At 35.5% G+C, this 72,089-nt stretch overlaps 2 pseudogenes; both read right to left on the reverse strand.

Moving 5' to 3' along the window:
* Positions 1 to 14,680: 14,680 nt before the first annotated feature.
* On the reverse strand, positions 14,681 to 26,555 carry LOC143541717 (putative aspartic proteinase GIP2; annotated as a pseudogene).
* An 8,227-nt stretch (positions 26,556 to 34,782) lies between these two features.
* LOC143541718 (putative aspartic proteinase GIP2 pseudogene) lies at positions 34,783 to 35,790 on the reverse strand (annotated as a pseudogene).
* Between the last annotated feature and the right edge of the window lie 36,299 nt (positions 35,791 to 72,089).

Consider the following 72,089-nt stretch of genomic DNA (forward strand, 5'->3'; position numbering starts at 1 on the left):
CCATATGAGATTTTGTTCAAAAGAAAACCCTACATCAAGTTCCTCAAGCCTTTTGGATGCAAGTGTTCATTGTTGAATACCAAAGACTACCTGAACAAGTTTCAATCAAAATCTTTAGATTGTTTCTTTGTTGGATACTCCACACAATCAAAAGCATATAGAGTCTATGTGAAAGATCATTTGAGTGTGATTGAATCTTCAGATGTGATATTAAATGAAAATCAATTCAATACTGTTGATGGAGCATCCGGGGTTCTTTGATCTTATGAAGTTAATCAAGTCTTTCAGGATTTATCCTGAAGACTTTGATGAAAATTTGTACAGAACAAATGTTCATGAAGAAAAATCAGAAAAGAAGGTTGATTTGGACAAATTATGGTCCAAGGTTGCTGATAAAAATGTTGAATTCTCTTTTGATAAAAATGCTTCTGACATTGAATCAGAAGAAGAGCAAAATGATGATCTTGAGCAACCACAATGTTCAAGAAATTTTTATCATGAATGATGTGCAACCTGATAACCAACATGATCAAGAAAAATCTAAAAGACAATCACATTTGAAACTTTGTTTCAAAATTTGAACATGGGAAGTGACATTGCTTCAACATCACAAGATAATGTTGAAGAAGAGGCTGATATGAACAATACAACATCAGAATTGGTCATTGGGGAACCTGATCTCAATGATACAAATCTTGACTTAGATATTACTTCAAATCAATCATCCAAACTTCCTTTGTGGAAAGAAATCATCCAACTAAGAACATAATTGGTGACCTTCATGAAAGAGTAACAAGAAGTGCATCTGAATCTGCAAACATTTGTTGGTACTCCTGCTTCATATCCCAAATTGAACCCAAGAATATTGTTCAAGAATTGAAAGACAACAATTGGGTAGAAGCAATGCAAGAGGAGTTGGCTCAATTATGAAACTTGCAAGTATGGGAACTTGTCGATAAGCCAAGAGGAAAGTTTGCAATAGGTACTGCGCTTTTAGAAATAAAAAGGATGAGAGAGGGATTGTCATGAAAAGCAAAGAAAGACTAGTTGCACTAGGATTCTTACAAGAGGAAATGATTGATTTTGAGGAAGTATTTGCTCCAGTGGCAAGGATTGAAGCTATCAGAATCTTTCTAGCCTATGCTGCTTCTAAGAATATTAGAGTATTTCAACTGGATGTCAAATCTGCTTTCTTAAATGGAAAGATTGAAAAAGAGGTGTATGTGACTCAACCTCCAGGTTTCGAGGATCCTAAGTTTCCAAATAGAGTCTATAAACTGGATAAAGCTTTATATGGACTACATCAAGCTCCAAGAGCTTGGTATGATGAGTTATCAAACCACCTGCTTGTGAATTGTTTTCATAGGGGAGCCATTGATAAGACCCTCTTCTACAAGAAAAGAGGAAGATATTTGCTTCTTGTTCAAGTTTATGTTGATGATATCATCTTTGGGTCTACAAATGAAAATATGTGTTTAGAATTTGAGGAAGTTATGAAGTCCAAGTATTGCATGAGCTTAATGCGAGAAATGAATTTCTTTCTTGGTTTGCAAGTTCAACAATAGGAAGATGGTATATTCATTTGTCAATCAAAGTATGTGCAAGACAGTTTAAACGAGTTCAAGTGTCAAGACTTGAAGACTACTTCTACTCCAATGGACACATATGAGAATATGATAGCTAATTAAAAGAGGGAGCCTTTTGATGAATATGAATGTAGAGCAAAGATTAGATCACTAATGTACCTGACTGCTTCAAGCCCATACATTATGTTTGTTGTGTGTGTGTGTGTGTGTGCAAGATTCCAATCATGTCCAAAAGTGTCTCATATGACTGCTATCAAGAGAATCTTTAAATATTTGAAAGGAAAACCTGATTTAGGGATATGGTATCTTAAGAACCATGCCTTTGATCTACTTGCTTACACTGATAGTGACTATGATGGCTGCAACATGAGTAGGAAGTCTACATCAGGTGGATGTAAATTATTGGGAGACAGGCTGGTGTCATGGCAATGCAAGAAGCAAACAACTGTGTCAATCTTTACTGCTGAAGCTGAGTATATTGCTGCATCTACCTGCTGTGCACAAGTCCTTTGGATTCAGAATCAGCTGCTGGACTATGGTTTGAATTACTTGAACACTCCTATTTTTATTGATAATACTGTTGCTATGTTCATAGTTAAAAAACCCATTCCAACACTCAAAGACCAAACATATTGAAATCAGACACCATTTCATTAGAGGTTGCAGTGAGAACGGTCGTATTGAAATGAAAAGAGTTGATACTAGTGACAACTTGGCAGATTTATTCACCAAGCCACTAGATAAAACTAGATTTCACTTTGTACTAAAAGCTTTAAGAATGATCAACTCTGATGAAGTCTGATTAATGACATGTGCTCATTGTGCTAACTGATTATTTTTAATGAGGACTTGAGAGTGAAAGTTGTGTTTATGTGGTTGATTATGTGATTAATAACTGCTATGTGCTTAAATTGATCATATGTGACTTAGGTGTCACTGATGCTTAGGTCTGCTTTGAGCTTTGAGAATGATATATTGATAATTGAAAAATATGCTTTGAATTGATGAATCTGCATGCTTATCTGATATCTTGAGTATGTTGAATGATCGGAAATAATGAAGTGCTTAGGACATGATAGATTATGCATAATTAATCTTTGTTGAACATTATGTTAGTCTGATTGTGTTAATGTATGACATTTATTCTCTGATAATTCTTGAATATGGTACTTACTGCTTGTGTCAAAACTGTGATTCTGTGTTAAACTTGTATGCTCAAATGAATATTTTTTCGAAAGGAGTTTTCCAAGAAAATTATGTTTTGACAAGCTGAGAAAGTTGATGGTGTACAGATATGATAAGATTATTCAGTTGAATCTTTGAAGAAGCATAAAAGATTTTCAATAAAAACTGATCCAACCTTTGGGAAATGATAGTAGATTTATTATTTATTCCAATCATATGTATTTAATAGGCTAAAAGGATTATTAGTGCAGTAATTAATAAGTATGGTTGCTTTCCATGATGTGTAAAAGCGGAGGTGATATAAACATAATGAAAATGCTAAGCATAACCAGGCTTCAACACGATCGCCTCATTCTTCGTGAAATGAACAGTGTACTCCTTATCACAAATCTGCGACACACTCAGCAGATTGTGCTTCAACTCTTCTACAAAGTTCACATTCTCAAGAGTCATTTTCCCATTGGACACCGTTCCTCTTCCAGTAATTCTTCCTCCACTTTCACCGGCAAAGCTAACTCTCGCTCCTTGAACAGGTTTTAAGTCGTGCAACAAGTATTTGTTACACGTCATGTGCCTGGGAACAGCCGCTATCTACAATCCAAAGACTGTGGGCAGCCCTGTTCAACTGTTCCTGCACAATAAAGCAAAGGATTAGAATCTAGGGACCCAAGACCAATTGGTCTTGGATCTATACATCCCGTACTTCTGCTTTCCAAAGTTAGCATCTGGATAATTCCTGTCAGTCCTATTAGGAAATCTCCTTGGAAATTGAGTGTGAGGCCTTCCAAACCTATGTGTATTGGAAGTATTATATCTTGAGGTTTGGTTATTAGCATAGTTAAACTGAGGTTTGTTTCTGTGGAAAACCTGAATTAGTTACATTTCGGAACTTTGAAGGGTTTTCATTTTTAGCAGTATTAAAATTACCATTAGCCTTACGCTCAGTTTTAATAGGCCTCACACCTCTGAATTTTTCGGCGTCTAGAGGGCAATCTGCAACAAGATGTCCTAACTTATTACACCTAAAACAACACCTATGCTCCTTTTTCTTTTCAAAGGTTGTTTTGGATGTCGAGGCTGTGTTACCGGACGTTCGTCTCACATAAGGTGGGACGTACGGGTTGAGTGGAGTACTCTTTTTATCTTTTTCTCCACCAGTGGGTAACACTACCTTCTCTTTTGTCTTACCCGATTCGGACAACTTATCCGAATCTGATGAGATTGGACTCGTAACAGAAATTTTCACACTTGAAACAGGCGAACTCGTTTCGCCACTACTAACACTTGGTTCTTTACTCGTAACCTTGATTGGAACTGTCTGAGGAACTTCAAAATCAACAGATTTCTGAACACTAGGGTTAAAAGTGTAATTGTGGTTATAAGGTGGTGGGACCTCGTGATAACCAATTCCTCCCCTCTTCGTAGAGGTACCTTGATCACTAACAAGGTGATCAAGAATAGCTGAGGAATTTCTGAACTGCTCAAGTTTTCGGTTCAGTTCCACCACTTTCACCTGGTGGTCAGCAATCCGCTTTTCTCGTTCAGCAATCAGTTTAGTCTTTTCTTCTAAAACCTCATAACTTAGATCAATTACTTCAATTTTTTCAGCAAGTTTTGTTTTTAAGCTTTTAACATCTTTTTCACACGCTTTTATTTTAACTTTGTAACTGTTTTCTCTTGCTTTCATAAAGTGATGATCTTCTTTAAGAGTTTTAAATTCAGCATCTAAACGAACATACTGATCAGTTATGGTAGCAAGTTGCTCAGACAAATTTTCACATTTAGTACAAATAGATTTAGAACTTACCTCGGAGAGTTGATCCTTGTTATCTGTCATGAAAGCTTTTTCCTTACCAGTAGCTTTCTCTTCTCCGTTAATCTTCTCACATTCTTCATTCTCAACCTTAGCCATATTTGCCTGTTCACTAGTTTCATTCGAATGCAGGTTCCAGTTGTATTCACCTGCTTCTCTGGACATCATGGCATTGATTTCCTTACTATTCCCAGTGTGCTGTGTAGACCGGCCATGACCACGTTCAACTCGCTCGTTTCTGCACTCTTTGGCAAAGTGCCCGTTTTGTTGACAGTTATAGCACCTCACCTTAGACTTGTCGAACCCTGGCCTGCCACCAACAAACTTTGTCCCCGTCTTTCTTATAAACTTCTTCACTCTCCTCACTATCATGGCCATCTGCCATTGTAAATCCATTTCCTCCAGATCATCAGCATCGATCTGGTCATAGTCTTCTTCCAGCATCGCTGGATCAACAACCTTTCCTTGAATATAGTTTTCATATGAAGCAATAAACGAAGCATAGAGGCCAAACTGCTCTTCAGCAGATTTGACGCTCATTGGCATCTTAGAGTAATTATTGCTTGAGGAACTTGAAGATCCACTAATCTTGCTTGCTGTCTGTTGAGTACTACTTGATCCACTGGCTACAAAGCAAACATCCCCATTTGAGTTTACTGACACATGCCCCTCCTGTGAAGACTTGTCACAAGACTCTCCCTTCGAGTAGTAGGCGACATAATCAGTCTTTGAACTTGTATTGGAGTTTACTTTAGCACCGTACATGCCTGGATCTTGAACCTGATCCATAGATGTTTCTTTTCTTACCATATTAAGCTCAAAAGTTCTGAGCTTGTTGACAGTGGTTTCAAGATCATAAGTAGGGAAGTCCTTGTCTTCCCTCATCAGTACAGTATACATCTCCCATTTTGGTGGGATGGCATCGAGAAGCTTTTCCACAATCTCTTCTTCTCGGTAGGAAATGGAGTAGTTACTCAATTCAGTCATTAGATGATAATATCGAGTAATAATATCATCAAGAGATTCGTTCTTTAAGTACTTAAAGACTGAAAATTGAGTTTTGAGCAACTTTATCTTTGAAGCCCGAATACCTACATTCCCCTCAAATCTGTTCTCAAGAGCTTCCCAAAGCTCTCTAGCTGATGTATACTTTCTGAACGTATGGAGGATCTCCTGTGGAAGAGCCATTGTGATTGCAGAATGAGCCTTGCTTTCGGCTTCATACATCTTTTTCTCCTCCTCTTCCATTTTACTGTATTTCTTGATTTGGTCTCGACCCTCATACTCCATGACTGGTGGAATATATCCATCTTGGATGCATACCCACATTTTCGCATCCTGGTACTTAACGTATTGTATGAACCGATCCTTCCACGCGACAAAATCGGTTCCCTTCAGCAACCTTGGGGCCTTTGTAGCTGACCCCGCTTCAACTTCCATCTTTACAAGCTCCGAAATGTTGATCGACGACATCCTTCTTGAAGACTAAGAAATCCGAAAAATTCTGAAAAGGCGAAGTTAAAAAATTTCCTCTGAACAGTACTGTAGGCGAAGTTAAGGATAACTTCGCTTAAGTAATAACTTCGCTGGATCTTTCTTATATTCGCGTGACTGGGCGAAGTTGAGAATAACTTCACTTAGGGTAAGCGAACTTAGAAAGTAGGCGAACTTGATGAGAACTTCGCTGAGTTAGGCGAAGTTGAGGAGGTAGGAGAAGTTGTCAATAACTTCGCTTCTCCTTATATCTTCGCCGAAACCCTACGTATCCTGACGGCAACTTCGCCTGATGAACAGCAACTTCGCCTGACGAACTCAAACTTTCTGCAGATCTGAAAATCGGATTTTAACGACGTTTTTGACGGTTTAAAGGCTTGAACACACTGGTAGGAGGCTAGAATGAGCAAAAACACCAAAAACTCGTCCCGTGAATAGTCGAAATGGGACGAATTCTACACCCGCGTGAATATCTCGAACCACACAATCGAGCAAAAGCTCTGATACCAATTGTAGGTTCCCTGGACGGATCACACGAGATATCCCGATATACACAGGTGCGGAATCCCTGTGTAGATCGTTACGGACGTAGAACACAAGCACACAAACACACGAATACGATACGAACAAACACACGTTATATTAATAACTCAACACGTGATACTTACAGACTCTCGACCTCACGTCACTTGACTCACTGAATTACACGTAACTTAACCTCCTTAAACTCTTCTTAAACAGTAACCGTAACCTATATAAATACACGACAACTACGCCTCAGGCGAAGTTGTCCATAACTTCGCTTGTTCAACAAGTTCGCCTAGGCGAACTTGTCAACAACTTCGCTTTAAACAAACAAATACATAAACAATATTACAGACTCGATTACAGACATTAGACATATGAACTACTGACATTTATGCACCAACAACTGCTTTTCAACATTTGGTGTGGGCGTTGACAGCCCGCCAAAAGTACGACCTTTAGCAATAGACGGATCTGCATAACAAAATCGAAGTCAGATCTCATCTTCATGTATACCAAACCCATACAAACTCACCAGTCACAGTCCCCAATCGATCCGCAAGGCTGGGCGGTAGTGGTTTCCGCGAACGATGTGTCTGGCTTTTCTTCATCTTCGGCTCCTTCCCGGCGTCCGAAGCACTAGGACCCGCGTCACCCGCCTGCGATACGTGGAAGGACCTCTTCCGATAGAGTTCTGCTAACAGATGAGAGACAGATGAGACTTCAGTAGCATCATCTGAGCTTTCCTCCTCAAGAAAATCAGAGTCGTCACTCGGAACGACGATCACCCCATCAGAGGTCAACATATAAAGGGGCGGAGGGTTTAGAATGTACGCACCTGTTTCAAAGATAGCCTCTGAAACAACTGGTTCGGCGCGCAACTTGGTTGGGAAAAGGAAGTATTCAACAGTCCTTTCAAGGATAGGCTCATTCTTAGCATCACGAACAGTTTTTCCCACACAGCCCTTGCCATCGTCTAAGGCGTCCAACATCGACCCAAAACCTGCAAGTAACAGACAAGCATCAGACAATAAATACTCAGAAAAAAGATAGTAAGAATAAGGTAGTAAAAACCCACAGCTATCCTGCTGGATAAAAACAGGCTCCATAAAAGGAGAAGGCCACAAACGACTCATACCCGCCCACACAAGGGCTTCTTCCGGAAGAGCTCGCATTGGTGTAGGTGGGGTAGTAAGTTTTCAAAACCAGTCGCGCTTCTCATGAGCAGCTGGTGTGACGTTGATAAGAGCGTCATTCGGAGAACGACGAACCATGGATTCCGGTACAACATCTTCAGAGATCCAGAAGAACTTTTTCTTCCAATCTTTGGAAGTCTCTTTGGTGACATTGCCAATAGCTCGATCCGGCAAACTATGGCAAGTATACCACCCATTCTGATTCATCATCTCGTAAAACACAGGGAACCAATCCAACCGAGGCACTAAGTCGTGTGCCATACACACGAACTCGAAATGTCGAATTCGCATGACGGCACATGGGTGAAGTTGGGATAAGTGAATCCCAAACGCCTTAACCACTCGTTGGAAGAACTTTGTGACGAGAAGGCGGAAATTCCCATGATAAAAATAATCGGCATCTAAAGCCATCTTTCCTGGAGGTGGAAGGCTGGCTATAGAACCAGCAGAAGGGAACTCCGGTCCCCACTCCGGTGGAATACCATAAGTCGTAATAAGCTTCTGATATTCCCCTTGGTCCCAACAGACTTCTATCTCATCAACCTCAAATTGAGCAGACACCATCGCAAACACTTGATAGAATATAAAATTGTTTCAAAAAATATATCAATGGGCAGATTGAAGGAAGAAAGCAAGTTCGCGTATAGAATTCAAAGAAGATAAAACTCCTAAAAGAAGTTAACTCTCTCTATTTATACCCACCGCAATTAATACGATGTGATATGAGCACTAGAGAGAGAAAAAACCGTACAGTAATAGATTACCACGTCACGCGGGAAATTCGAAAAAGCGAAAAAGTTGAACAGTCGGGTATAGTTACAGCCGTCATAAACGTCCTGTCACCTGCACACGCGCCTGCGAGTGGTCAACTTGTCCTTTTTCATGATTATCCACAACAACAGAAGATATTTTCTACCAACTTGCAGATATAAAAACCCCCAAATACGCATAAAATCCAAAATTTCACCCGCATAAAATACTTCACGCGGAAGAAACACTGGACTGGGGGGACTTATAGAGGTAGGGTACTAAAAAGACCCAAATACCCTTAAGGACTACCCGCGGGTCACTCAAGAGTCCCTCATAAGACACCCGCGGGGCATACAAGTCATCCGCATAATCATTTGAAGAAGAAACACTTCCATAGCACATGCGGAAGCATCATAGCACCCTCAAAAGTCATCCGCAAGAAGGAATACCCTTCCGCGTTAATGACCACGAGGTAATGCTCCGGGACAGTTGTCAATAACTAATTACCTTCTAGAAGATTTACCGAGATGCTTTCTTGGGCAATACATGATCCTTCGGCCAATCAGCCAATAACACCTGGCAAGGTCGCTATAACTGCGCACATGGCCAATATTCTCCCATTAACCAATGATAAAGAGACACGTGTCCAGGTTGTTATACATGCACATGCAACGTATAAACTGAACCAATCACATAAGGACACGCGTCCAGACGGTTATGCCGGTATCTTCTTAAGGGACAGCTGGCCCAACCACCTTCCCACACCCTTCGGCTATAAATACCCTCGCAATCTTCATGAGGTATTCATTCACTCCCACAGTACTCTCTCAATTTACTTAGATGCTTATCTCCTATAGAATAGTACTTATTCTCACGCCGAAGGGTGGTTACGGGAAGACCCCCCCTCTTGTTCTTCCCGTAACGAGCTCACGGTGTCTGTTTTGCAGGTGTTCGCCACTGGACTTTAGGCAATTGGGTTCATATCGTTTGGCAGTTAACCATATCCTATCCTGTTGATTCATTGGATCTAGGACCCGTCAGTGGGGAGTAGATCCGTGTTTCTTCAAATACTGAGTGACCCGACGAGACTACAACAAAGACTGCTAGCACGTGGCGCTCCCGTTGGTAGCACTCAATTTAGGGAAAGTTTCGACGGGGTATTACGCGGTTTTTAAGCTGTTATAGAAGCATGGTGTAAAATATCTACGGGTATATTGCTCCTCAGAGAAAGAGATCATAATTAACAAGAGCAATTAACATAAGTGTTTCAAAAATCTCGATTAAACGCCGGTTAATCTCTGATTAATCTCTAGTCCCAAACCCACTTATTAATTTTAGGCTAGTCGGCCAACTAATGGGTCAATGGTCAATTCCGACCAAAGTTGCGATTAATCGGACCAAGTCGGCACAAACTGGTGAGGTTTCGGCCAAAATCTTCTGTTTCGGAAAAGATTCCGGTCAATTTCCGGCCATAATGTAATTTGTATATACAAAAATGAAAAATACATATAAAAATATGCGTGTATATAAAATCGACAATTATACGTTAAAGTTGAATCTGATTAGTCTTGATTAATTGGTAGTCCCCACCCCACTGCTCGACAAGTGATTTCTACAACACTGATTATATTTTTCTTTAATATGAAATCGTGAAATCATTCATTATCACCATTCAATGATCAACCTAATAAAAAACACAATAAGATACATGATTTACTCAATTCAAACATAATGCAATATGGAACTTACCGCAAATACACACATATTTTGTAAAGTCATTTTGGTTTGACAACTTTGAATCATTATGTATGTCTTTGTAAGCCATCAAACTTCTTACAACCTTTTTATTAACCATTTACAAGATAGTTTATAACACAATTGGTTAAAAGCCCTCATTTCAATTGCGAACCGGAGCTTCTTAAACCATTTTAATTGACCTCAATTCAGTTCGGGTCACAATGGGCCATTTTAAAAAAGGTCAATTTGGTTACAGCTCGGAACGTGTTCGGTCAAGACGGCTTCTGGTCAAAACGTAAACGGTCCACTTTTTACCAAAGGTCAATTTTGTTCCTGTTAGGACAGTGTCATTTTTATGGATTTAATTATAGTAAAAATAAAAATAAAATAAAAGTAAAAATGACACATTAGTCCCTATTGCACCTATTGAGAAGACTTCAGTTAAAAATATATAATTTTATGGTGAAATCTTAAATTATTTTGTAAAAAATATGAACTTTATTGAAATAACAAATGGCGTTGCGAGTGAAACGAACATGAAATATGCAGTTTGACTTACAAGAGGTCAAATGGTCAAACAGTCAACAAACTTCAAATTAAGTTTCTATTTACAAAAAAAAAAAAAAAAAAAAAAAGATAACTAACCTGATAATGATTCGAAATTCATTATTAACAGCCCCCGTAAACTGGCACATCCAAATTCCTGAATTTCCTTCTACCCGCATCAGCAATAATTGGCAAATGCTAATATGCTAATCCGCCAAAAGCACAAGAAAGAAATCAAATGGCTAAACTGCCCCTTGAACACATTTGATCTGGTAGCAACAAACAAAAACAAGTAAGGCTTAGTGCTAAAAGGCCTTGAAGAACATCATGAAAAATCAAAACTACTCTAGTTGTCCAGCAAACATATGGAGTGAAAAAATATGCAACAGGCTCAGTAGTCATTTCTTTTTTACTTATAAGGCAATGTTCATAAAAGTAGTTACTTAAAGGATGATCAACAATTAATTTTGATCGACATGTGAAGTCTATTTATGTTGACTAATTCGTTAGATTTAAAGAAGAGATGTGTAAGTGGTATATTATTTATATATAAATGTAAGAAAACTAATTTTATGTTGATAACTGTGTCAAGTGTCACCCGCATAAATCACTTATAACAACAAAAATAATTTAAAAGCGACACATGTTTCAGGCGGCTTTAGTTTGATTTCGCTAAAGAATTCCGAATTGAGTTGTTCGCGTCTATTTCGCTAAAGAAGTTCAAATCGGGTTGTTTCGAGTTTGTTTTGATAATCGTTTACGTTCAAATAAGAAACCCAATTAACCCATAAACAATGAATGTTTACCAACTATCATGATTTGACCCATCTTAGATAAAAATAACCCGAATGAACATGTTCTAAACATGAACACCATTAAATTAAATTAAATTACTCACACCCACAAGCAAAGTATAAACTAACACCCACACGTTCTTTTTCTTAACGAATGAACACAAGCAAAAAAACCATTTTCATTCAGTTGCTTGTGTTTCATCATTTGTTAGATTAAACTTAGATGAACTAACAAACAGTTTGATACCTTGGTTCATCCAGACGGATTAGCTGCAAATAAACAGAATTTTCCATGCACGGTTCATCCTTTGGCCAACTGACCTTTGAGATTAAAGCCATGCACGGTTCATCCTTTACCCCTAAAAATAATAAAAGAGTAAAAAAAAGGTGTGAGAAACTCACCTTTGAGATTAAAGCCAAACTTGAAATGACAACCGGAAGCATGTTAAAGAAAATGAACGATCGAATCTCACGAACTATAAATAAACAAAATATAACAATTAAAGACTAACTAATGGGATTGTAAAGCTTAAAGAATACTAAATCAAATGTATAAATAATAAGATAAAAATAAAGGAAAGATTAAAAAGGAAGATGAAATACAAAATCAGTTTTTGGACATGTTCTGTTTTGTTTAAGGTATTTAAAATATCAAACAACTTTATTATAAATAAAGACTTTCCAGTCTACTAAATTAGAATGTTTTGAACAACTACATTTAGAAAAGTTTTGCAAATTCGTAACCTAAATAGGCCAAAACAGCCATGTAATTCACAGTATATGAATCTGCGCACTGTTTATAAAATATTGATTGCGAATTCATACGAATGAATTAAAATGCGTAAAAATAGTTTTTAGAACCGTATTTCAATGAAGTATATCATAGAATATGGCATTGCGCTTTTTCAGTTTGTTATGAACAATATATGCCTCTTTCTTTGACAACTATATCTAATGTCAAAACTGAAATATTGCTAGAAGCAATATTTTAACGATTTCGAAAAGGATTTTGATGAAATAAAATTATGGACTTTTTTGGATATGATTATATAACATTTATGAGAATATATAATCAAAAATCCTCGGGTCATTCGAATAAAAAACAAAGATTCAAAATAGATAAATAAAGATGTAAGAACGTTTTAAGTGTGATCTTCGTATAATCAATCATCTCCTTGTGTTCTTTGTCTCATTTACCATGGATTAAGTGGATTACTTGACATGATTGTGCAATGGTCATGTAACCATTTGATTAACTAGTATAAACAAGAATTAAAATAAATAGAAATAAGATGATGAAGACTTAAATAATTAAAATCTTACATTTGAAATTGAAAAATAAAGAAATAATTCTCTTGAACTTTTCAAAGAGTGGTGTAGAGAATGAAAAGGGTGGGAGTGAGTTCCTATTTATACTAAAATAAGAATGTTACTCTTAAGAAATTTTTAATGAAAAAATTGATTAGGAGAGTGCTTTGAGGAAGAAGGTTTGACCAAAATTTAAATAGGGCGGGAAGATATTTTTTATCTTTTAAAAATAAATAACTTTAAGCAAAAATAAACGTGACAAAAATAAATATGACATAACTAAATTAAAAGGATCTACTTTGGTTTTGCATCAATAATGTTATTTATGTGATATTTGAATAAAGAAAATAATCAATAGTGTAATAATTTTTATTTATATAAATATATATATTAGTAATGATTAATATTATTAAATAACTTTAGGAAAGAAAAACTATTACGTATGAAATATGTAACATATGAGTATGTGTACAATTAACTGAATCACATCAAAAATTTAAATGGGTCGGGTTTTACGAATACAATACAAATAATAGAAATTTATGAATGTCACATGAAATACATAAAATATGTAAAACGAAACTGGATGTATATATATATATATTTATAAACAAAATCGAAAATTTAAAATGCGTCGGGTTTTCGGGTTTGAAAATTAACGAATGTTAATAAACAGGAGGGGGGGGGGGGTATTTGAATTTTAACCTAGATCTAGATAATATGAATTGGAGTAGATTATGGGATTTGAGAGTAAGAAAGAGACGAAAATATGTGAAGTTCAAATTAATCCCATCTCCAATTTTAAGTTTTAACATTTCATAGGTTGTAACATAAGCAAAACCAATTGTACAACTCTTAAATTTCAACATCACCATTTTCTCTCTCTTATCTCTATTATATATTGTAATATATATATATAATCTGTTATACCAAATGCGAGGCCCATGTTTTAATATGTGAAGAGGCATTTAGAGTAGTAAACATAGCTTGTAAATAAACCGGACATTCAATGAATTATTTGGCAGGAAGTTAGTTTATGTTCGTGTATTTAATAGACGAACGAGCATGAAAAAGTATTTTGTGTTCGTTTAATTAAACGAACGAACATGAAGACATGTTTCGTTCGTTCATTTATATTCGTGAACTTTCATTTATGTCCGTTTATTTATATTCATTTATGTCCGTTTTTTTATGTTCGTTTATGTTTGTTTACACATTAATAGAAAATAATTAAATATTATCATGAAGAATTATCTACTTAATGGTTTTGTGTTTATTCATTTGTTTTCACTTAAGTGTGTTAATAAATGTCCGTTTATGTTTATTTGTGTTCATTTACATTTGTTCACATATGTTGATTTATGTTGTTTATCTTTGGTCAAATATGTTCATTTATGTCCGTGTATGTTCTTGAACTGTTCATTTAGAGCTTATACAAGCGAACACGAACACACAATATGTGTTCGATTAAGTGTTTGTGTTTATTTTCGTTTAAGTTAAATGAAAGAACACAAACATGCAATTGTTCGTGTCTGTTCGGTTTGTTTACATGCCTAAACATACGCCATGTGAAATAGTCAGATTAACGAACACAATGAGTAAATTAGGGAAAAAAGAAACTGACTAACAAATTTAGCCAAAGTGGAGGACCTACTAAACATTCAATTTAAAACACTTCAGACCATTGTTTGAACTCCTTCCAGAGTTTGAATTATTCATTAACAGAGTTGAAGTCCTCGAGTTTAATTAAGCGGTTGATGTAAAGTTAAAGTTGGCACACGAAGTCGTCGATTGTCCAAGAAGTGACGAGCTGAATCCGAGCCTTGATGCTGAAACATCAAACTTTAGTAAATTATCCTCAATTTGATGACCTCCAATAACCACTGAAATGTAAGGTCCACTATATTTCCCAGCGTCAACGAATCCAAGGCACAAAACATTTTTGTTCACCTTAACCATGGAGTTTGCACCGTGAATCCTCCACACATTCTTGCTTTGCAGTTCAAGGTCGATGGAAGGGACAGCCGGACCTAGATGTGTGCTACCAATGTTCTTGGAGCTAAAACATGCTCCAAAGGGTGCAACTTTAGGAGCCTTCTCCACGTTCTTGGGCATTGCTTTCACAAATGCTGCCAGTACAGCATCGTAGATTGTTGATTCCAGGACGGTGTAAGGGTTAACGGTGCTGATCGTTGTCCCTCCATAACCACGATCATTGATGGACAATAACGTCTGGTTGAACCCCTTGACACGCTTGTCGTTGATTTTGATTGACTTGACTCCAATGTAGTACTTTGGTGAGGCATCCCCAAAATATCCATTTTCGTTGGTAGGGTTTATGATGAGGGGAGTGTAGGCAAGAGAAGATGGCGCAATCGCATCAACATTTCCAAAGAACACTGCACCACTAGTTCTTGTTGAGGAACTCAAACACAGAGCAAACGTATTGTCGAACTTAAAATACGAAGACAACTGAGCAGGGAGTGAAGCTCTAGTCCTCCCAAGACCCGCTATGCCGGTAACCCCGCTAGCAAGACCAATACTAGCAACACCAGTGGCACATGCAAAGTAAAGGCTAGGGATTGTAAGCAGAGACAGATCGGTCGAATGTATCTTGAATACGTCTCCACCGAGTTGGGAAAAATCGGAGTTTCAATTGATGGAGCCATATAGATAATGCTTGCAAGTATTGTTGTAGCATCCAGTGACAGGAGGATTACATGTAGCCTCGGTGTCACATTCAGTGGTGTTAAGAAGTCGGCATGGAGCCGAACCACAGCGGGCGGGACGGTAGGTGGAAGAGGTATAACCTTGCTGGCAGTCAACCCACATGTAGGGGCTAGCAAGATCGACGGTTAGGTTGATTGGGATCAGAGGTGTTCTCTGATAAACTCGGATGATGTATTGAAGTGTTTTGGCATCTTTGGTAACTTAACCTTGACCCAAATTTTCAAAGGTCAGACGTGTAAAGTTAACCTTGACCCAAATTTTCAAAGTGACAATAAGCTTTTTCAGATCCTAACATTTAAAAAATGACAAGTTTGCCCATGATATTACTCCCCACCAATAGTACTCATCCAACAATCATTTACGCTGTTAATATTACAGATAGTTGATAGTGATTTTTTTAAGTAGTTCACAATATTTCTTTTAAATTAATAAATTAGTTACTAAGAAAATAAAGCAATACAGTAATCCTGAATCGGTCTCAAAGAAGAACTTTACTAATGGTAATAACCTGATATCTAATGAGAGCTTTATATCCCACTCCCATAAGTTAGTTAAATCATAACATCTACACATTTATATGTTTACTAAATGTTAACATATTAAGAGATATAGTTCAGTAAATATTAATGTATAAAATATTTTCCTTTTACCAAAATTCAAATTTGTGTTAATCTTTATCCAGTTAATGGCAGATCTATCATAACCTGAACAAATATTAGCAATATATGAACATGTGAAATATAAGCACCTTCTGATTCTACATATAAATATGCATCTAAGTACCTCCATAGTAATAAGCAATACAGAGATAGTTGACTATGACCACTCCCATCCGTAGTATCATAGAAGGCTACATGCTAAACACATATAATTAGCATCATATTAGAATTCAACATACTAATACCAAACTATAGTATAGCATATTGTTATCCAAAGCCTATTGCCTCACGTTGTTGGTGGGCTCATGGATTTCCAACGTCTTTGACTGAGACTCAGATGATGCCTTGACTAAATTGGCTGTTTATGGCAAACAAAAGTTAAGAAATCAATCAAAAAACAAAGAAAAAACTCAAAATCAAAATCCAAATCAGTCTTATATTATATATATATATATATATATATCATTCCAAGTTCGGCTTGAAGATTAATTTCCATAAGTCAAGCTTATATGGGTGGGGTTTCAAAAACTAATCGGGGTGGATCATTTGGTTACTAAAATGGGATGCAAGGGAGAGTATTCCTTTCAACTTCTTCGTGTTTCTTGGCCTTTTGATGGGAAGGAATATGGCACTGATTAGTGGCTGGCATACTATCGATTCCAAAAAAGACCCTGAAGATGGAAATCTAAAATGTTGTCAATAGGTATTTGTTTTTGGTCTTTATATTTAATGCCAGTGAAAAAAAACCCGTTGGAATCCTTGAGGTCTATTTTTTTGTGGGGAAGGGACCGGCTGGTGCAATAGTAGATACATTTGTGGGTGAAATGTGTCACACCCAGACTAGATAAATGCGGAAGCGTAATACGAGAATGCAACAGATAACTCTGACACATTGTTTATAGAGAAAATTAACCAACTAATTTACATCATATAACATGGTTTTAACTTCGTTTGCAAACTCTAGGCCGCTTTATTCTTTAACTATATATTTGCGTCTATCTACATCAGCACGATTTATCACTTTGAGTACATAGCACTTGGCACCTCATTCCAACTTTGGAATACCTGAAAAGCATGTTAAAAACGGGACAACTACAAATAGTTGGTGAGTTTCACAAGTTTAAATAAGACCAATATATGCAATCATAATATACATGTTTGCATGTATTCAATGTAATTATACTAAGCCACAAGTGAACCCTTAACGCACTACTAAAAAAAAGGCCTTCCTTGACATGCGCACAATGACATGCGTCGATTTATGACGCGCAGTTGTGCGAGTCATTAAAACGAAGTCATAATTTTTAAAATTAGAAGATTTATGACTCATTTTTGTATGTCATTGAGAAAGTGTCATAAATTATAAAAATAAGTCTGAGTGTCATATTTGCGTGTCTGGTGTAGCCCCTGCCATATATACGTGTCATATATCACAAAATAAGTTTCACTCAAATTAAAAAAGTCCCATTTGACGTAATCCCGAACCCACAGTGTTCATCTCTCAAAACATCACAACCTGTTTTACACCATCGGCCGGCCACGAACTTGGAGTTCCGTCACCACCACCAGCCACAACATTCTATCACCACCATCAGCCACGAACGACATCACCACCACGATATTTAGTCACCACCACCGGCCACCAGTGACGGATCCGTGAATTTTTTTCAAGTAGGTTCACTGTTTTTAGATGCTCTAGTTTTATACAACCGAACATAATTTTTTTGGGTCGGTTTGATGGTTCGGGTCGGGTTGGGTAAGGTTCATCACATAATAAAAATACAATACACTAACAAAAAACAAACAACATCATTAGAATTAAATAAACACATCATATAATCATATAAATACGACTGTCTTTTCAAACTTAACAACAAAAAAAACTATCTATAGTTGTTCTCTACGGTTCAACGGCTCATGTCGGGAAATGTTCAGATTTCAATGAATTAGCAATTTAGCATCTACTTCAATTTTAAACAGTTATTTTAAACAATTTAACAATCAAACATAACAAACTAACAACATAACATTAGTTTTTATTGGAAGGCAAATCAAACACTTTATTAAACACCAAAACCACCATCCCATTAGCTGGAAAAAAAAAACCAAAGTACAGGACCTTTACAAGGACAACAAAACCAAAAACCAAACATTAAAAACTACAACAAGAAATTATTCCACACCGACCACTGCATAGGCTATCCTTGACCCGGTTTTTAACCACAAGCAACTGAGAGTCTTAACCTCAGTCTTCTAGAACAATCTAACATAAAAGTGTAAAAAAATATGTATATTTACGCATGAGGAGTCTTAACCTCAGTCTTCTAGAACAATCTAACATAAAAGTGTGAAAAAATATGTATATTTGCGCATGAGAAGGCGATTCGATCTCAGGTTGACACAGTAGAAAGAAGGGATGTTTACCACTAAACCATGGTTCCTTAACACATATGGATTTACTCTCAAAATATATATGGGTTCACTCTCATATTTTATATATGTATTCTATATAAATTTCGAAACTCAATGGGCACCTGTGAACCCGCACCGAAGCATGTAGATCCGCCCCTGTCGGCCACGATATTCAGTCACCATGTACCCACAAAATTTTTGAAGGATTGAAGCAAAACTTTTGAATCTATTGAAGGAATTTTTGAAGAATTTCATCTTCTTTGAGGTATATGTCTTAAATTTTACCCTACTATACTATTAATTGTTATACTATTAATTGGCTAGGGTTTAATGGAGTGTTAAGTTATTTCTTAAAAAAATGGATTTTTTTGTTTTCTAAATGCTTAAATCTGAAACATAATTGAATTGTTTCTAAATGCTCATGTAATTACAGTTATACTGAAGAAATATAGTATGAGATTAGAGCTTAGGGGTACAATCGACGAGCCACTCGTAAGTTACTTGAGCTCGAATCGATAAAAAAACTCGAGACGAGCTGACACCGAGCTTCAAATAAAGCTTATATACTTATAAAGGACGAGCTAAATAAGAAGCTCGTTTAAGCTCGTAGAACCTTAACGAGCCATTTGTATTAACGACTGAGCTCGAGTACTATAATAGCTCGAGCCGATCTTAGGCTCGTTTAAGTTTTTCTCAAAATATATAAAAGTAATTACAAATGTATATAAATTAATTACTAAATGATAAATAACCCGAGCCCGAGCTTGAAAAAACAACTCACGAGCCGTTCAAATGGCAGTTTAAAACCGAACCATTCAAAAGGCTGTTTAAAACCGAACTGTTCAAAACGGCTGTTTAAAACCGAACTGGTTAAAAAGTTTGTTTAAAAAGATTGTTTAAAAGACTGTTTAAAAGGCTATTTAAAAGAATGTTTAATAAAAAGGCTATTCAAATACATAAAAAAACCCGCTCAGTTTAACAAGGTTGTTTAAAATGCCCATTTCACTGATCAGTTTTTCTTTTTAACACACTTCAATTCAAAAGTGCTGTTTAAAAAAAGCCGACTAACCCGATTAGTTTAAAAGGTTGATAAAAAAACCCGACTAACCCGAAACCCGATTGGGTTGACCCAAGTAACACCCTATACAACTAAGGTGCTATATATTTGATTCCATAAAAGTTTAGTGTGATGATGATTGTTTTGGGACGAGAGTTTCACGTACCTAAGTATGGAAGATTTCGAAGCGGTCTTCGCACTAGCTTGGCTATCTGGTTCAGTTATTAAAATAGGAACAAAATAATGAGAAGGGTGTCAAGAACCTCATCATTTAGTTCGAACAAGGAAAAACATCTTCATAGGATACCTCGGAGGATATTCTTTAATGGGTCTAGTGAAGTTGCTTCATTGTATACTCAGCAAGGGAAAAAAGGGTACCAATCAGGATGCAATGATTGTTTGGAAGGTTTGATCTTCCAATTCCTTTATTTGTTCATATCTTTCATGTAATGCATCCTTAAAGGAAGCAGTTTGTAACGAATTTGTCCTTTGCATTGATTGACTTAGAATTTTTTAGTTAAATCTATGGTAAAATGACCAGCATGCCCTTGTGTAATATAATCTTATAAACTATAATATATATAAATTATGGTTCATATTATATCTTGGTTTTAAAAATCATATGAGATATATATAACAAACATGCCTAGCGTACGAAAATCGATGTGCTTTTATGCTTCGCGCTTGGGTTTTAGATCCTGTCTTTTTGTGTGCTTCTCGCTTTTTAATACCAAGATTATAATTTAACATAATGCATTCGGTTTGGGCATATTGGTCATTTAACATTGATTTAACTAAAATTCGAATGCTAGTAAGTGTAAAGGACTAATGTGTTACAAACGGCTACTTAAGGATGTTCAAAGTAGACAACCTATATGCCTCCTTTCATGCTTCTGATTCAATCAAGTAAGGACCTTCCCACTTTGGTGCAAGCTTTCCATCCGTAGGATTTGTAGTATTTTGAAAAGCCTTTCGGAGACCAAATCCCCTTCTTGAAATCTTCAAACTCTGATATTCTTGTTGTAGGACTTTGCTATCTTCTGTAGATAAGATGCCATTCTGATCTTTGCCAAATCCCGGAGTTCTTCTACCGCATCTAGATCTTCAAGTAGACTTTGAGTATTATCTTCGGGATTTGGATGACTGATTATGGCTGTCGGAATAACCATCTCTGTAGGGATAACTGCTTCAGCTCCAAATACTATTGAGAAAGGAGTCCGACCAGTAGCATTATTTGAAGTGGTTCTATCCGCCCAAAGAACAAAAGGTAGTTCTCGGCCCACTTTCCTTTCTTAGACCCCAACTTTTTCTTCAGGTTATTGAGAATGATTTTGTTGCTTGATTCGGCTTGTCCATTAGTCTGAGGATGGACAGGTGTTGAAGTGATCATCTTCATTCCCCAACTAGCACATAAGTTAGTTGTTCTCTTGCCGATGAATTGTGAGCCATTGTCACATACTATCTCTGTCGGTACTCCAAATCTTGTCAGGATATTGCGCTTGATGAATGAGATAACTTCTTTCTCTCTAACTTGAACAAAAGCTTCCGCTTCGATCCACGTTGAGATATAATCTTTTAAAGCCAGCATAAAGACTTTTCCTCCTGGAGCTCTTGGTAGTTTCCCCACAATATCAATTCCTCACTTCATGAAAGGCCAAGCGGATATAACAGGATACAATGGTTCTGCTGGCTGGTGCAAAATGTTGCTATGTCTCTGGCATGCATCACATTTCTGAGAATAATTCATAGCATCCCTCTTCATCGTCGGCCAGTAGTATCCTGTCCTCAGGATTTTGGAGAATAGTGCTCTGCCCCAAGTGTGATTCCCATAATCTCCTTCATGGATATCCTGAAGAACTTCTTGAGCCTCTACCTTATCCAAGCACCTAAGATATGGTCCCGCAAGAGATTTTCTGTATAACATATCATTCATTATAGTATATGGGATTACCTTTGTGTGAAAAGCTCTTGGGTTTTCATCCTTGGGGATAACTCCATCATGAATATATCTCCTGATCGAGATAACTTCATTATCTTTAGGATTTTTAATTCTCATATCTTCATCATCTTTTGATATTTCATTGACACCTTGCTCTCCTATTGCTGGGCTCAGGATATGTATGATAGGAATCTTGACACCTTACGGCATCCTGAAGGATGAAGCTAAATATGCTAGGGCATCAGCTTTAACATTCACTTCTCTATATACATGTGAAATATCAAACATTTTGAAACACTTTGCTAGTTTTTTTACTAGCTCTAGATATTTCATTAGTTTTTCTCCTCTTTTAGTATATGAATCATTAAAATGATTAGTTAATAATAATCAATCAACATGTACTTGAATAAACATGATTTTCATGTCGATTGCTAGTTGTAATCCTGCTATCAAAGCTTCATATTCTGCCTCGTTATTTGTGGCTTGAAATCCGCAGGATATGGATTGAGGTATAATGTCCCACTGTGGAGATTTCAGCAGAATCCCGAGACCTGTTCCTCTAACATTTGAAGCACCATCAGTGTATAGAGTCTACTTATCTTTGGTTTCTTCAAGTTGTTGGACTTTCAAGTCTGCCTTTTCTTTAAGTTCACTGGTGAAATCAGCCACAAAGTCTGCTAATGCCTGGGATTTGATGGCAGCTCTAGGTTCATATGTTATATCATATGCACTTAGCTTCACAGCCCATTTTGCCATTCTACCTGACATTTCTGGTTTTCTCAAAATAGACTTAATAGGGTAATTAGTTTTAACACATATAGGATGAGTCTTAAAATAGTGTCTAACTTTAGTAGATGCCATAATAAGTGCTAAAATTAATTTCTCAAGATAAGAATACCTGGTTTCAGCATCCAAAAGACTTTTACTTACATAATATATGGGATGTTGTTGACCTTCGAGATCCTTAGCCAAAACTGCACTCACAGCATTATTTGATACAGCTAGATATAGAGATAGAGATTCACCTTCCTCGGGTTTTACCAGTATAGGAGCAGAAGAAAGATAAGCTTTTAAGGATGCTAAAGCTTCCTCATGCTTTCTGGTCCACTCGAACCTCTTGTTTTTCCTCAGGATATCATAAAATTCTTTACACTTTTCTGAGGATTTGGATATGAATCTGTTGAGCGCTGCTATCCTGCCAGTTAGCCTTTGAACATTCTTGGCTGATGCTGGGGATTTCAGGTTCAGGATAGCTTGTATCTGCTCTGAACTTGCCTCTATCCCCCTCTTGGTGACCATGTATCCCAAGAATTTGCCAGCCTTCACACCGAAATGGCATTTCGAAGGATTTAGCTTCATGTTGTATTTGTCGAGGATATCAAACGCGGTCTTGAGATCTTGAAGGTGATCTTCAGCTTTCTTGGACTTCACCACCATATCATCAATATAGACCTCCATCGTGTCCCCCATTTGCTCTTTGAACATCATGTTAACTAACCTCTGATAGGTCGCACCTGCATTTCTAAGTCCAAAGGGCATAGCAATATAACAATAAATACCTGTGGGAGTCATGAAGGCCGTATCTTCTTGATCTGAGGGATCCATCTGGATTTGCTGAAATCCTGAGGATGCGTTCATAAATGTCAGCATCTCGTGGCCGGCTGTAGCGTCTACCATCGAATCGATGTGTGGTAGAGGGAATGGATCTTTAGGACAAGCCTTATTCAAGTCTGTGAAATCTACACAAACTCTCCATTTGCCATTCTTTTTCTGTACAACCACCACATGTGCTAACCAACGGGGATATTGAACTTCCCTAATCGTATTTGCCTTCAAGAGTCTTTCTACTTCCTCTTGAATGATTATGTTTCTTTCAGGTGCAAACTTTCTTCTCTTTTGATGGATTGTCCTGAAAGAATTATCAATTCCAATTTTATGTGTTATAATATCTTTGGAAATACCTGTCATATCTTCATGTTTCCATGCAAATATTGACAGCCTTGTTTTGAGTAAACCGAGCAAATTTGACTCAATATCCTCAGGAATACTCGTTCCTATCAGCACTTTGACTTCAGGATCCTCGGGATAAAGAGGTACTTCTTTAATTTCTTGTTCCCTAGCCTCCATTACGTCTCGTGCTGGCTTCTGTAATTGCTACGCCTGCTGGGACTTGGCAGTACACTTCATAGAAGAGGTGTAGCAATTCTTTTGCATCTTGTTGATCACTGATGATTATGATAACTCCCCACGGACTTGGGAGTTTCACACATTGGTGATAAGTGGAGGGTACTGCTTTCATGTCATGTATCCAGGGCCTGCCTAATATAATATTGCAACAAGATAAACAGTCAATAACACAAAATTTTTGCATTTTATTTACCCGTTCGACATATATTGGGAGCATGATCTCCCCAATAGTGTTCTTAGTCTTTCTACTGAATCCAACCAGTACTGAGGAACTGGGGATGATCTCATCCTCAGGAATATTCATCTTTTTCAGCACGTCTAATTGAATAATGTTGACAGAGCTTCCGCCATCTATGAGGATCCTGCGCACATAATGGTTAGCTACATATAAAGTTATTACCAAACTATCATGGTGAGTATCCTGAACATCGACTCTTTCGCTTTCAACGAAGGATATGATCTTATCTTGAGTGAGAACGGATGTATTCGTTGGTCTGTTAGCCATCTCTAACTTTCTTTGGTCAGCATTTCTCTTTGCAGCAGAATAAGAGGTTCCACAGATGTCAAATCCTTTGGATATGAACATGATTTTTTTGCATCCGTTGGTGGAGGAGTCGGCTTTTCAGGAACTTTCTCAGGATCCTGTTCTCTTCCCTTCTTCTTATCAAGCAGCTCTTTTAAGTGGCCCTTGCTGAGAAGATAGCTAATTTCCCTTTTGAGCGCAATGCAATTGTCAGTTAGGTGCCCAAAATCCTCGTGGAAGGCGCACCATTTTGATTTGTCTTTCCAGGCTCCTTGTTTCTCCATTTTCTTTAGCCACCTGGCTTTTTCACCTAAATCCTGCATTGCACACATTAATCCACCAATATCAACAGAAAAACAATATTCAGAGACATTAGGATATTCTTCGTCATCCTCCTCTTCTACTGCATTAATCCTGGGGTTATCAGGCTTGTAGTAAGTCTTTGATCGATATGATTTTCCTGGGGATTCGACTTTCCTGTTCTTCTGATCATATTTCAGGATATCGATCTCCTTGAGGTTTTTCTTTTCGTCTTCTAGCCTGATAAACCTCAGAGCTCTGCTTCTTGCTTCATCTAACGACCTGCATGGAGTCATAACAAGATCATCATAGAAAGAGGAGTCTTTCTCTAACCCCAACTTGAGAGCTTCTACTGCCGAAGCAGGATTTAGATTTGGGATCTCTAGTGACTCCTTGCTAAACCTGGTAATAAAATCTCTTAAGAATTCCCTAGGATTTTGGGTAACCCTATAAAGATCACCTGTCCTCTTCTCAAATGTTCTACTGCAAGAAAGCTGGTTATTGAATAAGTTAACTATATGAGAAAAGGAGGTGATAGTATTAGAAGGAATACTCAGTAGCCATTTCATGGCTACTCCAGTCAAGGTAGACCCAAACCCCGTGCAAAGACATGCTTCCTTGATTTCCATGGGGATTGGGTTTATCTCCATACGCTCTCTATATTATGCAACGTGTTCCTCAGGATCCGTTGAACCATCATACAATTTCATATTTGGGGTTTGAAACCATTTTGGAATCTGTACGTCGCTAATTGATGGCACAAATCGGGATATTCCGTGACTATCAGTGGGAACTTCGGCTATGGGACAGATTACGCCGGGGACATTTGATATCATGTCCTTAAGCTTCTGTAATTCTCGGGCTAAACTTGAACTTATGCCTGCATCCTGCAAAAATCCCTGATTAGCATTAAATGGAATTGTATTGAAAGTGTTACCCGGATTAATATTCCGAGGAATAGTCTGGGTGTTGTAGCTCGCATTCCCAAACATAGTATTTCCGGGAGTAGCAAACGGAGCGGTCGAAATATTAGCATACATCGGGATAAAGTCTCCCTGGTGCGCATCAGAGGATCTTGTGAGCTTGAGCGAATCCCGAGGATGTTGCCTGCTGATAAGGACCTGTGGATCCCGCCTGATGGAACAATCCTGAGGATCCAGACCCTTGCGATAATCCTGAGGACACCGCTTGCTGATAAGGACCTGAGGACCCCGTCTGATGGAACAATCCTGAGGATCCGGACTGTTGAAACAATCCTGAGGATCCAGATTGTTGAAACAATCCGGAGGGTCCTCCCAGCTATAACAATCCTGAGGATACTGCATGTTGAAGAGGCCCACAGAGGATGCATACGGGTATCCTTGGGATCCAGATAAGTGCAATCCCGCAGACCCCGAATGCTGGACAGATGAGGATACAGAGTTGTACGCCATAGTCGACTCTGGACGAACCAATCCTGAAGATCCTGGAGGAGTGAAATCCAGAGATCTCGGGACTAGTGGTGTGAATTCTTCCGTAGGCTTCTTGGCTTTTTTGAAATCTTCCAATTCTTTCACGAGCATCTGGTTGGTCTTGTTCTGGGGATCCATCTGTTCTTGTAACCGTCTTTACAGAGACAGAAGATCGTTGTTGGACACCATGATGGGATCCTAGGGAGATGGCCACGACCCCGGGAACACAGGAGTTGCGGTCTTCTTCTGAATGCTGTTCGGTTTCTTCGGGATACCACCAGCAGGAGGAGGAGGCATAGGCAGCCTCACAGAGGAATCTGAAGCTGCGGCAGAAGAAGAGACGGTCTTTGGTTGGGAAGACATGTTGTGGATATTGAAAGTAGGGTTTCGTTTGAGAATGAATGATGATCAAAGCACCGTTCGCCCCACGGTGGGCGCCAAATTGTTTCGGTAAAAAATTAACAAGGTAACTTTTGATCAAATTAGTACATGAGGTAGAGTGCTTGATTGACAAATGAGTGAACACGATGATTTGATTACGAGGGAAAAAGCCCTTGATTGTGAGAATCTCCGGCACAAAAAACCCCCGGACGGTGAAAACTATCACCGTCAATTTTATTAATAACAAAAAGGTGGTTACAAGTGGTGGAGCTGATAGTGAATCGTAAGCTATGTGTTACAGTGAATGCTAGTAGCTAAACAAGTGAGGTGTGTGATCTAAATTAAATAAGAAAAAGTTACAACAGAAATTCCGGGAAATCCGGGATAAACCCTAGACTAAGTCTTCCACGATCCGTTGCTGCCCACGTTTAACTAGACGAAGTTTAAGCACTAGCTGTTGCAAACCCACGTTCATATTAGCATATTAAACAAGTGGGTCTTATCTGCAAAACAAATAAATATAATATAGGACAATTGAATTAGTCAAATATCATCCTCAGAATATTGATTCTGAAAGGATAGCTCGGAATCCCTGAATCATTCTAAATCCCGAGGATAAAAATTCTACACCCAACACCATAGGAGGCATATCCTAAAAGCAAAGTGAGAATCTCTAATGCATGCATGGAAAGAAAAATTTATTGAACATCATACAAGATATCAAGACGAGTAAATGTAAAATACTGAGTGACCCGACAAGACTACAATAAAGACTGCTAGCACGTGGCGCTCCCGTTGGTAGCACTCAATTTAGGGAAAGTTTCGACGGGGTATTACGCGGTTTTAAGCTGTTATAGAAGCATGGTGTAAAATATCTACGGGTATATTGATCCTCAGAGAAAGAGATCATAATTAACATGAGCAAATATGATCAGTGTTGCAAAAATCTCGATTAGACGCCGGTTAATCTCTGATTAATCTCTAGTCCCAAACCAACTTATTAATTTTGGGCTAGTCGGCCAACTAATAGGTCAATGGTCAATTCCGACAAAAATTGCGATTAATCGGACCTAGTCGGCGCTTTCGGGTGAGGTTCCGGCCAAAATCTTCAGTTTCCGACAAGATTCCGGTCAATTTCCGGCCATAATGTATATTTGTATATACAAAACTGAAAAATACATATAAAAATATGTGTGTATATAAAATCGACAAGTATACATTAAATTTCAATCTGATTAATCTTGATTAATTGGTAGTCCCCACCCCACTGCTCGACTAATGATTTCTACAACACTTAAAAATTGATGATGCGGACCAATGTAAGAAATAGCAAATTTTGTCAATAAATGACTAATAGTACGATCAAGGAGCGTTGGGTCGAAGCCGTAAGAGCAATGTCATCAACATATATAAGCAAGTTGATCCACATAATGGGAGATAACTAATGACATATCACATACACTACCAAGAAATCCAAAAGATAACATATATATATATATATACTAGTAGAAAACCTGCGCGATGCGGCGGGTGGGACAATTTTCAACATAGTAATCGTTTTTCATTGGTTTATCGATCCTTCCGTGATATGTTGTATGGTATTTCAGTTAGTTTTCTTATTTGTAGCATCAGCATGGTCTACATATACCAAAAGACTTCTTGTATCTTCTCTTTGATTGCTACCTATACAAAAGCATTTTTAGGCACTGAAAAAACAATGTTTAGTCTCTTAGATGTGTTATATCAAAACCAACAATGTCATATATTTAGCATAGTTAAATAAAATAACCATAATAATAGTACACAGATGTTAAAAATATATATGATACGGTTGCCAAATACAGTTAAATACTAAATATGTTAGAAACAACCGTCAAAGATCTAGAATTGCAATAATTAAGAATTTGAGATAAATACAATTTTAAAGATGTGGAACTACTTAAAATATTATGATAACAATTGTCGTTTTGATTTGTTTTTTTTAATCAATTTGTCAAAAATAAATACAGATGCTATACATTTATACTCTATTATTTAAAAGACAATTAACTCAGTTTGGCAAATATGAGTGTATGAGCAAACTTAAAAGACACAAGACCACCAAGAATCACTACCAGCAAATTGCGCATCGATATTATCGAGCATCAGCCAAAACCACAAATTCAAAAATGATCTAAACCAATTGATATTCTATTAATGAATGATAATGATGAATTTACTACTTAAAATGCTATAAATTTATAGAAAACAAAGCCCGTCGTTATTGAGTTGCACACCAAGACCTTCAATTTCCATCAACTTCAAGAGATCTCATGCACTTTCCCATGATCCATCAGAAGCATCACACCTTCATTAAACACAAATAACAAACGATTATATTATGATTTAACTACATCCACTACAAACATAAAAAACTTGAAAACAATGCACTATATTTTTTCTTTAATATGAAATCGTGAAATCATTCATTATCACCATTCAATGATCAACCTAATAAAAAACAAAATAAGATACATGATTTACTCAATTCAAACATAATGTAATATGGAACTTACCGCAAATACACACAGGTTTTGTAAAGGCTTTCATGAAGGATATCCATAGTCATTTTGGCTTGACAACTTTGAATCATTATGTATGTCTTTGTAAGCCATCAAACTTCTTACAACCTTCACCTGTTAAGTCAAATTTAGTATCAAAAGGCGGTATACAACCTTTTTATTAACCATTTATAAGATAGTTTATAACACAATTGGTTAAAAGCCTCATTTCAATTGTGAACCGGAGCTTCTTAAACCATTTTAATTGACCTCAATTCAGTTCGGGTCACAATGGGCCATTTTAAAAAAGGTCAATTTGGTTACAGGTCGGAACGTGTTCGGTCAAGACGGCTTCTGGTCAAAACGAAAACGGTCCACTTTTTACCAAAGGTCAATTTGGTTCCTATTTTTATGGATTTAATTATAGTAACAATAAAAAAAGGAAAAAATGACACATTAGTCCCTATTGCACCTATTGAGAAGACTTCAGTTAAAAATGTATAATTTTATGGAGAAATCTTAAATTATTTTGTAAAAAATATGAACTTTATTGTGATAACAAATGACCTTGCGAGTGAAACGAACATGTAATATGCAGTTTGACTTACAAGAGGTTAAATGGTCAAACAGTCAACAAACTTCAAATTAAGTTTCTCTTCACAAAAAAAAAAAGAAAAAGATAACTAACCTGATAATGATTCGAAATTCATTATTAACAGCCCCCGTAAACTTGCACATCCAAATTCCTGAATTTCCTTCTACCCGCATCAGCAACAATCGGCAAATGCTAATATGCTAATCCGCCAAAAGCACAAGAAAGAAATCAAATGGCTAAACTGCCCCTTAAACACATTTGATCTGGTTGCAACAAACAAAAACAAGTAAGGCTTAGTGCTAAAAGGCCTTGAAGAAAATCATCAAAAATCAAAACTACTCTAGTTGTCCAGCAAACGTATGTAGAGTGAAAAAAATATGCAACAGGCTCAGTAGTCATTTCTTTTTTACTTATAAGGAAATGTTCATAAAAGTAGTTACTTAAAGGATGATCAACAATTAATTTTGATCGACATGTGAAGTCTATTTATGTTGACTAATTCGTTAGATTTAAAGAAGAGATGTGTAAATAAGTGGTATATTATTTATATATAAATGTAAGAAAACTAATTTTATGTTGATAACTGTGTCAAGTGTCAACAACATAAATCTCTTAAACAACAAAAATAATTTAAAAGCGACACATGTTTCAAGCGGCTTCAGTTTGATTTCGCTAAAAAAATTCAAATTGAGTTGTTCGTGTCTATTTCGCTAAAGAAGTTCAAATAGGGTTGTTTCGAGTTTGTTTTGGTAATTGTTTATGTTCAAATAAGAAACCCAATTAACCCATAAACAATGAATGTTTACCAACTATCACGATTTGACCCATCTTAGATAAAAATAACCCGAATGAACATGTTCTAAACATGAACACCATTAAATTAAATTAAATTACTCACACCCATAAGCAAAGTATAAACTAACACCCACACGTTCTTTTTCTTAACAAATGAACACAAGCAAAAAAACCATTTTCATTCAGTTGCTTGTGTTTCATCATTTGTTAGATTAAACTTAGATGAACTAACAAACAGTTTGATAACTTGGTTCATCCAGACGGGTTGGCTGCAAATAAACAGAATTTCCCATGCACGGTTCATCCTTTGGCCAACTGAATTGTGTAAAAAAAGTCAAATTAGCAAATTATAATGACACGATCTTAAAAAAAAGTCAAATTAGCAAATTATATATTACTTATATGCAAAGACTTGTGTAAATTTCTATATACATTATATTCTTTCTCACTTTTTCACTACTTCATTCCGCGATAAATTAGTTCTTATCTTAGATGGTGATTTTACAACTTCACTTCAACAAGAATAAAGAACCAATTTACAATTCCCGCAAACTACTACTCCCTAATCATCATATTCTTTGCTAAAAAAAAAAGAAAAAAGGAAAAAGAAAAAGAAGATAGAAAGAAAACAAACAACCAAATTTTTTACCCAAAATGACTCACACCTAAAAATCAAGTTAAAAAAGATTGTTACCTTAAATTAGAAGCGAAGTAAACCCAATATGGTTAATGAGTGCATATAACGAATGACTCGGGTGTCAGTAACGGCAATCGAACAAGCTAATGCTGGGTTCTGTTAGGTATTATGGTTGGGGTAGTGAGCCTTCAAAGGTTCCACTACCACTGTTGTGCGGTTGCTCATGGTGCCTGAGGGTAATGGATGATATGATATGATTTGATGAAAGAGAGAGAGAGAGAGAGGTAGGTTTGTAACAACCCGGCTAAAGCGGAAACGCCTGAGTATGATGTAGAGATTGCTCAAAACACATGTGACACTCTTAAGTGATAATATTATCATTAATTAATTTAAACATCAAATACACAAGTTTGTAACAAGAAATACAAGGAAGATACAAGAACAATTAACAAATTTTTCATTTATTAATACACTTGTAACATATATATACACAAGTCCTACTGTCTTCTCCGTTTCATTCTCTAATAATTGTACTTGTAACATATATATAAAATAAAGTCAACTAAATGAATAGTTGGTAAGTTCACACAAGTTTTGATATAAGTACATATAAATCATACAATTCCATGAACAAGTATAAATGACCAAGTAAGGTCCTTTCCAGCTGAGACTGTGCACCAGCGTACTCAAATAAGCGCAAGTAACGTCCTTTCCAGTTGGGATTGAGCACCAACGTACTCGGATGATAAGGCCATTTTACAATCATAACAACAAATGTGCAAAGAGGGGCGTATGATCATACTTATTGAGGAAACCATGAGCAAGTAGTCTTTGAGCAAGTAATCAAGTAAGCACACAAGTCCATGTATTGAATTGTAGTTTGTAAGCGAAATCATAAGTAACTGAATTTTGTAGGATATATATGTTACCCCCAAAAATAATAAAAGAGTAAAAAAAAAGGTGTGAGAAACTCTACTTTGAGATTAAAGCCAAACTTGAAATGACAACCGAAAGCACGTTAAAGAAAATGAACGATCGAATCTCACGAACTATAAATAAACAAAATATAACAATTAAAGACTAACTAATGGGATTGTAAAGCTTAAAGAATACTAAATCAAATGCATAAATAATAAGATATAAATAAGGGAAAGATCAAAAAGATGAAATACAAAATCAGTTTTTGGACATGAAACTGTTCTGTTTTGTTTAAGGTATTTAAAATATCAAACAATTTTATTATAAATAAAGACTTTCCAGTCTACTAAATTAGAATGTTTTGAACAATTTACATTTAGAAAAATTTTGCAAATTCGTAACCTAAATAGGCCAAAACAGCCATGTAATTCCCAGTATATGAATCTGCGCACTGTTTATAAAATATTGATTGCGAATTCATACGAATTAATTAAAATGATTAAAAATTGTTTTTAGAACCATATTTCAATGAAGTATATCATAGAATATGGCATTGCACTTTTTCAGTTTGTTATGAACAATATATGCCTCTTTCTTTGACAACTATATCTAATGTCAAAACTGAAATATTGCTAGAAGCAATATTTTAACGATTTCGAAAAGGATTTTGATGAAATAAAATTATGGACTTTTTTGGATATGATTATATAACATTTATGAGAATATATAATCAAAAATCCTTGGGTCATTCGAATAAAAAAAAAAGATTCAAAACAGATAAATAAAGATGTAAGAACGTTTTAGGTGTGATCTTCGTATAATCAATCATCACCTTGTGTTCTTTGTCTCATTTACCATGGAGTATGTGGATTACTTGACATGATTGTGTTATGGTCATGTAACCATTTGATTAACTAATATAAACAAGAATTAAAATAAATAGAAATAAGATGAAGAAGACTTAAATAATTAAAATCCTACATTTGAAATCGAAAAATAAAGAACTAATTCTCTTGAACTTTTCAAAGAGTGGTGTAGAGAATGAAAATGGTGGGAGTGAGTTCCTATTTATACTAAAATAAGAATGTTACTCTTAAGAAATTTTTAATAAAAAAATTGATTAGGAGAGTGCTTTGGGGAAGAAGGTTTGACCAAAATTTAAATAGAGCGGGATGATATTTTTCATCTTTTAAAAATAAATAACTTTAAGCAAAAATAAACGTGACAAAAATAAATATGACATAACTAAATTAAAAGGATCTACTTTGGTTTTGCATCAATAATGTTATTTATGTGATATTTGAATAAAGAAAAAAAATCATCAGTGTTATAATTTTTATTTATATAAATATATATATTAGTAATGATTAATATTATTAAATAACTTTAGGAAAGAAAAACTATTACGTATGAAATATGTAACATATGAGCATATGTACAATTAACTGAATCACATCAAAAATTTAAATGGGTCGGGTTTTACGAATACAATACAAATAATAGAAATTTATGAATGTCACATGAAATACATAAAATACGTAAAACGAAACTGGATGTATATATATATATTTATAAACAAAATCGAAAATTTAAAATGGGTCGGGTTTTCGGGTTTGAAAATTATTGAATGTTAATAAACAGGAGGGGGGGTATTTGAATTTTGACCTAGATCTAGATAACATGAATTGGAGTAGATTATGGGATTTGAGAGTAAGAAAGAGACGAAAATATGTGAGGTTCAAATTAATCTCATCTCCAATTTTAAGTTTTAACATTTCATAGGTTGTAACATAAGCAAAACCAATTGTACAACTCTTAAATTTCAACATCACCATTTTCTCTCTCTTATCTCTATTATATATTGTAATATATATATATATACATATATATATATAATCTGTTATACCAAATGCGAGGCCCATGTTTTAATATGTGAAGAGGCATTTAGAGTAGTAAACATAGCTTGTAAATAAACCGGACATTCGATGAATTATTTGGCAGGAAGTTAGTTTATGTTCGTGTATTTAATAGACGAACGAGCATGAAAAAGTATTTTGTGTTCGTTTAATTAAACGAACGAACATGAACACATGTTTCGTTCGTTCATTTATATTCGTGAACTTTCATTTATGTCCGTTTATTTATATTCATTTATGTCCGTTTTTTTATGTTCATTTATGTTTGTTTACACATTAATAGAAAATAATTAAATATTATCATGAAGAATTATCTACTTAATGGTTTTGTGTTTATTCATTTGTTTTCACTTACGTGTGTTAATATATGTTCGTTTATGTTTATTTGTGTTCATTTACATTTGTTCACATATGTTGATTTATGTTGTTTATCTTTGGTCAAATATGTTCATTTATGTCCGTGTATGTTCTTGAACTGTTCATTTAGAGCTTATACAAGCGAACACGAACACACAATATGTGTTCAATTAAGTGTTTGTGTTTATTTTCGTTTAAGTTAAATGAAAGAACACAAACTTGCAATTGTTCGTGTCTGTTCGATTCGTTTACATGCCTAAACATACGCCATGTGAAATAGTCAGATTAACGAACACAATGAGTAAAGTAGGGAAAAAAGAAACTGACACTAACAAATTTAGCCAAAGTGGAGGACCTACTAAACATTCAATTTAAAACACTTCAGACCATTGTTTGAACTCCTTCCAGAGTGTGAATTATTCATAAACAGAGTTGAAGTCCTCAAGTTTAATTAAGCGGTTGATGTAAAGTTAAAGTTGGCACATGAAGTTGTCGATTATCCAAGAAGTGACGAGCTGAATCCGAGCCTTGATGCGGAAACATCAAACTTTAGTAAGTTATCCTCAATTTGATGACCTCCAATAACCACTGAAATGTAAGGTCCACTATATTTCCCAGCGTCAACGAATCCAAGGCACAAAACATTTTTGTTCACCTTAACCATGGAGTTTGCACCGTGAATCCTCCACACATTCTTGCTTTGCAGTTCAAGGTCGATGGAAGGGACAGCCGGACCTAGATGTGTGCTACCAATGTTCTTGGAGCTAAAACATGCTCCAAAGGGTGCAACTTTAGGAGCCTTCTCCACGTTCTTGGGCATTGCTTTCACAAATGCTGCCAGTACAACATCGTAGATTGTTGATTCCAGGACGGTGTAAGGGTTAACGGTGCTGATCGTTGTCCCTCCATAACCACGATCATTGATGGACAATAACGTCCGGTTGAACCCCTTGACACGCTTGTCGTTGATTTTGATTGACTTGACTCCAATGTAGTACTTTGGTGAGGCATCCCCAAGATATCCATTTTCGTTGGTAGGGTTTATGATTAGGGGAGTGTAGGTAAGAGAAGATGGCGCAATCGCGTCAACATTTCCAAAGAACAGTGCACCACTAGTTCTTGTTGAGGAACTCAAACACAGAGCAAACGTATTGTCGAACTTAAAATAAGAAGACAACTGAGCAGGGAGTGAAGCTCTAGTCCTCCCAAGACCCGCTATGCCGGTAACCCCGCTAGCAAGACCAATACTAGCAACACCAGTGGCACATGCAAAGTAAAGGCTAGGGATTGTAAGCAGAGACAGATCGGTCGAATGTATCTTGAATACGTCTCCACCGACTTGGGCAAAATCGGAGTTTCCATTGATGGGGCCATATAGATAATACTTGCAAGTGTTGTTGTAGCATCCAGTGACAGGAGGATTACATGTAGCCTCGGCTGGTGTAATAGTAGATAACATTTGTGGGTGAAATGTGTCACACCCGGACTAGATAAATGTGGAAACGTAATACGGGAATGCAACAAATCTAGCATCAACCACATTGTTTATAGAGAAAATTAACAAACTAAAATACATCATATTACATGGTTTTAACTTCGTTTACAAACTAGGCGTCCGCAAGATAACCGGTTTCTCTAGGCCGCTTTATTCTTTAACTATATATTTGCGTCTATCTACATCAGCACGATTTATCACTTTTGAGTACATAGCATTTACCACCTCATTCCAACTTTGGGATACCTAAAAACATGTTAAAAACAGGTCAACTACAAATAGTTGTTGAGTTTCACAAGTTTAAATGAGACCAATATATGTAATCATAGTATAAATGTTTGTATGTATTCTATGTAATTATACTAAGCCACAAGTGAACCCTTGACAGGTTGGTTTTTACGTGGCCCATCACTGTCGTGTCCTATTAATGGATATTAATGGTCTTGTATAAAACTTGGAAGACAACAAACTCACAGTAGCCTTCGTCGAAATAAAATAAAGGAAGAAAAGAAACTTGTTTTTGACTTTTGTAGCTTTGATCGTAAATTGAGTAAACCAAAGAAACAAACCTTTTAAATTAATTAAAAACAAAACAATGACCCCTTAAATACTAGAACCTTTACCTTCTCCTAAACAAACTCAAATACTAGAACTTATAAATAAACATAACATGTGTTTATCCATCCTTATTCAAAAACAATTAAACTAAGACTCAAACTATTATTACGTAACTTAATAATAATTCTAATAACCTTTCAAATCAAACCTTTAAACTATTAAAACTTAACGATTAATTCTAACAATCAACCCCTTAATCGTTAATTTTCATACTGGTCTTCACCAAAGAGCTGGATCACCATCATCTTCTTTACTCAAGTTCGCTTGTTCATCCCTTTTCTCCTTCCCTGGACATTCGTTCGTAAAGTGACCAAACTCATTGCACCTGAAACATTTAACGTGGCTCTTATCACGTCGGAATCGTTCACCATCTCGACCCTTCCCGGACCCCCGACCCTTTCCTTGGCCTCGTCCTAGATCATCCCGACTTGAACTTCCACAACCACAATGTTCGCACACGTGCCTTTTCTCATTCTCTTTCTTAGAAAACAACAAGCCCCCATGAACGTCTTCTCCTCTATCGAATCCTTTGATATGCTCCTCGTATGCCTTCAATCATCCAACAGCTTAATCAAATAGCATCGAATCCAACTCGAAACATTGTTCAATAGAGGCTACAATTTGAAGAAAAGATTTAGGCATTGAATCAAGTAGCCTTCTCACCAATTCTTTTTCTTCAATCAAATCTCCAAGACTCCTCACCTTCGAAGCTAACCCGGTAAGTTTAGTTGCAAAATTATCAACCGACTCACCCTCCTTCATGCGCAATCCTTCGAGTTCCATTCTCAATGTTGCTAGTATAGTCGTTCTCACTCGATCCACTCCTATATATCTTGTTTTCAATCCATCCCATACTTGTTTGCATCTTTGTAATCCGCCATTTGTAATACCATGTCTTCGGGTATGGTTTGAAACAAGAAAGAAAGTGCTTGCTTTGATTTTTGTTGATCCACCACAGCTCCTAACGCCCTTGGTTCGACCACCTCCAATATTCCATACGCATCCAAAATTGTCTTAACTTTGACAGCCCACACCGGGTAATTTGTAGGAGTTAAAACCGGGCACTGGTATGTCATAGAACTACCCTCTTTTACCATTGCCATATCCTTCTTCACAAATTCAATATCACTTGATCACTTATCGATTTCCCTCTTCCCGGGTCACCAGAACAACCCCGTTCTTGACCACCGATCGAAGAGAAACAAGCTCCCCGCTTCTACCGTTTTCTTCTTCTCTTGCTAAACGCGACCAAATTCAAAGCACACCGCTTTGACGAATATTCTTCCGTCCGTCTACCCGCAAATCTGATCGGATAACTTCTGCCAAAAAAACAACCTACACCGGTTAATCCGTTTTTATCCTTGGCGGAAAGGACCAGGCTGATTGATCAAGTATTGAAGTTGTGTTAAATCACTTCTATGCAGGTCCTAGAGCTTCAACGCTAGCTCTGATACCAATTAATGGATATTAATGGTCTTGTATAAAACTTGGAAGACAACAAACTCACAGTAGCCTTCGTCGAAATAAAATAAACGAAGAAAAGAAACTTGTTTTTGACTTTTGTAGCTTTGATCGTAAATTGAGTAAACCAAAGAAACAAACCTTTTATATTAATTAAAAACTAGAAACAATGACCCCTTAAATACTAGAACCTTTACCTTCTCCTAAACAAACTCAAATACTAGAACTTATAGATAAACAAAACATGTGTTTATCCATCCTTATTCAAAAACAATTAAACTAAGACTCAAACTATTATTACGTAACTTAATAATAATTCTAATAACCTTTCAAATCAACCCTTTAAACTATTAAAACTTAACGATTAATTCCAACAATTATTCAAGTCCCGAATCGATAATCAACACATGAATTAAACGACTTACTCTCATTTATATTAATCAGAAAATCTAACTCAAAAAACTGATTACAAACTATCAAACCCTAACTCGGTTTGACTCTTGATGAACCCTAACTCGGTTGCATCTAGATGAACCCTAACTCGGTTACATCTCGTGTGTGCCTCTTAGTTGAACCCTAACTCGGTTGCACCTCACACCACACCCTATAATGTCAAACAATATCTTAGTTTATATAGACTAACCCAACTTTCTAGCCAAGACATTACCAATTATAATTACAATACAATTAGGAAACATGTGGTAATTAGGAAACATAACCAAGTATGACTAACTAGTCAACATTTGTCCTTCAAGTTCACCGACTTGTGACTTGGAGTCCGAAATTACTTCCAACACCTATAACTCTGATATATAAACTGCAAAAAGTATTAAAAATCATTAGGGTGTTTCGACTACAATACTAAATGTTCCTATAGTACACCAAATCGTTGAGACCACTCTTCAAAAACAGCCAGGCCTTATATATATATCATTCCAAGTTCGACTTGAAGATTAATTTCCATAAGTCAAGTTTATATGGGCGGGGTTTCAAAAACTGATTGGTGTGGATCATTTGTTTACTAAAATGGGATGCAAGGGAGAGTATTCTTTTCAACTTCTTTGTGATTCTTGGCCTTCTGAAGGAAACGAATATGGCACTGATTATTGGCTGGCATACCATCAACAGAAAGATTCCCAAAAACCCTGGAATGTTGTCAATAGGTATTGGTTTTTGGTCTTTATATTTAATGCCAGTGAAAAAAAAACGTCTGAATATTTGAGGTCTATTCTTTTGTGGGGAAGGGACCGGCTGGTGTAATAGTAGATAACATTTGTGGGTGAAATGTGTCAGGCCCAGCCTAGATAAATGCGGAAACTTACTTAATACGGGAATGCAACAACTCTAGCATCAGCCATATTGTTTATCGAGAAAATTAACAAACTAAAATACATCATATTACATGGTTTTAACTTCGTTTACAAACTAGGCGTCCGCAAGATAACCAGTTTCTCTAGGCCGCTTTATTATTTAACTATATATTTGCGTCTATCTACATCAGCACGATTTATCAATTTTGAGTACATAACACTTACCACCTCATTCCAACTTTGGGATACCTAAAAAGCATGTTAAAAACAGGTCAAATACAAATAGTTGGTGAGTTTCACAAGTTTAAATGAGACCAATATATGTAATCATAGTATAAATGTTTGTATGCATTCAATGTAATTATACTAAGCCACAAGTGAACCCTTGACGGGTTGGTTTTTACGTGGCCCATCACTGCCCAGGCACCTCCTCAGGCCCGTAGGCCCATTTGCCCGAAGTAGTACCATGCTAACACTACATAGCAAATAGTAATCATAATTGTATGGTCAAGTGCAATTGATAATAGTTTCGGTACACTCCACCGGTGGTTTCAATTGGGTTTGTCAAACCAATAGAGTACTATTCACATGCCACGAGCTCGTAGTTAATCACTCATGTTGGTGGGGACTTGATAACTGTTAACACTTAGATAATTCACATCATAATATTTAGACAAATGTAATCATGCTTTCAACCCCAAAAGTTCGTAAAATAGTTTAAAAGTGGGGTTATAAAATGTCACACCCTCAAAATCCACTAACGGAGTTTTACCGTCAAAGGGTGTGAACTAACAGGATCGGAATCATCAGTTATAATCAAACCATAAAATAAAGTTTCAAAACCATGAAAACGTTTACGAGTAATTAAATGCGGAAGCGTAAAAACCTTTAATCTAAAGTTGCGTCACGCAGGACGACTTAAAACCAATGATAACCGTTAAAAATAAGTTTGCATAATAAAAGAGTTTTCAAGCAATGCATGTCCTAAACCGCGCGTCCGCCTCGGCTACCTGAGAATAACATACTAAAAGTGTCAACACAAGGTTGGTGAGTTCACAAGTTATGTAAAAATAAATGTTTAGCGTTTGCGTTCAGCGTTTTGCGTTACAGCGTTTTGCGTTACAGCGTTTTGCGTTTTGCGTTACAAGATAGTGTTATGTTAATTATATATCGATAGGTAGCTAGTCTATACGACAAGTATTACTAAGTGTTCGACACCGAAGCTGACTCGTTTATTAAGTGCCTTGTCACTAGGTCCTCCAGACCATGGTACGTGTTAGCCAAAATTTCACCCGCTCGACCTCCAGTCGAGTTTAGCGTTGGGTGGGGTTTGTCAAACCCAGTAGTACTACTCAACAGTGACTCGCTATTCCAAATATTAACCGGTTCGATGTGTCGGACTTCAATTGTTTCGTTGCCACTTAGCCTTTACAAGTGATATATAATTTACTAACAAAATCTTAAATGCGTTTATCGGAGTATGTTATCTCCCCCAAGTGAAAAGCGTTTAAAACAGTTTAAAAGGGGTAAGTGAAACTCACTGTTTGCGAAGAATTCCCAAATTAAATCACCAAGATGCGCGTCACAGAAAAACTCTCTCTAGCGTTCTAAAACAACAAAGAGATTTTTCTAAGTGTCGGAATATTATCGAGTCTCTAGACCCGGCACATAATACCTATGCACATAACATGTTTCGTGTTTCGTTTGTGAATCGTGTGTGACTTTAACAAGTGTATTTGTGACACATTACATGTGTAAGCAATCATATACGTGTCATGTATTCATAAAGTACATTACTAGCAATTATTCCCCGTAAGGGCATTTTGGTCAAATCATGACAATTAACTAGCCATTATTCCCATAAGGGAAATTTGGTCAAATTATGACAATCAATTAGCAGTTATTCCCCGCAAGGGCATTTTAGTCAAAACACGACAATTATCTTGCAATCATTCCCCTCCAGGGCAATTTGGTCAAAACACGATAATCAATTAGCAAGTATCATATTTCATGCATTTTCACAAAACTCAGCAGCTAGTTTCACCGAGACAGAAATCCTACTTGAAGGATTGTACTATTCCACCGATCATCGTATCTCAATTAATTCACCAAAAATCATCACAGAAGAATATATGTCTTAGGTTTCCAGAACATATTTTATTATATTTTTATTCCACATTGTTTTCTCACAATCATCAAATCATTACAGCAAACTCATAACAGTCAAATTCATGCGCAACAGAATGTTATTTGCAATTCCCGTTAAACGAAAAATCCAATAAATGTAAGACCACTTGGGTTAGGTTCCTAACTCAATAAGTCAACTTCCAGAAGTGGAACCAACCCAATTGGTCTTGTAGTTCATGAGATATAACATTTACAAAACAACCTAACAGCAGGTCTAACAGCTCAGCTTTGCACAACGTTTTTGTAAAATCATAAAAGTTAACTTCTACTTGTCCAAAAATTACAAATTTATACTTTATAGAAACTAGACTCAACCTAGTTTACTGTAGTACCAATAATCTCAACCAATTTTCACGTTTACACTTCGTTACAGTCACTTAAACATCATATACACATTCTGTCCAGAAACTGTTTGCATCCAAACTCAGTATATTAACAACCTATGAACTATCATGCATTCATATAACCCTCTAGACTCCATAAACACCATCCATGCACATCAATTACACATTACATACATGATTAGGGTTTTTGTTTGAACTCAAATCAAAGACACAACGATTAACGTGTAACAATATCAATACTAGTTATCAAATCATTATCCAATCAACAACAATCCTATTAACTATACACACTCACAAAATCGGCTGCTAGGTTTGTTATTAACCCAACAAACATCAAAATCAAGTAGTAAAGATGTATAGGATAATCAGTTATACCTTCCTAGCACCTAATTCTTCAATCAAGGACTTGATTTGATGGTGTATTTGTGTGTGTATGTCGACGGCAGCCAAGGGAGCAAAGGGAATGGGGGCTGGTCGGTTTTGAGTGGGGAAAGAAAAGAATAGTTAGGGTTTAGTTAATGATGTATTTATAAACATAACATGTTACATTCAAGTCCCTCCACTTCTAAGTATTACTTTTCTAGCCTAACTAACTTGTTTACATCTTGAGTTAACGTTTATAATCATGTTATCACATAACACATAAGTCTAACACATAATTATCACATAATTACTGTTTTGACGTTTTTCGTTTATTCATCAATCGTTTGCGTCAACTCGTTTGCGTTTCGGTGCAATTCCCGAAAGACTACACATGTAGTAAGTGTTAAGCGTCATTTAAACCCTAGTTTAAATGTAATGAAGTGTGCGTTATAGATTCAATGATCTTAAGTTTGAATTGACGGAGTTGAGTTAACGGAGTTAACCTGAAATTGACGATTGTCACATAAAACTCACCTTATAGTAGTATGGTGTCAGTACTGGCGTAAACAGTGTTCCTTGATTATAGTTCAACTCCTATAATCGGTATTGCATTTTTAATTCTAGTACAATCATTAAACTAATCGTGCTGTATATTTATTGTGGGTATGGCTGTTACGCCTAGAACATGTCAGTAATCTTAAATTGGACGTTGTATAATATGAAATGCTTAAAACTAGTATTGGCTCAGTTACACGGTTTTCAATGCATGACCAAGTTGGTCATTTGCACGTTCAGAATATAGGTAAGATCACACAAACTTGAGTAAACCTACAGTTTGATAAAATGATTCGATTTATAAAAGAAATTTAGCATTTTAGTATCTTGATTGATTGTAGGGTTCGTTTTCGTTTCCGTTTTCATACGGGTTTGATTGTACAAAACGCGTACAATTCACCCGAATTGTCCGGAAATATTGTAAAAGTTCATTTTTATCAAATTCATTCAAAACTATGATATTTGACCACTTTTGTTATTTTGACATACTAGTCATTTCGTCAAACATAACACCGTCGATTTTATCAAAACATATATAAATTAAAACCTTAAATTATTATAACTATTTATATAATTATATATTAATTATGACAGTTTTTTTACATACAATTAAAATATGTAGAAATTTATAAAAGTAATTCCAGGATTTTTATGCTTACTTATTTATTTATAAAAAATCATTTTATGTGATAAAATTAACCGATAAATCGCCCGTTTATACTAAACGATTCCCGAAAATCCTATAAATTTATTGAATGGTCAAAATATTACCAAATAGTTTTTGAAAAAAATACAGAACCTAACTCTTTAGCTAATATACGCTTTTGTGCATATTTCGGTTGTTAAAACTCGATTAAACGAAAATGCACAAATCATATCTAGACTTCTCTAATTCATCCCAAATTTTATGTGTGATCTTCAAATGTCATTTCTGAGTTTTCCACAAAATTTCATAATTTTTCAAGTAGGTTAGCTATTTTTCATAACAAATCGCTACTAAACGGTAATAAATTCTCCAAATATTCTCCGTTTATCGAACAATTACCATATTTGGACATGGACTCATTCATATGATCCCTAATGTTTTCGAAAAATTTTAGAGTCTAACAAAAATCACGCACAATCGAAGCACAAACATCTCCTAAACGAGTGATGAAATATAACTAACAAACAAGTCATGAAATATTCATATTAAATGGGTCATGGGTTATAAGATATAGTTAAGGGGTGCATTCAATAGGAGGTTTTTTTTTTAATTTAATGCAGAATTATTTTAATAGTAAGAAATTCTAAGGTTGCAAGTTATTTGTTGAAAATAGTCAAGTTAACCAATAGGAAAGGGTCATGTGTCCATAAACTCTATTTTTTTTTTATAGTATAGTTAGATTTAGTTGAAGGGAAATTTAAAATGATTTTAAATTTTTAAATGAAAGCGTACTTATTAAGAGAAGATGACACGTCAATATTTGGAAGCAAAGAGTATTGGTGTGCGTGAAGTATATATATTTTTAATAATGATTTTCACACAAATGAGTTTTAAATTTATAGAAATGATTTTCACCTCAAAACTAAACCACACACACTTAGGCAAGTGTACCTATCATATATGTAGTATAGTATCGGTAAGAACCAAGTATCGATCCATTGACACGATAGTTCTTGATACTAAATCTTTGCTGATGTCTAACCGGCTAAAATAACAAGTTGGTTGGTTTTAACTAAAATAACATGCAAAATATAACAACTAAGCTAAAGAACACAAAAACAAACGAACAAGGAAGAATATCACTTTAATCTTGAAGCGTTTAGCTCACAAATGACAACAATTATTGATACATGGCAAGACCACAAAACACAAGTAACTAGAATCTCGTCAAAGATATCTAGTCATGTGACTTGTTGGAAAGTTAGAATGAAAGATACAAACTAACCACCTAAAGTCATTCAAGTAGGACGAGTGATACGATTATGTCAATGTTTCATAATGGTATGGACTAGTTTCCTATCACGGGTGACTAATCCAACAAACCTTGGGAAAGATAACATGAAAAACACATAATCCACCTAAAGTTGATTAAACTAAGCAATAATCATCCACTTCTTTAACTTATGATGTTCATATCAAGATTACATAAATTAGATGTTCATGTCAACAAACCCTAGATAGACATAGCACTTAACATGACAAATCATAACAAATACTTTGTCTTTCCAAACATAAGCATAAGGATGCACATTCAAGAGTTTATCATGAATAATCAAGACTTCATTCACCATTCCTAGTTCAAAGCCATAGACTAGCATAAAAATATACAAATCCATGAATGGATGCTTAAATCATGAGTTTTCCAACATTACATAACCAAACAACCACAAGTTTTGAATATCATGACATAACAAACCTTTAAATATACAAAACCATTGAAGAATAATAATGAAATGGCTATAACACTAACACAATTCTTGCCAATAATCCATAAATACCATCAATTATTACTAAACTTCAACTAAATCAAAGTGATAACAAAGAGTTTAGCTCATCATGAGCTCAAGAACAACATACAAGCTTGAAAAGATAACAAACTTCATGGTAAAATCAAGAATAATCAAACCAAGAATCTAAGCTAGATGATGGATGATGCTTCTCTTGATGTTGGAATCCTTCAAAGTGCTTGCAATTGGATGGAAATCACCAAGGTTTAGAAGTTAAACAGTGGGTTCAAAACTCCCTGGGACTCCCCTTCTTCTTACTGGGAGTTATTATTTATATAGGATAAGAGAGAGAGACATGATCATGTTTGGAGCAGAACATGATCATGTTTAAACAAAATACCAGATCTAGCATCCCATTGGTTCATTGCAAGTTACGAGATGTTAAAGGAGTGTACACACTAATGAAAACAGCTGGCTAAAGATGAATTTGGAAACCACGAAATCCAAGAAAGAAAAGTAATGGCCGAGCTTTGCTTAGTTGAGGCATGTGAACAAGGTGGAACATGATCATGCCATTCCAAAGGCATGGTCATGTGTGAAAGTGCCCGGTGGGTAAATAGCAGTGGGTAAAGTATGAAGACATGGTCATGTTTATTTGTGAACATGATCATGTTTTTGCATTAAGGCCAGTTTCTTCTTTTATCTTCACAAAATATCCAAAATCTTATAAATCACCAACCAAGTCCTGGAAATTTACAAATAGATAAATAAGTATATAATTTCATGATATTTCCAATATACGTGCGTGACAAGGGGATAAATCGAGCAATAAATATGTGTTATTTTAAGCACATCATGTATGGTTTATCTCCAAAGAACACAACACCACTAGATCTTGTTGAGGAATTCAAACACAGAGCAAACTTATTGTAAAATTTAAAATAAGAAGACAACTTTATTTATTCGAAGACCCGCCATTCTAGTTAGGGGCGGACCTAGTTCACAACTAGGGCTAGCCTCGATCGGTTACCCCTAAACTTGTAACATCCTACTTTTGGTTATAATAATAAAATAAATTTCGTTTATTTTATATTGTGTCGTTTATCGGTTTAGATAATAAGCTGTACACGGTTGGGCTTGGATCTTAGAAGATGGAATATAAGATGGGATGGGCCTACGGTCCATGGGCTTAAGGGAGTATAAATACCCCTTAAACCCTAAACCTTTCCATTTTCATCCATCTCTACACCATAGCCTACACCATCAAAAACACACACAAACCCGAACCAAGATCCGAAGGCGAAAACCCGAGCTTGTTGGTGCTGGAACGTCGTGACGGACCAAGACAACATCAAAGACTAGCTCATGTTCGTATACCGACTCGTTTAAGGTACGTTTATGATTAGAAATCATTCATTAGGGTTCGGATTTGTTTGAGGGATCTTAGATCTATTTGGGAATGATAAAAACGAACCCAACAAAGCAAACCTCACTGAAATCCATTACAGTTTGATAGGTTAATCGCTAACCCAAAGAACCCGTAACATATATGCCTAAATCGCACCCTATAAACGCTATTATTTGGATAAATATATGGCTAGGGTTTGTTGGCGCTGGTTAGACGAATCTAATGACACCAAAATCGTGTTGTTTCATTAAGAAACGAAGGTTTACTGCAGATCTGGTTCGAGTTGACTGTTTGTTGTTCTTATTGATTTTGACTTTGACTCTTTAGGTCAAAGATTCAGATAAGACTGATGTGGATTCGTTAGTATTGAACGAATCGTTGGTAATTCGTTATAGTCATAACGAATGGGATGTATTCGCGTGTCTTCATAACGAATTAACCATTCTCATTCGTTATATGCACGTTCGCCATGATAAGATAACGAACCAGGTCATAAGAACGAACCAAGTCATGATAACGAATCAGATCGCGATAACGAATTAAGTGATTCGTTGCTAGCCATTTGGTAACGAGTCAATTCATGTTTAGATGACGAATCAGATGATGATAAGTTACGAATTAGATAACGAACCAGTTAACAAACTAGGCTTAATTCGTTATGAAGAATGAGATAGCGGATTAGAAAAATAAAATAAAATCCTAATATAAAATGTGTTAAGACAACTAATGAAAATAAAATTTTTCCAAGCTGACCTGGCAGCTTAACCCCAGCCAGGGGCTCTGCCCCTTGGACCCCGCTAGGGGCTTCCGCCCCTAGAACCCCGCTGCCAGGGGCGCTGCCCTCGGACCCCCGTTCGTTGTGGGTTATATAAAGATAGAAATATGATATGAGTAGTAATAGTTAATTAATATATGCAATCATTATACAGTTAGCCGTGCACAGCTCAAGAAAGGAATAACTATTAACGGTGAACGTAACCGCATTCAGGTGAGTTTCTAGCCCCATTTCCTTGTTATGTTTTCGGGGCTGTGTGCATACCCAATGTGATAGTTAATACACTTACCTTAACTGGTAAGTGTATGCCTTGTTTGGTTTATATGTTATGTATGTATATCCTAAATATGAAAGAAAGCTTGTCGGTACGTGAACGATCTTCGGATATTGCACATGCTAACAAGGGAGGTATGCATATTGAAAGCTTGTCGGTACGTGAACGATCTTCGGATATTGCACGTGCTAACGAGGTAGGTACGTATATGATAGATGAATGTGTATGATAGATATATGTACACATATGAATATGTATGAATGAGTAAGGAATGTATATGTATGCTACGGGTATGTTAAGATAGGATGAACGAAGATGAAGAAGTAAGGGATCCGACCCTAATAATATCTGAGATAGAGAAGTACAAAAGGATCAGACCTTAATAATATCTGAGATAGACAAGAAAGGGATCAGACCTTAATAATATCTGAGATAGACAAAGGAAAGAGGGATCAGACCCAAATAATATCTGAGATAGAAAAGGAAGGGATTGGACCCTAATAATATCCGAGATAGAAAAGGATGGTAATTTATATTATATGAAAGTAATAAAGTATGAATGTATGTATGAGATCATGTAATGAAAGTAAATTAGTAAAGTAATTGTTATGTATCTTCGGATGCATAATTGAAGTTAAGTTATGTATTGTATAATGTATGATTAACTAGAACTCACTCAGCGTAGCTGACTTTTAGTATGCACGCAAGTAAGTAGAATGAGACAGCTGGGTTGAGCGGGGACACATGGCAGAAGAATAAGCGCCTGGCATCTGAAGATTGATGATGTTTTATATTTAATGTTTTGAAATTGAAAGACAAGAATGTTTTAAGACAAATTATGAATTATTGTGTAATGTTTATGAAAGTTTTATATTTCGCGTAAAGTTTCAATTAACTCTGATATTTAGAACTGTGTTTATGAGTAAATCCAACACCAAATGTAGGGCACCGGTAACGGGGCCTTACAAGTTGGTATCAGAGAAAAGTTCGAGAGATTTTAGCATCCTACATGCTTAGACTCGAACAGAGAATGGGATTAAAGTAAGAAAAGAAAGAAGACGCCTGTTCAAGAATGCCATGTGTCACTCAAGCAAGCTCAATAACGGTAAAGTGTATGGATGAATGATGAATGTTAATGTTAGCTTAACTGCTAAAGAAAGGATATGTGAATGTAGGGATAGGATCAATTGATTCTTTGATTGATTAACTGTTTAAGAGTAGAATTAGCACAAATAGACTCATAAGAGGAAGTGTATAGGACACGGAAAGTAACGTGATCAGCTAATCACAACTGGCCACTGTTATTACATGTTAGCTTTACTATCCTTGTACTAAATAGTTCCTTGAGTGATGACGTTTGTGTTTTCCTTTTTAGAATACGATGGCTGGAACTGGAGAGGTTGTGAGAGGAGGAGGTCGCACTGGACGTCGTGGCAGGCCTCGTTGTGCCCAACGACCTCCGGTGGAGACCGCTTCCAATACCGGAGACGAAGGAAGCGCAGCTGGAAGAAACCCAAGCAACAATGAAGGGGTACAACTGGACCCCGCAATTCAAGCAGCTATTGTTCAAGCTGTAGCCACTTCTGTGAAGAATATGACTCCTGGAGGGTCGGCTGGAAGCCGTGAAAGAACTGCTGAAGGGGCGGGTGGTGATGGTAGGAGATGGGGAAGGAGAAACAGAAGCTTCGAGTGAGGTTAGGTCTGTGAAAGTTAACGATAGGAGAAGGGGCCGAGACGGGTGCAACTATAAGTCCTTCAAGGGATGTGACCCGCTGAAGCTGTCTGGTTTGGAAGACGCAATCGCTACTCTCCAATGGATAACCGCTATGGACAAGATTATCCGCATTAGCGAGTGTTGTCCCGACCTAGCTGTGGGTTATGCTACCCAGTCCTTTGGAGAGGAAGCGATGTATTGGTGGGAATCGATCGAGCAGAGGAAGAGTCAAGAGGAGATCAAGGCTATGAAGTGGGAGGATCTAAAGGTGCTAGTGATGAAGAAGTTATGTGCTGACGTAGAAGTTTAGAGGGCGGAGATGAAGTTCCTAAACTTGAAAGCTGGGACGATGACACATCGTGAGTACACCACAGAGTTCAACCGAATGTCTAGGTTGGTACCCGATATGGTCAACATTGAGACTAAAAGAATCAAGTGCTATGTGAGGGGATTGCCACAGAGAGTCCGCACGCTAGTCAGGACGAGTAAACCTGCTACCTTTGACTCTGCTGTCGAGCTCGCAGAGATGGTTTATGCAGACCTGGCTGCGGATGATGTTGTGGTGGAAGAAGAGAAGAAAGATAAGAAGTGGGTAAATCATGTCAAACGACCCGGTACTCAGCTATGGAACTCCAAAGATAAGAAGCAGAAGGTGTGGGAGAAAAGATCGTGCAAGACATGTGGTAAGATGCACGGTGGTGAGTGCAAGTGGGGTAAGGGATCTGATGTGTGCCACAAGTGTGGTAAGGCTCACGGCGGAGAGTGTAGGCTTGGGTCGAATGCCTGTTATAAGTGTGGAAAGGTGGGACATTATGCTCCCGATTGTACTGCAAAACCCGCATGCTACAAGTGCGGTAAGCTGGGCCATTTTGCTAGGGAATGCACTGATAGTGGAGCTGGAGGGAGTGGAAAGAATGATGCTGATCAGACTAGGCCAAGGACCAGAGCCTACATGTTGACTCAAGAACAAGCCAAGCAGATTCCAGATGTTGTCACAGGTACGTTTCTAGTAAACGATATATCCGCTTCAGTATTGTTTGATTCAGGTGCGAACAAAAGTTTTGTAGCCACGCCATTTAGTAAATTAGCTAAAATGAAATGTTGCCGAGTGTCTGAAACTTTTATAGTAGAAACTGCTAGTGATACCTCGGTTAAAATAATGAGGATGGTTAAGGACTGTAAGATAGAGTTAGAGGGACATGAGTTCCCTGTTACTTTGTACGTTATGACCTTAGGAGGGTTCGATGTGGTTCTGGGAATGGATTGGTTGTCTGAGTATGAAGCTCAGATAGTGTGTAAGAGTAGGCTAATAAGGTTAAAGTCCTTGGATGGTAGTGAGGTGACGGTTTACGGTGATAAGGAAAGTTATGGGGTTAATGTCATTTCGATGATAAAAGCTCAGGGTTTGTTAAGGCGAGGGTGTGGTGCCTACCTGGCGTATGTTGTCAACGCTACGGCCGAGATAAAAGAAATGAAAGATGTTCCTATTGTGCGCGACTACCCAGAAGTGTTCCCTGAGGATCTTTCGGGGTTGCCACTGGAGCGAGGGATAGAGTTTCAGATAGATTTAGTACCAAGAGCCCAACCCGTCGTGAAAGCGCCTTACCGTCTAGCACCGTCCGAGATGAAAGAACTGATGTCCCAACTGCAAGAACTCCTCGATAAAGGTTTTATAAGACCAAGTGTTTCCCCGTGGGGTGCACCAGTGTTATTCGTGAAGAATAAGGATGGAAGTATGAGAATGTGCATAGACTATCGCGAGTTGAACAAGCTTACGGTAAAGAATAGATATCCTTTGCCAAGGATTGATGATCTGTTTGACCAACTGCAAGGTTCAAGTTGGTTCTCACGAATAGATCTCAGATCAGGCTATCATCAGTTAAAGGTGAAAGAGGCAGACATTCCTAAAATAGCGTTTCGGATGCGGTATGGACACTACGAGTTCCTCGTGATGTCATTCGGTCTGACAGATGCTCATGCAGCATTTATGGATATGATGAATAGGGTGTGCCGGCCGATGTTGGACAAGTCGGTAATCGTCTTTATTGATGATATATTGATTTATTCAAAGAACGAATCTAATCATGCCGAACACCTTAGAGAGGTATTGGAGAAGCTTAAGGAAGAGAAGTTGTATGCTAAGTTTTTGAAGAGCGCATTTTGGTTGCGTGAAGTGCAGTTTTTAAGTCACGTGATCAATCCTGAAGGGATTACGGTGGACCCAGCTAAAATCGAGGCGATAGTAAATTGGAAGACTCTGCAGAATCCGACTGATATACGAAGCTTCTTAGGGTTAGCTGGCTACTATAGGAGATTCATCGAGGGTTTCTCCAAGATAGCCGCACCATTGACCGGTATGACCCAAAAGTCGATAGTATTCAGTTGGGGTAAGTATCAGGAAGAAGCTTTTGAGGAGTTGAAGAAAAGACTCACACAAGCTCCAATCCTTACTCTACCTGATGGTGATGAGGATTTAGTTGTTTGTGCAGATGCCTCGCATCAAGGGTTAGGTTGCATGTTGATGCAACGAGGAAAAGTGATAGCTTATGCATCCAGAAAGTTGAAAGTCCACGAAAGTACTTATCCGACGCACGATTTAGAGTTACCGGCTGTAGTGCATGCTCTTAAGATATGGAGACATTATCTGTACGGTACTAGGTGTACCATTTATACGGATCATAAGAGTTTGAAGTACTTCTTTAAACAAAAAGAGTTGAACATGAGGCAGAGAAGATGGTTAGAGTTGATAAAGGACTATGACTGTGATATCAAGTATTATCCTGGTAAAGCTAATGTGATCGCCGACGCGCTAAGCCGTAAGAATGAAGAAGTCCTTGCAACTGTGAAGTCGTACAAGTTGATTATTAACTCGGAACTCTTCGAAGAAATCGCCAAGGCGCAGTCTGAGGTGCTTACAGATGAAGGATTAATGAAGAAAGAAAGAATTTATGGAAAACAAGATGAGTTGATGGATAACACTCATGGTGTTAAGACCAGGTTCGACCGTATGTGGATCCCACGCCATGGTGATCTCAGAGGACGAATATTAGAGGAAGCTCATAAGTCAAGGTACTCAATCCATCCAGGAGCTACAAATATGTACCAAGACTTGAAGAGAGATTACTGGTGGCCGGGAATGAAAATTGATGTGGTGGATTATGTTAGTAAGTGCTTAACTTGTTTACAAGTCAAAGCCGAGCATCAGAAGCCTTATGGAAAAATGCAACCGCTTGAGATACCTGAGTGGAAATGGGAACACATCACTATGGATTTCATGAAAGAAAGCATGTATATGAATGATAAAGCAGGGTATGTATTGCACGTATCGCCAAGGAAGGTAAGTGTTAGAATATGTAATTGCGTATAAAGTATGTATATGAATGATAAAGCAGGGTATGTATGAAATCGTATGAATGATAGTATAAAGGTATGGTTATGCGAATGCAGGGAACAGACCCTAATAATGTATGCGAACGAAGGGAACAAATCATAATAATATCTGCGAACGAAGGGAACAGACCCTAATAATATCTGCGAACGAAGGGAATAGACCATAATTAAATCTGCGAATGTAGGGAACGGACCCTAATAATATCTACGAATGAAGGGAACAGACCCTAATAATATCTGCGAATGTAGGGAACAGACCCTAATAATATATGTGAATGTTATAGGGCGAAATACTCTTAAAATATATATATGAATGTAAGTACGAAGGAAGGAATGAAAGAATGTAACTGTGACAGAAAGAATGATCAGGTTAAGTAAGTAATATGTATCTACGGATACGTATAAGTAAGTATGTGAATGTATTGTATGTTACCTGTTTTAACTAGAACTCACTCAACGTAGCTGACTTTTAGTATGCACGCAGGCAAATAGATCGTAGCAGCTAGCTTGAGGGAGGCACATGGAAGGATTCGAAGGGACTGGCATCCAAAGAAGAGTTGTCATGATATTTTAATAAACTACTTTATGATATGTTTAAAAGACAAGTTTGAATGTTTTGTAATGAATGATTGAAGTTTTAATATTCCGTGAAAGTTTTAATTAACTCTGATATATATAGAACTGTGTTTATGAGTAAATCTAATGGCAATGTAGGGCATCGGGACCGGCGCCTTACAATTTTAATCTTATTATCTGTATTAAAAGGACGAATAATTATATAAATTGGTTTTCTGTTGGGGGAATTCCCAATCCCATAGTAGATACTAGATTTGATTTTTGAATGATAAAATGTTGCTCATTTTGAATTCTAATTAAAAACAAAAAAAAAATCCATTCATTAACACAAATTAATTTAGAGTTATATAGCTAAGATGAGTTGCTTTCAAAATAGTTATTATGTTATGACATATCATGATTGTTTTTCAACGTTTAACATGTTTAAATTTTAATTTAATCAATTAGAAGAAATTGGCAGTAGACTGAAATATACGGTATGGTTAACTTGTTTCATGATCTTGGTTTCAAGTATAGTTTTATAGGGGATAATTACATATATTTCATATCATGATAATTATTAAAATTATGTTCTAGTCAATTTTAAAATCATTAGTGGATTGTATTCGTTAAAGAATCTCATAAACAAGATTATGATGATGAAATTGTTGAACCCCTTTTTTCAAAACATGCTTTCTCTGGTTAATAGAAAAAGAGAAATAGAGGGTTTTTTTATTGGTTCTTTATAGGGAATATCTCATAGTCGTCAAAAGAGACGGAGAGCGTTTTTCACTTTCCTTATGATGTTTCTTTGATTGAGTAGTATTAAATTGTATTATTTACGACCAACTAGTTTTGGTTATAAAATATAACCTAAAATAATTATAACTGTTATATAGCTGATTGTATACGATTCAAAAATTTATACATTATATTTGTGGATTAGATTAACAGTATAACTCTCTTGATACCACTATATTAGTTGGTTGAACAAAGTTTATTATTGCGAAATGGCATATTCGATATGTTTCAAGTTAGAGTAACAAATATATCTACATAAGATATAATTGTGATTGGTTACATCGTAATAAGAAACTACATAAATTATATGTTTCTTGTGATGAAAATATTTTATTTCATAAAGTTGTATCATAACTTGTTTTACTATGTGACATGTTATTAAGTCATGCATTGTATAATCTAGCTTTATGTATACATTGTGCCTCATTTGTTATTAGTTTTGAAAAGAGCATCAAATGACCAAGGTTGTGGTATATGATCACATTTATAAACATTTTTTGATCCGGATTTATTTATATGACACCGATGTGTCAAACTCATCAAAGCTACAAGTTTATGGAAGCTTGTAAATTTTGGACGACTAAATCTTAAAGATTCTATCATATAACTTATCGAATTATGTTGTGTGTTGAGAAGATTATTTATACAAAAACCTCAACATGCTTTTAGAGTAGCAGGATTGTGAAAGAATATACAAGATTTAAAACGACCACAATGAAAACGCCCACCATGAAATTTTTGTGGTGCTAATCCATTCCCTGAAGTGAATATTATAATAGAATAGTTAGTGTAAAGGTCGCGATTTTGTACATAACCAAGAAATTGTAATATTGTTACCATGAAAGTTGTCTGCTTAATAATCCATTCCTTGAAGTGAATGTGATGTGATATAACAATTGTTGTAAAGTTTGCGATTATGGTAATTGAAGAAATTATTATGATGCTCATGTTAATAATGTGATGATCATACACCGATCGTTATAAAGGTCATGATCATGGTAAATGGTGAAATTGTAATGACCATCGTGTTGATAATGAGATCAACCTTGTTAATATTAGAATTGACAACATGAGGTGGCACCCTAAGGAAGTGATTTTATACGAGAAACATGTTTTAACATGAATGTTTGAAGTAAATATACATTATTCTCTCGTATTTCATGTCATGTATTAAAAAACACGAGTACAACTAAATCATATTTAATGATAAACCAAAAGTTTATGAATCATGATTGTATAAATTGGCTTAACCGGTTAGACCATTCCGAGTCATTGATGATGTGAAAATATTAAAGAACTAGAAGATTTTTCATAGTAATTAAACATATAACGTTTTCTCTCAAGGAGAAGTTAATATACGATGAAAATAATAAAAGGATGTGTGTATCCTGATATTATACCATTTAGTGTTTTGAAATCGATGCATCGTCTAAATGGTTATCAAATTCGCAACATGAAGTTTGCGTGACTTGTGGCTTGGCTGATAAGAAAGCAAGCACATTATTCCATACTATTTTGATAAATATGGTGAAACTAATTCCCAATTTAGTAATGATTATTGGAAGTGTTACACTACATGTGACAATACTTGTTACAAAAATTGTTTTTATCGAAGACGATGAACAAACGTCTACAATTGATAGTAAATCCAGTAATCATGAGAGCAGAAGCTTATATTTGTATGTTGGAACATATGTTTTTACATGATGTAATATTAATTCACATCAAGCCAATAAATTATATATAATATTTTCTTCCCATTACAATTGGCTTTCTGTCACGTACCAAATACTTCCCATTCATAGTTTTTAAAAGTGTGGTATATGTTGCAATTACTCCACCAAAATGCATGATGATGGGACACCAAATAAGGCTGAGATTATACATTGTGTATAAATATATAATAGCCTTTAAAGCTAGAATTATTTTATGACTTGATTGATTGATTTCTCGTTTTAGAAGAATATATATTCTCAACATGAGCGGGAGATAATAAGCAGTTGAAAAAAAGGGTTAGAATGAATTATCATTATGTTACATTGACCCTCACACTAAAAAGTTCAAATGATAATTCATTTACAAGAATATGCGAATTAATAATCATACGCATTCACTGACCTAAAGTAAAGTGACTAGCTAAGTCACATGTACCAATTGCTAGTGCTCCAATTAAGATTAGTGTCCTAGCAGCACAACCACATTGGTGATGAGTCTATAGACTATTGGTTACAATAATAAAAATCCTCGAAAACGGAGCAAGTGATGAAATGGTCAAGTCGAGGTATCATAAAAGGGTATCTCGAAAGAGACATTAGACATGATGGTCCTAGAAGAACCTAAGGTACCTGAATAAAGAGATCTTAGTAATTATGTCATGTCTGAGTTTATGTGGAACCGATAAAAATCGGCGTCGTTAAAATTTAGCGGTTGAAATAATGAAAATAACGAGGATCAAGAACTAAGTTCTGCTAATAAATAAAATATGAAATATTGACAAAAATGGAAAGATGTGTATATAACGCAGAACTAAATTCTCTTATGAATCTATTGTTTTTGGACAAGTGGTCCATACAATTCAAAAAGTTGTAAACATATGTTAGATACAAACGAGCCACTTGAAAGCATAATGAGAAAAATGAAATTATGCAACTTAAAACATACTTGGTGGCACAAGAATTTTTGTAAAATAAGGAGACATGTTCTCCGGTGGTTGATGCAGCAACTTTGTAATTTGGTAATACAAGGATAATTGATATGCATCTAATAGATAGTATGATAATGAGATTATATAAATCCCTAAAGGATTTAAATTGTCAAAATTATATAAAATAAGTTCTCGAGAATGATATGATTGCATTACATACATTTGGATACAAATGCATTATATTTTTTTCGTATACTTTGTACAAGAATGGTACAATATAGAATAATAATGTAATAAGTGTTGACATCTTTGAGTATGATATAGAGAATGATTTACTTATTAGATGAAATTTATGTGCCAAGAGTAAATTTTTATATAAGATTGGTCAACATGGAATGAAGTTCATGACGGATTGTAAAAAGTCTTGAATAGAATATTGTATGCATAATTAGTCAGCATGGAAGGATGTCCATGACAGATTATATATACATTAGGCATTCATGAAAAATTTATTATATGAAATTAACAAGTTCTATATGTGGACTACAAAAGTCGAGTTAGACATGGTGTAATCAACTCGGTGATTATCTCTTGGAAAGAGATATGCATATGATGTATTTGATTCATGTGTTGAATATTTTAATATTAAATTAACAATATCATGTCGATTATTGCATTGCATCTCATAAAGAGATGGTATGCGGGTCAAGCATTTGTATAATGATATTTTGTATCAATCAAACTTCATTTAGAAGATGTTGAAATATTTTAATGAGATGAAGTTCATCTCATTAGAACAAATTACCCTTATTCTAATATAAATTTTTGATCAAAAAATACCATACTTTATTGCAATTGATGCAATATTTCTTGCTAGTTATACACAACTAGCTATATTATTTATTTTTATTATTGATAAGATATAACTTGTTTCAAGTAAAGAGACATCAAAATGAGTTAAACATAAATATTTTAATACGTGAAAGGTATGAAATATATGAGTTTATATTTTACTAACCCGTAAAAAAAAGGTTTGGTTAGTCGTATTAATGCAGAGAATGTGATTTAGCAAAGTCATGGATCTCATGTTATTTATTTACAAGACAAGGCACTACATGTCCACTTATTTACATTATGAGGTACTACAAGTCATACACGAAGTTAATACACCATTCCCCTAAATAAGGAAGCGTATACCACAAGATCAAGCGGCGGATTGTTAACTACAAAAGTCATAAACAAACTTTCTCACAAGATCGAAACCTGTCACAAGGATGTATAAATGAGGGGATTATAATACGTGTTGCATTCTTTTTCCCTTAGCTATGGTTTTGTCTAAATGGGTTTTCCTAGCAAGGTTTTTAACGAGGCAACATCACCAAGCGTATGAAAGGAGTACAATTATGTTCTTTTATAACGTGGATAGTCAAGTGGGAGTGTTATGAACATTTATATTGTGATGACCATCCACATTCTAACTCCCATGTTAGTATTTACTTTGTATTCATATTATGGCCCGATAAATAGAGGCTTTTTGTATGGTTATAACATACTCAATAAGAATACTCCTCTAATTCATCATTTTATATAATCTCTTTATATAATGTTTTTATGTTTATCTACAATATATATATGAATGTTAGTTGCTAATAGGCTGCTTTTTTACAACAAAAAGTACTTATATGATGTTTAAGATATACACTTAGTTTCCTGTTTGTTTGTTTGTTTTTTTTTTCTGAAATAAAGTATTATCTACAAATGGCAATGCCTTATATCTCAAATTAAAAATTGCCAGTGAGGTTTGTTTGGTTTATTATAAATCATTACATTTGAGTGTGGACGTTCTAAGAAATGATTAGGAATGCATTATGTTAGTATTGAGAGTTTGCCAAGAGTTGGTACCGTTGTTAGGACCCGCATCGAATAGTGCTATCACAAGTAAATGAAAACCTTTTGTGAAACAGTGGATGAAAAGCTGGAATGTAAACAATTGCATTCAAAAAAATATAAAAGAAAACACAACATGAGAATATTAAGATACAAAAAACAAAAACACCACTTGACTCTAATCTAGCTCCAAAACACCATTCTAAGTTGTTAAACTTGGATTAACACGGAAACAATGAATCAACTCATAATCCAATGAGAAAATTAACCACATAAAAATTTCAATTCATAAATAGTGTTTTGAAACTCGGCCCGGCCGGGACCCGATACCTATACTGGTCTGGTTCATGGTATTTGGGCTGTTTTTAAAAACCCGGCCGGGTTTTTCAGGTGGTGGTCGGTACAAACCCCGACAAGTGAACCAAAAAAAGGCTTTTCTAATTAAATAAAAATTTTGTGGACAGCGGGATCAAACCCAGGTGCATGACCGATATTAAGTATTGTTGAATACTCCACTAATCAACCAAACAAACTACATTTATGTTAGTATGGAAAAAATATAAATGATATATATTTAAAAAATATGTGTAAATGCACATGGAAGTTGGTTATTATTATTATTATTTATTATTTATAACATTTTATAATATATATATATATATATATATATATATATATATATATAAATGAAACCACAAAAATCCTACGTGCCGCGATGTGGTCGATTCCCTTTTTTTGGAGTCACCAGATTTGCTTGATTTTTAAATAGAAGCTTCTCATGCATTTAACCCGAATTCACGGGTATGGGTCTCATCAAACCCAGATAATTCTTAAACGAGTTATAACATCTCATTAAATTAAAAACTAATCTCACCAAATATTTGATGTAAAAATCCTATAAAGTAGGGATATATTAATAATTAATATCTGATTTATTTAAAATATATATATATATTATTTATAATTAAATAACTAATTTTACAGTAAAAAAATAAACGGTATTGGGTCTCATCAAACCATATAGCTTTTAAACCAGGTTATAACATCTCATTTATTTGTGAAACAATTTATCATCAAACATAAGTATATTATTAAATTTCATACAATAAAAAAAAATAAAAATTTAAAAAATAAATAAATATTAGAAACAAATATTATAAAACAAACCCGTAATATGGGAGATAAATACTTATCTATACTATATATAATACATCAAACAAGGGTAAATTAAGACACCCATTATAAGTAATTTACAACACTTAAAGCATGAGGTATATGTGTTAGTAAGGGTAAACTTGTCTTTTAAACACTATATATTCAACTTACAAGTTTGGTCCCTCATCTTTAATCATATTATATTTTTAATTTAAGTTATAAACTAACTTCCGACCCATGATTTGTAAACGACTATAGCCTTTTCAAATGTTAATATTTTTATAAAAAAATCATACCATAAAAATCAAACCATAAAAAAATTATCAAATTGACCGGTTCATACCATTATCGTAAAATTTGGGAAAGAATCACCCCTTTGGTTAAGGAAATTGTATAATTACGGAATTTCTAAATTTGAATTAATTATTGTAGCTTATTTGATTATTTGATTAAGTATATGATTTAGCATCATTAAGTTTTACTATAATTACGGATGATCAGTCAATCGGTTAACTAATCATTATTTTGCATAAATATAAAATTAGAACTAATAAATTTTACGAAAATGTAAAATTGCAACCAAATATATTAATATCAATTACAATATTTAAATTTTTAATGGCTCAATTGATTAAGGAACTTATTAACCATCCTTAAGATTTACTATAAATACAAATGTTGACATGTTTACTGATTCTAAATTTCTCAATTATTGATTTAAATATAAGGTGCTGATTTTAAATATTCTAATTGATTATATTGGATTTGATAATTAGTGTTCAATTGTATTAAAATTGTGTTAATGTTAATAAATAAAAACAAAATTAGTAATTTCTTTTTCACACCTTATATAAATCACATATATAATTAAATGTTGATTACTTTTATAACTTTCAATCATATGATTCAGTACTTCATTATATAAAAATTTATTGTAATTTTATATATTATAGACATTGTTATTTTATAAATTACATATACGGTGTTATAATTGATGATTGATTATATTTTTATAAATAAATAAATTACTAATTTATATTTTTACATTAAAGTTTATTTCTGTTTGTTTAAATATAGTCAACATTTAAATTTAAATTTAATAATATTATATTTATAATAATCTAAATTTGGAACTTTACATTTTAGTAAATTCTAATTTGAAAATCCATTAATCCTAATTCCTTACTTATCGTTCTTACTTTAAGTTTTTTTAAATTTTTTAAAATTCCCTAATTATTTGTTTCTAATCAATTCCCTGTATAGCTTCATTCTCTAATTTAGTCAACCGTAATTCAATCCGTATAAATAGTTAAGTTTCATACGGTAATTCTTACACCTTCAAACTCTCTTTAGCAAGGTTTTTATTTTGTGTTGTTTTTATATCGTCCATTTTTGTGTTCTTTTTTTTTGTTAAAAAGTGTTATTGTTCCTAAATGAATTTTTTGTTTTTTTGAATTTTTCACCTCTAGAAAGAAGATCTCTATTTTTGAATTAGTAATTTATATTTCAACATTAATAAGTTTAATTCCGTATTTAAATATAGTCTAGATTTAAATATAGTATAGATTTAATTAATTTATGAACTATACATTTTAGTAATTGAAATTTTAAACAATAATTAATCCTAATTCCCCAATTTTCGTTCTTATTTTAAGTTAATTGAGTTTCCCTAGTTTTTTTGTTTCTAATTACAATAGGAAATTCGTGTATAAATAAACCTAACATTCATACGGTAATTCTTACACCAACAAATCCCTAACCATTTTAATATCTCTCTCTCTCTCTCTCTCTCTCTCTCTCTCTCTCTCTCGGCTTATTCCTCAACCGTCTCCTATATTCCAGTAATGGCCAATTTTGTTATACGTTTATCCGATAAGGCTCTATTGTTTCTAGTAAGATTTCCGGTAATTTTTATATTTATTTTAATTGCTATATAATTTTTTTTATAATCTCCTTAGGTTGTAAATCAAAATCCAAGATTGAATTAATATGTTTAAGTTATTACGGTTTTCCGGTAAGGTTTTATATTTATTTTTAATTTTTATATTACTTTGTTATAATATCTTTAGATTCTATATCAAAATCCAAGATTAAACTGATAATTTTTCGTTTTTGTTTGTATTTATATTAATATTTATATGATTTTTTCTTATAATCTTTTAAGCTTGTATATCAAAATAGAATATTCAATAGAGATCTTCACTATTTCGTTTTTCCAATAACGCGATTAAAATTTTCCTGATGTAAGTTATAACATCAATTTTACATTTTTTCACATGATTCAAATCTTCCATTATTTGTAATATATTTATTATGTGATATTAATATTAATATTTAATTTTATCATTTCAGGTTATTGTCCCCAACTTGGTATAGCTAATTTCATGGATTGAGAATTGTTTGATAAGATGTCTTCTATTTTTGTTTAATATTGAGTTATATTTATGTTAGTATTTTTAACATGATTCAACCCTTTTTATTTTTTTTTAATACCATCCATAAATATAAACTCATTTCATAAGTATTTAATATTCATGCATTAAATAAAAAATATATTAGTTTTTTCTAAATATTTCAAGTTATTGTGAATTTAATGTCAATTTCAACTAAATTCCTTAAGTGAATAATAAAAATTATTTATTTGAACCATTTTGAAATTCGAATTCTTGATCACTTACAAAAATAGGTTATATAGTTAATAATCCGGTGCTCACGTACATTATAGAATCTTTAATACATTTGCCCATTTTAATATGTCTTTATTATAATTTTTTAATTACCGTGTTTTAATTAAGGTAACCAATAAATTATTATTGTTACTTAATTAATGTGTTTACGTTTTTATAAAGATTCTTATAATACGTGTTTTAGTTAGGCTAGGTGATATAATGTTTTAAACACGATTAATTACAATATAATTAAAATTGATATGTTTAAATCTACACCATATTTCAAGCTAGAGCATAAAATTAGTAATGTACAAGAATAAGTTAGTAATTGATATTTATTACCATTAATATAATTAATTATATCAATTAAACGAATTATGGTAACTGGTATAAATTGTCAATTCCCATACATCTAAAATTAGACCCAGTTAACAATAGCATAAATAATTAAGCCTAGAATATAACTTTATATAGCTTTATAAAAAAATAATGTATACTAATTAAGCCTATATTAAAATAATTTTTACTAGAGTCGGGATATAAAATTGAAAATTTTAATTGAGTCAGCTAATTAAAAATAAATGTATAAACTAACTTCAAATGATGTTTATTATACGGGATATGATACAATTAATTAAGCCTATGTATATACTATATTTCTTTATTAAAATGATGTTTACTAAAGAAGGGATAATTTACTTTATGATAAATCATTTAATAGTTTTCTTAATTTACTTTATGATAGTCATTTATCAAAATTAATTATTTTCTATAATAAAAATGGTTAGACTAACTTTTCTAATATCATTAGATATCCCAAAACTCAAATCATTTGAATAACCGGATTAAAATCACATTCAATTACCAAAATCACATATCATTCAATTTACCATAATTATGCAAAATCATCAGTTTATGAATTAATTGTAATTAAAATCTTTAATTATTCTCAATATAAATGGGAAAATGTGTTGACTTTTTTTATTTGTAAGAAATTAAGAGATTTAGTTTCACAACATTTGGTACCAAGCTTAATAACATATTTTCATATTTAATTTATTTATTATGTTTACTTAAATTTATATCATTGACTTTTGTAGGAATTATTAAAAGCTTTTTTGAGGCAGTTTTATGGTGATGACGCCCCATGTGAAGGTATAATGATTAGGAGCAATAATACTATTATACAATAGTAAGCTTCAATTACTACTAAATATTTAAGAACCACTAAAAATTATTTTATTCACCTTTCGTATGTGTTAAAAAATGAATACATTATTAGTATCTTACTAATGGAAAATAAGATTATAAAAGGCTATATAAACTATCATCTCATGCTCAATCTCTAATCGGGTGTTAGGCAAAAACCTCAATTTATTTGGTGTTTGTTGTATAAGGTATTTTACTTTATTTATCGAAAGCTTTATAAACTATTTTTTTATTATAATTACATATCAGGAGCTTGACAGTGGAATTTGAATACAAGGTAATTTCTTACTTCATTCATCAATTGCGTAGTTTATTTAATTTTGACCTTTAAATTGATTAATTACTAATTAGTTATTTAATATTTCTTCCATGATGGTTTAGATACAACACTGCCCATTTTTTGAAATTCCAAAACAACATTACGGTGCTTACAAATTGCATATATATTTAGTATATGAGAAATACTAAATATTTAAGAAACCACTAAAAATTATTCTATTCATCTTTTATATGTATTAAAAAATAAATACATTATTAGTATCTTACTAATGGAAAATAAAATACGTCACTATATCGAATGGTTGCCACATCCGGACTGTTATTAGCAGCCATATGGATATGTAGTTACGCATGTCAAATTGTGCAGGTTCGTGTCATGAATTAGAACATGTTTGAGCTAATATGGGTTATTAACATCTTGAGTTCAAGTCACAAAAAGTTCAAGTTAATATTAGAGTGTATACAATTTATGGCTCTATGAATCGCTAAACAAGTTATATAAGCCAATTGATATTTGTAATTGTTTAGTTATTAGCTATTAAAAAACCAATTTGTTCCTTTTTATATTTATCAACAGCGAAATGCTACAAATTAAAGTATAAACCTTATATACAAGGAAGTATTTAGGGAGTTGTATATACTAAATTTATGATATTTTTGTTAAATAAATAGTTAAATTGTATAGAATTTTCTTCATGTTTATTTTAAATTACACTTCAAGTAGTTCTTCCTACACCTTGTAAAAGCATAAGGTACTTAAACTATCAAAAAAACACGAGACTCACAGTTAGATGTCAATCCTTACATGGTTGAAGAGATAAAATAATTTGCGAATTGACTATTGGATATAGGTGAAGGGAATGTTTGGGGGGGTGTTTCAAATGACGACGGATGAATGTACAAATTCCGATGATCTTCTAATTAACAATTCATTATATCCAACATCTGATTTAATAGACTTTGTCTATCCTTCGAATTTAGACAAGTTCTATTAACTTACTTTCGAGTACGGGAAATATTGTCGTTTGAAATTATATGTGTTTATTAGACGCTTTCTATATTTCCACCCGTGACGCCCACGGGACAATAACCTAGTAATACATCAAACAAGGTAAATTAAGACACCCATTATAAGTAATCTACAACACTTAAGCATGAGGTATATGTGTTAGTAAGGGTAAACTTGTCTTTTAAACACAATCTATTCAATTTACAAGTTTGGTCCCTCATATTTAACCATATTATGTTTTTAATTTAAGTTATAAACTAACTTCCCACCCATGATTTGTAAACGACTATAGCTTTTTCAAACGTTAATATTTTTATAAAAAAATCACACCATAAAAACGAGCAATTTATTCTCCTTAATTTGGATATGATATTATTATAAGTTTTTTCATTTTAAATAGATTAATATGTTACGTATGGGTGTTCAGTGTGGGTTTAGTTAAACTTGTAAGTCCAAATGTTAATACTGATTTTTTTGTTGTCTAAAATCAACCTCAACCATTGAAAGTTGAAACCGAATCGTTACTAACGGCCTGGTTCCAGTTTGGTTTCACAGTTTAAACTTTAATAATAAATTTAGTTTAAAATAATTATTAATTTAAATGTAACATCAATTTTAACTAAACACCAACATAATATGATACTTGAGAGGATCATAAATAAAAAATGATAATAACAACAAAGATCATAAAATAAATCATACTACAATTAGGTTAATTTGAAGTTGTATAGCCAAGTTATTTGTAATAAAAAGAATATGTTCAATTAAATTTTAACTATATCTAATATATATTACAAAACATATCTAATAATTAATAATAAAAAACATTAAAATGCATTCAACATTTACAGTCTGGTCTGGTTTCATATGGCCGGTTGACAGTATAAACCGCAAACCAACCGTTCACTACGTTATGAAAATTTTGAAACCAACCAACAAACCAAAAGTAAAAAAAGAAAAAGAAAAAAGAAGTCAAACCAATGACCGGATTAAACGATTTCAAGGTTTTAACCGAACCATAAACTCTTATATTTGTTACGTGATTAACAAGTTCAAAACCGTCTAGTATATACACACACACACACATATATATATGGGACGGTTCAGGAGAGAAATGCGATTATTGCGAAAAGTACGAGAAGTGATCTTGAACCATTGATTAAAATTGATCTACGAACTATATTGTTTATGGTGTTTTGGTAATTGTTTGACCATTGATTTTAATGTGATTTAACTCAAACGGGTACTGTTGTAATTTCATTCATACATCAAACATTGAAACACTGAATAATACTTACAATCCCCCACTTCAAGCAATGATTCCCAAATTTCCTAAATTGAGTCGGTGTAAGGAATAATCAACCGATTCTTGTATATTAATCAGCAATTCTATTCAAAGGGGTGTCTTCCTTGCATAAACCCTAGCTATTGGTGTTGGAGCTGAAGGAGATGACGAGTAACAAAGGTTAGAATTGTGGGTTTAATCGATTTTTGTTCGTTTGATGTTCAATCGGAAATACCAGATGCCTGACTCAATTGATTATGTTATTGAAAACTAATGTGTAAGTAGATGAAGCGTGTAGCATGTGGTGAATTTTTCCCTTGTTTTGGTTTTTGGGTGTATATTTGTTCCGGTTGTGTATGCAGATGAAGGATTAACACAACTTTGTTGTTTTTGGCATCGTCTATGTTCATTCTTTTTTGAAAAAATATAAAATGTATCAACTACGTAAGTGTAGATTAAAAATTATGATTTAATGTAGGTTGTGTAGTGAAGAAACACGGATCTACTAACCTTGACGGGTCCTAGATCCAATGAGTCAACAGGGTAGAATACGGATAACTGCCAATACGATATGAACTCAATTCCTAAAGCCCAGTGACGTGAACCTGCAAAACAGACATCGTGAGCTCGTTACGGGAAGGAGAAGAGGGGGTTCTTCCCGTAACCACCCTCCGGCGTGAGAATAAGTACAATTCTGATGAAGATAATTCACTTAAGTAAATAGTGAGAGTACAGTGGGAGTGAATGCCCACCCCAAGAAGATTGAGAAGGTATTTATAGCCGAAGGGCGTGGGAAGGTGATTGGGCCAGCTGTCCCTTTGGAAGATGCTCTCGTAACCCCCTGGACACGTGTTCTCATATGATAAGTTCAATTTATACGTTGCATGTGCGTGTATAACAACCTGGACACGTGTCTCCATCGGATAGGATGATAGACGACCTTGGCCATGTGCACGGTTATAACGGCCTTGCCAAGTGTCCTTCGTTGGTAGGTCGAGAGATCACAAATTGCTCAAGAAAGCATCTTGGTAGATCTTCTAGAATGTTATTGGTTAATGACAGCTGTCCCGGGGCACTACCTCGTGGTCATTTACGCGGATGGGTATTCCGTCTTGCGGATGACTTCTGAGGGTGCCAGGATGTTTCCACATATCTTGTGAGGGTGCTTCTTCCTCAAATAATTATGCGGGTGATCCATATGTCCCGCGGGTGCCTTATGAGGGACCTCTGATTGACCCACGGGTAATACTTAAGGGTATTCGGGTCTTTTCAGTACCCTACCTCTATAAGTCCCCTAGTCCAGTGTTTCTTCCGCGTAAAGTACTTTATGCGGGTGAAATTTTGGACTTAATGCGTATTTGAGGATTTTTTTTATTCCGCAAGTTGGTGGGAAATATCTTTTGTTGTTGTGGATAATCATGAAAAAAGGACAAGTTGGCCACTCGCAGGCGCGTGAGCAGGTGAAGAGACGTGTATGATGGTTGTTATTGTACCCGACTGTACAACTTTTTCCCTTTTCCAAATTTCCCGCGTAACGTAGCGTCTGTCTATTGAGTAATCTTTTCTCTCTCCACTGTTCATATCCCATTGCATTAATTGCGATGAGTATAAATAGTGGAGTTTACCTTCTTATCGAAGTTTTATTGCCTTTGAATTTCGATTATCATTTTGCCTTTTCTTGCTGAACTTCTGACTTACCCCTTGATTTTTTATACAACCGTTTACTGCTTACCAGATCTTGCTACAATGACGATTGTTCAGTGCGAGATTGATTAAGTAGAAGTTCAATAGGACCAGGATGCCTATCGAAAATTTCTCGATACATATGGTATTCCCCCTGAATGGGAACCGGAATTTCCTTCTCCTGGTTCCATAGCAGCCTGCCACCACCTGGCAAAATGGCTGTTTATGCTGATTACTTTGTATACGGGAATTTCCGTTTTCCTGCTACAAATTTTTTTATGAGAATATTGGGTGCTTTTGGGATAAATTTGTCTCAGTTGCACCCTCGTGCCGTAATGCGAATTCGTCATTATGAATTCGTGTGTATGGCTTATGAGATGGTGCACCGTTTTGACCGGTTCGTTGTTTTTTATCGAATGGTCAACCGGAACGGGTGGTTTAACTGCCAAGCGATTGCTGACAGGAGGATCGGTCAAAAGATTGAGGGAGGCTCTAAAGATTGGAAGAACAAGTTCTTCTGGATCTCCGAGGATGTGATACCGGTTACTATGGTACGCCGTCCGGTTAATGAGGCACTCCCCAACGTTGTCCCGGCTGCTCACAAGGGGCAGGACTGGTTTCGAACATTGATTTCTCCGCCGACTCCGATGCGGGCACTTCCTTAGGAAGCACTCGTATGGGCGGGCATGAGCCGTCTATGGCCATCTGTTTACTTGGAACCTGTTTTTATTGGGCTGGATGAACGTAAGTTGTCTTCTTTTATTATTATAAGAGAATTAAACGACTAACTTTGGTGTTTCTCTTTCCAGGTCCAGACCCTATGTTGAATGCTCTTTTTGTTGACAGAGGTCATGTGATGAAGAGTATCCGTAATGCGAGGGATACGCCCATCCTTGAGAAGACCGCGAAATATTTCCTTTTTCTGGTCAAGGTGTGTGCCGAACCCGTAGTCTCAGACGCCACCTTTCAAAGGTGCGTATATTCTAAATCCTCCTCCTCTTAATGTCCTTACCTTTTAGGGGGTAATTGACATTCTATCGTAAAGTGATGATTCATCAACCTCAGAGGAAGAAAACTCTGATGATGCTTTTGAGGTTTCATCTGTGTTGCACTTGTTGGCAGAATTAGCACAAAAAAGATCTTTTGGGTCTTTTCATGCCAGTGATGCTGGCGTGAGTGCTGCGGCTACCACAGATGAGCCGGAGACTAAGAGACAACGAACACGTCATCCGAAGAAACCACAGTCCAGTATTGCGGAGCGTTTGAAGACGGTGACTGGTACGTGTTTCATTTTTAAATTTTTACTGTTTTGAAGCATAATTTGAACGTATTTTTCTTATGCAGATCCGTCCATAGCTGGGGACGATGTTTCTGAGAAGTTGCCAACACCGACACCCGCAGTCGAGAAACAACCATCTCCTCCTCTGGAGAAGGAGGCGGAAGACAAGCCTCCTACTCCTCCTATTGAGACGAATGTGGAGGGGTCGAATCTTCAATCCGGAGCTGATGACTCCTTAGATTATCTATTTCAATCTGGAAACATTACTGGTTTTAAGAGTGATAATCCTGAAGTCACCGCAGAGGGCTTCAGGATTCATGAATCTCCTTCTCGATCTCCCCCTCAATTATTTTCCACTTCCTCACCCTTAACCATGGGTGCAGGGGGGAAACATCCAATTTGGACCATCTATCCATGAAGTTGGAGGGAGTTCGACGCAGGGTGTCCCACAACAATCCTCTTCGATCCCCGTTCGCCTTGCAACTTCAAGTTCTCACTATTACGGGGAGGCGAACTTAGGAGGGGACTATGATCTGTTTGTCCCTCCTTGGGATATTATCAACGGGTCTCGGTTTTCTGACCCCGGGACCTGTATGAGCTTCATCCAACACTGTGTGCCGCCTACAGAGATGGCGCATCAGCGTGAACGTTCCCGTCATGACCTCCATACAGACTTATCTATTTCCTTGGCTAACAGTTTAGCCTGTTTCCAGGAAATCCTACGCGAGTGGCGTACAATGGGCGGGAAGCTGGGTGAAGCCTCCTGAGCTGTCGAGGCTACGAAGAAGGATGCTGAGGAGCATTGTAAAGCAGCGATTGCAGTTAGGTGGAAACAAACCAATGCCGAGGCTGCCCTTAAACAAGAAAAAGATCGAAGTTCTGCTGCTGCTCAAAAATGGAAGGAAGCCTGTGAAAGGAAAAATGTCGTACTTGAGGCTGCCCGGGCTGATACTCAAAAGAAGAAGGATGACTTGGCAAGGGCACAAGAAGAAGTGACCCGCCAGAGCAGCCGGATCCAGGAGCTCGACGCTGAACTGAGTTTGCAGAAGGAGCAATCAGAACTTAAAGATAAGACGGCTGCTGAGATGCAGTCTGCTTATGACTCCTTGTTGCAATCTCGTTCTGAATCAGAAACTCGCGCCTCCAACGAATTACAAGAGCTTCGGAGCAGGGCGGAGCATGCTGAGCGAGACCGACAATGGTTCCTCAATCGGGGGCTTAACTCCGTGAGTTTCCCTCATTTGTTGTTTATTGTATACTTCATGTTTATGATTCTAACACATTTCTTTTGTCCTTTGTTAGGTCATCCGACATGTTAAGGGAAGTACTAAGCTAACTGACTGTTTTGTAAATTTAATGACTGCTTCCTCTCAAGTCGGCCGCGTAAACGGTTTCAATGAAGGAATGGAATATGCTCGATCTGGTCAAACCACTGAAAATCATCCCCTTCATGGCCTTGATGCTAAACAGGAATACGACATACGGGTTAAGGAGTATAATGACCTAGTCTTCCCGTTGCAGAATATGCTTCCGGAGTTTGCGTCCGCCGATGAAGGCGTGAAGCAATTGCGGAACTATTTGGATAATGAATCTGAAGACTTCTCATCCGAGGACGCTTCTCCAAAGGCCCCGGAAGATATGTCAGCCCTTAACCCATAAAATAGGTTTAGATTGTAGGGCTTGTAAATATTTTTCCATATTTTGTAACCATCTTATGTTTATTAATGAAAGGAACTTTTTTGCCTGTTTGTGAAATATTATCTTTGAAAGATATTTTTGAATTTTGGAGTTATGCAAGTTGGATAATATTGATGACGTGGCGGAGAGAGGAATTTTAAGTGGCGACTGATAAGACGTTTATGACGCCTCTTGACAGCCTGTATACACTTTTTCGAATCTCCCGCCTGACGTGTCAATCATCCAACGGCCCGCACTTTCTCTTTCTTCTGTCAGTCAGATGGTCGCATTTATTGCGATGAGTATAAATAAGTCATATGAGGCCTTCCATTCATTCTTATCATTTGCAAAACTTTTTCTTTCAATAACCAACAGATCTAAGATTTCCATAACTTTGCTTTCTGTTTCTTTACTCGTATTACATAAAAATAGCAGGCGATAAGAAGAATCCTCCTGCCATCTATGAGGTTGGATGTAGCATCAAGGAGAAAGACTTCAATTATGTCAAAAATGTGTACGTTCTAGCATCGGCGTGGGAAGTTGAATGCCCAATCGACGGTGCGATTGCTACTGCTCCGCCGGCGAAGAAGATGGCTGCATACTTGGACCATTTTACAACAGGAAACTTCCGGCTGCCGGTAACAAGGTTTGTCTGATCCGTCTTGACAACATATGGGATCCATATATCCCATATTCATCCTTTTGGGATGTTACGAATTCGACATTTCGAATTCTATTGTCACGCCCACAAGTACGAACCGTCTGTTGGCATGTTTGCCGTTTTTTACAAGATGACTTTCCATGATGGTTGGTATGGTTTTGCCACCACCGGAAAGGGACCCATCGGCTTTGAATAGATCCGCAGCATACACGGGTGGAAATCAAAGTTCTTCTGGATCTGATAGGATGTCATTCCATTCACGATGGCTCGCCGGAAGCCAGAGGATGCACTTCCAGAAATCCCTGCCATTGACTACGAGGGTCATCAATGGCTTGTTACCCTAACGAAGACACCGACGCCCATGCGTCCCATTCATGAGGGGGCGATGGTAAGTGCGAGGATGAGTCGGTTGTGGCCATTCCCGGATTTGGAACCTTATTACGAGACCTCGGACAAACGTAAGTATTATAGTTGCTTCGATCTCGATTTCTCTTTCATCCTTAATTTTTAACCTTTCTTATGTAGGTGAGGGTTTAGTGTTCAGTACCCTCTTGGATCGCGAGGGGGGAATGATGGTATGTCGTCCGATCGATCAAAAGGATGCGCCCATCTTGGAGCATATCCGCAGTAATTTCCTC

This window comes from Bidens hawaiensis, unplaced genomic scaffold (genome assembly GCF_021521415.1).
Source record: "Bidens hawaiensis isolate Kalapana, Puna unplaced genomic scaffold, B.hawaiensis_p1.1 tig00012643_1, whole genome shotgun sequence".
Classification (NCBI taxonomy): Eukaryota; Viridiplantae; Streptophyta; class Magnoliopsida; order Asterales; family Asteraceae; genus Bidens; species Bidens hawaiensis.